Raw genomic sequence first — 72,089 nt, 5'->3', positions numbered from 1 at the left:
TTAGGTCATGCATGGTACATGGGGGTGCAGTGCCATGTGACCCCGTGAGCCATATCACAATGCCCGGAGTGGGGAGCTAGGCCCAGCCACACAGGATAGAAGCTGCCACTGCTGGCTGAGAGAGGAGCCCTCCAGCCTGTGTGAAAAGCATGTCATACACCTCCTTTTGTCAGCTGCATAATATGTTTGAAAAGGCACCACACAAATGGCAGTGTGGTCGCCTCCTCCCCCCCAGGCCTTCTTGTAGCTCTGCCACTGTTTGGATGAATGACATTCACACATACAAGAAAAGCCATGAGTTTCTAGCCAAGCAGAGAAGGGGAAAACTCACTCTAGACTACTGATATCTGGCATTCAGAAGCAGATCAGGATCCAACTGGACTCCCAAGTAAAAGCAGACCCAGAAGTTCTCCCTCTTTGCCATACTCTTTATATTCTGCCTATGATATGTGCAGTAGCTCTATAATATTGTCTTTTATAGCCTTCATTAATGGGACTCCCATTTAAAACAGTTCTGGCTCTACTGGAGAGAAAAGAATGAAGTAAACTCAATTTAATTAAGTCTGATCTCACAGATGTGGGCTGGATGAGCATAGAGTAAAGCATGAACAGAACAGACAGGGGTTAAGAGAAAAAGAAATATCCTCAGCAGTATAAGCATGAACACATGCAAATTATTCCCTAATTCTTTCAAGATGGATAATTTGTTTTTAGTAAATCTTATAAAAAGAGGCTTATGTTAATCATAACATGCTAATATTTTGCTAGGATATTTATTTTTATTTCAAAAGCAACAGAAAAAAAAAGTCAGGACAAATTTTGCTTTCATTTTAGCCAGAGAAAATCCAAAATAAATCCAACAAAGCCATTAAGAACTACTTCGGGTTTACAATGGTATAAATGAGACAGAATTTTGCCCTTCCCCTCCAAGAAATTTGTATGTTTCAAGTACATGAAATGCTGGCACATTGTCTAGGAGGGCATTCTGCAGTCACAGGACTCCTTTGAAAAATAAATAAATGTAGAAGCCAGATTCTGCCATCCTTATTCATGCTAAGTAGTATCTTAGGCCCAGATCCTTAACGGTACGTAGGCCCCTACCTCTCATTGAAATCAATGGGAATCAGGTACCTTTATACCGTTGAGGCTCTGGGCCTTACTCCTTCGAATCACTGGGACTTCTCAGGGAATTAGGTACTACTTGGTGTGAGTAAGAGTTGTTGAACCTGTGTGAACAGTGACCCAGACATGAACAGCTATATATACATTACAAGTCCCCTGCTTTATCCAGCTATAGAGGCCAAGCAACTATAGGTATCTAATTCTAAACTCTTTATTTGACTGAACTCAGTGTGTCAAAACTTGTAGTAGTTACTCTGTTTTTATTCTGGAGTACTGTCCGATTTCACCAGGGCTTTTCCCAGAGTAAGGACTTAATAAAACTTCAGAATTTGGCCCAATGAACTTTAATGACTCTTCCAGTAGGTTTCTTGAGTGGCAAGTATATTTTACATGTTTGGCTACCTTCCCATGGAAGATGTTTGACCTGCACTGCTACTGACAGAAAGATACAGTACTTGTAGTAAATGGAAGGTGGCCTTTTGAACTACTTCTTGATCTAGACCAAATGTCTGAACTGGTAATTTATCACAAAGCCTGGGCTCAAGTTTAATTTTGTTAATGAAGATGCTCTTTAGTTGTTGTGCTCTGGCTTGATTTATTTTTACTTTGGGGAAAATAAATACTGATTAAATATTGCCGCACTTGCTGAGCTCTGTTCTGCTTTAAAAGAAAAATGTAGGACAAAAGATAGCATAGTTTAGTGTGATGGAGTGTTCCATCACTGTGACTTGATTTCTGATTGACTGGAGTCCCGGGGATGGCAGGGTTAAAGAGCTATAAAACTTGCCCTGCTTTTGAAAGAGTCAGCGTAGCCTGTGATCTTGACTTAGGCAGAGACCTGCTCCAGCTTCGAAGGGCATTGTCAACCTGGGTCTAGAGTTGGCCTAGAAGCCTGGTTTAGGCCAGAACTTGCCCAAGTTGAGAGATCTGCTCTAGCCCTGAAAGACTTTCTCTAGCCTGGGGGCTTGGTTTAGATACAGGCTTGTTTTCATCTTTGAAAAACTTAGTTAGCTTGGAATCCTGCCGTAGAAAAAGGTCTGCTCCAGTTATGAAAAATGTACTCTAACCAGGGAGTTTGCTGTACTCAGAATGATTTAGTCCAGATGGGAGAGCTTTGTTTTAGGAAGAGGACCTGCATTAGCCTGCAAAGATTCTCCTTAGTGTGAAAAAAGGCTTGTGCTAATTCTGTTGTGATTTTTTTTAAAACTGGGGATTATATTGTCAATATGTTGTATGAGAATTTCTGTAACTTTCACTGTTAGTTCCTGTGGGTCCTAAAATTTAAAAAAGGATATTTTTTCATAATGTTCCTGAATCTTTCTCTGCCTCTTTCTCCTTCATGGTATTTAAGTCTATGACCCACAGTTTCTATGCCTTAAACTGCTGTGTGCCTAGGTATAGGATCAGTTCTTGTATTGACATGATGTCTTTGTGTTTATCTTTCTAGCCTCTTAAAATAGTTTGTTTTGGGGGCAGCTCCCAATATAGGAAAAGGGTCCTGCTGCCAATATCATGTTATATTTGGTTATGGCATAATTTCTTTCTTGGCCAGTGTTTCAAGTGATTCCTTACTGCAATGTGAGTAATTGTTTCATGTCACACTTAAGGAATAAGAGCCCATCCCAAATTCTTTCAAAAATCTGTAAGCAGTTCAAACCTGTTTATCGGGAAGCCTTAGGGGATATCTGAATATTTTGAATAAACAGGATTTCAGACGAAGGGCAGTTGGACTCTGAGTCAGAAAAAAAAGCTGCTCTTCAGAGTCATACCTCCAAAACATATTGAGGAAAACACTGGCCGGCTTGTTAGCTTGGCTGACCTTCACCAATTAGTTGACCAGATCAGCAGGTGGCCACACTTCTGGGAGTCTTGGGTAGGACTACAACCCTGGGGACATAACCTTTACTCCTGGGGGCATTCTGCACCAAAAAAATAAAAATTCTGTGCCAAAATATTAAAAAATCTGTGCCCAATATTTTAAAATTCTGCACAATTCTGAAAATTTTATTTCTCAAAATAACACTACATAATCACTCCAGTTTCAATTATTTGGTAATTTATTTCAAAATACATGTCAGCATGTATGTCTGTAACAATATGGACACACACAAAAATTCCCCCAGGAATAGAGAGTTAAACAAACCCCTATGAAAACCCAGTTCCTGTTTCTCTGCCTCTTCCCCCCGCCCCACAATTCCCAGCCAGGGGGCCAGACACCCACAACCCCTCCCCCACCATAGCCCAGCCACAGGATCCTCCCAGCCAGTACACCTGAATCCCCTCCTCCCCAGAGCCCAACTGCGGGGCCCCCCCAGGCCAGATACCCGCACCCCATTCCCCCCCCAGAGCCCAGCTGCAGGGTCCCCTTGCCCAGATACCCATCCCACCCCGAGCCCAGGGATCCAGAGGGAGAAACAGCCAGATGCTCGGTCCCAGGCTCACATGGAGTTTCCTGTGTGCCGGCCACTCCTTCACTCGGGGCGTGCTGGGAACTGCAACTGCCAGGAACCCTCTGGCTCCCTCCCCCTGGCAGTGTCTTCTATGTGGGAGCTGGGCTTTGCTGGGTCCAGCAGCCCCTAGTGGCATCTAGCAGCACTGCAGCCCATTTATGTGGAGGAAAGGAAATTCTGCGTACACAATGTTAATTTCTGCACAATTCTGGATTGCACAGTGGTGAAGAATCCCCCCAGGACTAAACCTTGGTCATTGTTATTTTTATCTGATGGATTATTAGTATTTCAGTAGCACCTATGAACCCCAATCAGGGATAGGTACTGTGCAAACACAATGTAAGAGACAGTCCCTGTCCTGAGGTGACTTCCCATTATGGTTCAGCAAACTGGGGTTGTGCTCTACACTTCTTTAGTTTAGGTTTTGAGTGAGGTTTGTGACATCAGTGAGTGACTGACAGCAAAACCAAGAGCATCACAATTAGCATGGAAAGGTCTGTTCAAGCTTCCCTGTAGAACTCTGCCAGTGCCCCTCAGTTCTGATTTACTATTTTCAAGCTGTCTACTGGGATTTTTGTGGCAAGAAACAAACTTGGATTACAGGAATGAGGGACCTAAGCAGATTTGAACCTAGCTCTACAGAGGCAAAATGTTAGCGTATGAGCCCACTGTACCATCTAAGTATTTTGAAAACAACCTCAGGTATTCTTTTATAATACATTACTAGACCTGGGTTAACAAAGCGCACTATAGCAAGTCACACATGCTCAGTAAATTAATACAGAGTGCCACCTTTAAACACCTGGTGCAGTAAATGTCTCCATGATTAGATGCTTTTCAACCATAATGTTTTTAAATATGCTTTAGTACGCTCCATCTTGAAAATAACTGGTGCTGCTAGCCTAAATTTATCCTCCAGGTCAGACAATTAGAGTTCCAAAATGTAATAAATTCCTCCTTACCCGGTTTTGCTGAGTCAGTAGTGTAAAACTGACAGACTCAGTATCCTCCAAGGAGTGAATGGATTTGATGTCTCTGTATTGATTTCTTCCTGTTATCAAAGTCATATGCATAGACAGTTTTCAGCTGTACCATAACTCAATCTTTTAGTTTCAAACAGCTGATGGCATTCCGGCTGCCTTTCAGCATCTCACCGTGAATCAGCTGGAGCTGGGGAGATGATTTGAATTGCATAGTACAGAAAAGTTGCAACATAGTTATAATCAGAAACACTGGTTCACTTTTGGGAAAAAAGGTTTATATTACAGGTAGTGCCCAACCAAGATCAAGCCCCTTTTTATTAGGCCCAGTGCAAACACATGAGAGACAGACCCTTCCCCAAAGCGCTTGAAGTCTAGATAGACTAGTCAGACAAAGAGAGACACATAGAAATGATTTGGGAGAAGACACAGAGCTAGGAATAGAACCCAGGTGTCTCACTCCCAGCCTAGTACCCTATCCACTAGATCACATTGCCTCATCCTATTTTGAAGGTATTTTCCAGTCAAATTTCCACTCCCTTTCCAGTTTTGTATTTTTAGAAGATACACATCTGACTCTAGGTGCATACGTGCTTCTCAAAGAGATTGTGATTCCCCATGTTGACCGAACATTATTTTAATCTACTGGTCAGTCCTCAGAATCCACAATTCAACCTATGAACTGAATTTTTCAGAGGATCACGGCCCTTGAATTGATCTATTGTGGAATGTGTTGGTCAGTATCACACCTTTTAGTTAGGATGTCTGTGGAGACAGTCATAACTCCTATCTGGGTGTTTGCCTCCGTTGACGTTCTTCCACACTCTCCCACACTAATGGGAAAATTAGCCCATTATCCCAATAAAAGGATGATAGCTGGACACAAGCCAGCAGTGTTTTCCTTTGAGAACTCTACGGCTGCCCAGGGTAGGGAGCAGAACTCCATTGATTCCCCAGTCCTGCTGCATGCAGGAAAGCCTGGAGGCGTAAGTCACCTCGTGTAGCTTGTAATGTTTGTTTCTATACTTGGCAGACTCCTAAGTCTCAGGAATGCACATCCTTGAATTAGAACTCTCTCTGCAGTGTAGGCAATCATTACATCTGATTAGGAAGCATGAAAAGAAACACACATGTGGTTGAATCCGCTCCTCTGAAGTCTGTGGCTTTTTGCTGACAGGAAGGAAATCCTTTTAAAAACATACTTTTTACAGAGTTCACATAGTTTTGAAACTATGTGGGCCAAATCCTTCCCTCACTTACACCCATTCATGGGTTTGGCTAGCCCACAGGGGTGCACGAAGCTCTGTAGGGAAAATTTGGACCCTTTGTTTTGCTTTTCACCAGCAATTCTTATTCTTAAAATGCACATATTCTGTTTTTTATTATTTTTGTAAAGAGTTTGCTAGGTCTGAATGTGGCAGAGCTGGGAGATCTGTTGTGGAAAGCTTCAATCTGACTACAGTCATAAGGAAAGGTACAAAGACTGCCGTGTTCCCTTCTCCTACAGTGTATGTGAGTTAACTAAAAATGGTGTTCACATTCCTCCTTTTGGACATGATCCAAAGCCCCATTGTCTTTCCATTGACCCCAGTGGGCAGGCCCTTGGAAATCATTCTTGCTTTCTTAGCTCTCCTTGAAATCCATTGTTATTACAAGAAGTTCAATATCTTCTATTTTTCTATATCGGTATTTCTGCATATGATGTAATAGTGAAGATTAGGCTGTGTTTGCAGGGCTGCTCACTTATACTCATCATAATGCAAAATGCTGCCTATGTACAGCATAGATAAGTTGGTAACAGGACAGGCAGAAATATGACCATTGTAGATCACAAACATGTGAACAGACCTACTTTCTCAGAAACCAACATTTTTTTAAATTAGTTTGTACAAGAAGTGGATAAAGCAATTTTGAACTATTTGATCATCTACCCCTGGAATGCTTACTCTCTTGTAGAAATGAACCGTTCTAATGGTTTGGGAATTTTCAATTAACTTCATTATTGCATTTTTATTTTCATATACTTCTGCCTAGGACTAGAAACAAAAATACCAAAATACAATCAGACACTGGTTCCACTATATTTCCGGCCCTTCCAGAAGCAAAAAATACTTGTAGTAATTTCAGGAGAAAAGCTATTTACACAAGATTTCCTTTTGAGTTTTACAGGTGTAAGATGTTCAAGAGAGTTTGTATAATTAATCAGACCTGATCTCCAATGCCTCAATCCTGCACCTTTAGAGGCAATTTGAGCTTTTTCCATTTGCTCCAACAGGAGGTGGCTCAGGCCCATGTCCTTTGACTCATTACTACGGAACAGCTTCTCTAACATACAGAGACTTCATACACTATGCTTAAAATTAATCCATTGCAAGTCACACCAAAACAAGTAAGCCTGTGGATCAATATTATTGTGGTGACTTCCAGAGTGAATTTTTCTATTTTAAGAAAGGAACCGGACTAATCATCTAGATGCATCTGTATTTATCCAGAAGTAAGCCTGCAAGCGTCTCCATGCTGCTTCCTCTCCTCTCTAACCTGCAGGGTTGGCTTCTAGAGATGAGAGGGCCATTCAGCCTCCATACCTACAGCTGGGTGAGCAATTGGCAATGAGTATGTCATTCCAAAAATGCAGCCCTTCTTTCCATTATCCACAAAGAGCTTGTGATTTTTATGAAAGTATTTGCTATTCCTAATCATTAATCATTGTCACGAACAAATCTTGACCAGCTAGTTTGCAAACTGCCGACTACACAGCTTTATTAATCACAATTCCCACTCTGTGAATGGCCACCGAAGTCCATTATATGGCTTCCACAATATTGTTTCTGCATCCAAGTGGATGATCTAATCTTTCTAAACATGAGGAAAGCCTATCCCCTGAATAAATCATCACATCATGGCTCTTCTCTGTGACAGGGCAGTGAAGAACTTTAGGGAGGAAAGGAGTAGGTGATGAGTAGCACTTATGAATTTCTGGTCATTTGAAATCACTACCACCACAGCTGGCATCATCAGCAATGCGGCTGGAGTGAGATGAGGTTGGTGAGGGGAGGTAAGGACTACGTGGTGCATTCTCCATATACTTCTAATGGTGCTGGGAGAGGGAGGGGGAATAGGAGGGAGGTTTTATCTACAGCAGCTGCCAAACAATAAACATTGGGTGCATGTTTGGTGTGGCAGGTTCTTGAGGGAGGAACGAGTAGCAGCCACTTCAATTCGAGCCTATAGACATTTTTGGTCCTCTTCAGTCACTGTTTCAGCAGTGGAGCCTATCTGCTTGGTTCTCCCAACTCTGATAATGGGTTGGCATTGGTTTCCAGTGGCCTCTAAATGTTTACATGTTCCAGGCTAACATCACAATGAAACAGCCTGTAGACTTCACTTAAACAAGAAAACTGAGACTCCTCCACAAATCCCTCTGTTCACAAGGGTCTGTCATAAGCCCCCTCCAGCTTATCAGAGGGCCACATGCCAATTACACAGCAGATGATATGGGGCACTGTTGTACTACTACCAGGCTCGGGACCCCACTGCTGCCTCTCAGAGCGATGGTGGTTGCACAGCCCTTCTCACCACATTCTTCTCATTACCGCTGGTCATTTTTATTTCTTGTTTTGTTTTCCTTCTTTTCCTCTCAACCTCCTTCCTTTGCTTTCCCATTGCCGACCCACAAAGAGCTTCCAAAGTGGCAGTGGGAGCATTTGCAGTAAGAATACATCAGTGAATATTTATTCACAGGCATATTCACAGCCATGGGCATTCCTGAGAGAGAAAATTACTCTTCTGAGAGTCCATGGAAAAAATAAACAAATTGGATTGCTTGTACCTGTTCTCTGAATCCATCCACACCTAATCATGAACATTCCAACTTCTTTGTCTAGGTAGCTACTTATATGGCCTTCATAGCCATCGTATGTGAGCTTCCCACTGTTACTGATAGATTGGTGCACCTCAGTCCCTCCTGTTTTCTGCCTGTGGCATGCAATCGATTATCTCCTGAAGGCTGTAATACTTTGATCCATTTCTGGTTGTTGAGTTTGGTGTAGAGGTGGATGAGTTGTGTTTAGTGGTCTGTGATATACAGGAGGTCAGACTAGATGATCTGGTGGCCTCTTCTAACCTTAAACTCCATGATTCTATCCTCACAACATTATGAAGAAGCAAAGTATTATGCCCACTTTACAGATGGTGAAGTGAGGCATAGGATTTACTAAGTGGCTTGCCCAAGGGCACACAGGAAGTCTGTGGCTGAGACAGGAAGTGAACCCAGATCACCTGAATCTAAGTGCCATGATCCTCTGCACCATTCTTTCACTTTGTCCAGTCTTCTGGGACTGCCAACAAAAGTGAACACAATCATAGAATCATAGAATCATAGAATATCAGGGTTGGAAGGGACCCCTGAAGGTCATCTAGTCCAACCCCCTGCTCGAAGCAGGACCAATTCCCAGTTAAATCATCCCAGCCAGGGCTTTGTCAAGCCTGACCTTAAAAACCTCTAAGGAAGGAGATTCTACCACCTCCCTAGGTAACGCATTCCAGTATTTCACCACCCTCTTAGTGAAAAAGATTTTCCTAATATCCAATCTAAACCTCCCCCACTGCAACTTGAGACCATTACTCCTCGTTCTGTCATCTGCTACCATTGAGAACAGTCTAGAGCCATCCTCTTTGGAACCCCCTTTCAGGTAGTTGAAAGCAACTATCAAATCCCCCCTCATTCTTCTCTTTTGCAGGCTAAACAATCCCAGCTCCCTCAGCCTCTCCTCATAACTCATGTGTTCCAGACCCCTAATCATTTTTGTTGCCCTTCGCTGGACCCTCTCCAATTTATCACATCATTCTTGTAGTGTGGGGCCCAAAACTGGACACAGTACTCCAGATGAGGCCTCACCAATGTCGAATAGAGGGGAACGATCACGTCCCTCGATCTGCTCGCTATGCCCCTACTTATACATCCCAAAATGCCATTGGCCTTCTTGGCAACAAGGGCACACTGCTGACTCATATCCAGCTTCTCGTCCACTGTCACCCCTAGGTCCTTTTCCGCAGAACTGCTGCCTAGCCATCCGGTCCCTAGTCTGTAGCGGTGCATTGGATTCTTCCATCCTAAGTGCAGGACCCTGCACTTATCCTTATTGAACCTCATCAGATTTCTTTTGGCCCAATCCTCCAATTTGTATAGGTCCTTCTGTATCCTATCCCTCCCCTCCAGCGTATCTACCACTCCTCCCAGTTTAGTATCATCCGCAAATTTGCTGAGAGTGCAATCCACACCATCCTCCAGATCATTTATGAAGATATTGAACAAAACCGGCCCCAGGACCGACCCTTGGGGCACTCCACTTGATACCGGCTGCCAACTAGACATGGAGCCATTGATCACTACCCATTGAGCCCGACAATCTAGCCAGCTTTCTACCCACCTTATAGTGCATTCATCCAGCCCATACTTCCTTAACTTGATCCTCTGTGGACTAGATTCAACTCTGCCACTAGAAGCAGGATTTCCCGGCTGTGCTACTGAATGAAGAATGAATGAATACTTGATTTTGAAAAAAAAAAAAAAGAGGAATTATTACTATTTAAACCAGACTCCCTTATTGAAGCACAATATTTACAGTGAGGACATGCATAATTGCTAATTCACCACACAGTGCCTATAGTAAGAGAAAGCTATTGTCTACATTAGGAACAACAGAAACCAGAAGTGCTAACACACCATTTCACTTTCATAGAATTTCACAAACAAATCTATATTTTTGCATGATTGCTTACACCCTCAAAATCTGTTTTAATCTTTGTTTTGAGCAAATGTCTATTTTCACATTGAAAATGTGAAATCCACAATTAATCATGATTTTGGGGTGAAATCTATCACCACTTGTAAAACTGGGCTCCTTTCTGCCCTCTTTCACTCAGAAATGGGTTTATTTGTTTCACAAAAAAGTCTCACTTTCACGAGACAACAGTACCATTTTTGCTTTTAAAGGGTATGCCAGTAAAATTTTCCACAGAAATGAGGTCCATTTTGGAGTTCACAATGAGATATAAAAAGCCTTGTGATTCAACTTATGGTGCATCTTGTTGCAAATACTTTGCACCTTACTCATCTCATCCTATGATAATTTGTCATTTCATTTCCAAATAAAGAAGAAAACATTATATGCTGCGCCATAGTGTCAGCCCCTGATGTCACATTATCCATACAAGAACTTAATCTGGACAGACATTTAAGAGCACCATATATCATGACTAGGCAAAGAGGCATTTGGGACATAGCAAACTGATGCTGCATTTCCTTCCTCTAGTGCAATTTTATTAGCCTTGATGACTGTGTAGTCCTTATTAACATACCATACTCTATATACTGTTAATTTTCAGTAAGATGCTAAGCAGCTGGAAGCTTCTGCAGAATGCCAGTAGGGAAACAAGCTCTCACACACATAGCATAATGTAACAACAGTCCACAATTATTGGTAAGAGAGTTTTATTTTGGAGGATGGGGGGCGGGGATTTAAGAAACTATAAATCTTTCTAGTTTCACGTCAAAAACATCACTCAGTCTGAAGGAAAAAAGGTAGCTCCAATGCCAGCCTCTGACTTTTGGGGGCTTGATTTGGCAAAAGGACCACACTCTTTGCATGTCCTTTCTCTCCTTCTTCATGCTGTGCATCATTTCAGCTGACAGATTTACACAGGAAACCTGCCTCAGTGAGGCCTACCGTAGTTGGTGGCAAACAAGAATATGAGGGAATTAACTTCTGGCCTGCTGACAGTGGCTAAATCTGCCAAAGCGGAGCTGGGTAATTTGGTTTCTTTCCTTTGTTGATTTTGTGCCAGCCCACAAGAGAGGATTAAGCAGCTAAATTCTGCATGGAGAACTCTACCCCTTTCACTCAAATCCTATTGTCTTGATAGAATGACAGTAGCTAGTTGTGCCAATCTTTAACATCTTACTGGCATTTCTCCAGAACATATCAGCTTTTGGTCCGTGAAAAGAGGGATTTGTTAAAGAACTAAAGTTAAAAAGAAATAAAAAGCGACAGACAAGGATGAGAAGCCATGGAGTAAAAGTTATGCCTTGTATTAATTAAAGGAACAAAGTTCTCTAATCCTCATATAGACTCTACAGTGAAATGTCAGCAAGTCCCTAACTGTTCTTGTCACTGTAGCACATTAACAGTGTTCACTCCCTGTTATTCAAAGCATTTGATTCATTCAGGAGTTCTGCGCTATAGAGCTCTGAGAGGCTCTTCATTCATTTTACTCATTAACTTTGGGTGCAGAACACACTGAAAAATAAAGAAAGTCTTCTGCTTCCTATAGACATCACAGCCTCTTGAATAAACTTACTTTAAAAAGGCCAGGGACTGACACAGATTGTTGCCAAAACTTGAACTGAACCCAAACCCTCCTTGAGCTTCAGATATATTTGTTTAATTGTCCTTTGAAATTTTAATACCAAAATGCTGTGAGAGAGAGGCTGGTTATCATGTGCTTTTGAACAGAATAACTCATAGATTTAATGTCAGGATTGTGACCATCTAATCTGACCTCCGACATAGCATGGACCATAGAATTTCACCCAGTGATGCCTGCATCAAGCCTTGTGGCTGAGTTTTAGAGAATACCTTTTGGAAGGGCATGCAGTCTTGAGATAAAGATTTCAAGTGATGGAGAAATATTTAAGTTAAGATAAAATGTTTCTGGAAAATGAGGAAGGGCTTCATGAGGAAGCTTGCTCTCCTGGGAGGTTGAGCCTGGTATTCTACAGATCAAAGACGCTTTTGGAAGTTTGTAAAATGTTTGAGCGCTTTCTTTAAGTGAATGTCTGAAACTTTTGCAGTTCATCCTTAAATAGCTCTTGTCTTCATTGATTGAGTGTGGAAACTTGAATGGGGAAAGGGAGGAAGAGCTAACCAAAGATGATATGTCCCTTTTCCTAAGGAGCAAGCTACACCTATGGTAAATAAATCCACAGCCTTAATATATTTTCCTAAAGTCATTCATAAGTGCAACCTGGTTAAGGTATTTAGTTGTATCTAGCAATTTTAACAAAACTTGCTCATATATTTCCTCTGTTAAACACAGGGAAAAAGTTTCCAGGGCAGCTCCTACAAAAAACATTACCTGTGAAAGCAGACTAGTAGAATGGATAATACTACTTACAGGAAAGACACACATTAAACTTTAAAGTTGAGAGGAAAGAAAAGCTTATTAATAAATCCATATTTGGACATTTTTTTTCTTTTTACTATTTGCTCCGTATCACCTGTGGATGTTATGTATATCATGCAATATATCACATCAAGCCACAGCATTCAATTATTGCTGCAGATCTAGCCCTGGTCTACACTAGGAATTGAGGTCGAATTTAGGAGCGTTAAATCAATTTAACCCTGCACCCGTCCACATGATGAAGCCCTTTTTTTCAACTTAAAGGGCTCTTTAAAATCGATTTCCTTACTCCACCCCCGACAAGGGGATTAGTGCTGAAATTGGCCTTGCTGGGTCGAATTTGGGGTACTGTGGATGCAATTAGACCGTGTTGGCCTCCGGGAGCTATCCCAGAGTGCTCCATTGTGACCGCTCTGGACAGCACTCTCAACTCAGATGCACTGGCCAGGTAGACAGGAAAAGGCCCGTAAACTTTTGAATCTCATTTCCTGTTTGGCCAGCGTGGCAAGCTGCAGGTGAGTGCAGAGTTCATCAGCAGAGGTGACCATGATGGAGTCCCAGAATCACAAAAGAGCTCCAGCATGGACCGAACGGGAGGTACGGGATCTGATCGCTGTATGGGGAGAGGAATCTGTGCTATCAGAACTACGTTCCAGTTTTCAAAATGCCAAAACCTTTGTGAAAATCTCCCAGGGCATGAAGGACAGAGGCCATAACAGGGACCCGAAGCAGTGCCACGTGAAACTTAAGGAGCTGTGGCAAACCTACCAGAAAACCAGAGAGGCAAATGGCCGCTGTGGGTCAGAGCCCCAAACATGACGCTTCTATGATGAGCTGCATGCCATTTTAGGGGGTTCAGCCACCACTACCCCAGCCGTGTTGTTTGACTCCTTCAATAGAGATGGAGGCAACACGGAAGCAGGTTTTGGGGATGAGGAAGATGATGATGATGAAGTTGTAGATAGCTCACAGTAAGCAAGCAGAGAAACTGGTTTTCCAGACAGCCAGGAACTGTTTCTCACCCTGGACCTGGAGCCAGTACCCCACGAACCCACCCAAGGCTGCCTCCCGGACCGTCAGGTGGAGAAGGGACCTCTGGTGAGTGTACCTTTTAAAATAGTATACATGGTTTAAAAGCAAGCGTGTTTAATGATTAATTTGCCCTGGCATGTGCGGCTCTCCTGGATGTACTCCCAAAGCTTTTGCAAAAGGTTTCTGGGGAGGGCAGCCTTATTCCGTCCACCATGGTAGGACACTTTACCTCTCCAGGCCAGTAGCACGTAGTCGGGAATCATTGCAGAACAAAGCATTGAAGTGTATGTTTGCTGGCGTTCAAACAACATCCGTTCTTTATTTCTCTGTGCTATCCTCAGGAGAGTGATATCATTCATGGTCTCCTGGTTGAAATAGGGTGCTTTTCTTAAGGGGACATTCAGAGGTGCCCATTCCTGCTGGGCTGTTTGCCTGTGGCTGAACAGAAATGTTCCCCGCTGTTAGCCATGGGGAGGGGGGTTGGGTGAGGGGCTAGCCACGTGGTGGAGGGAGTCAGCAGTGTGCCCTTGTTGCCAAGAAGGCCAATGGCATTTTGGGATGTAGAAGTAGGGGCATAGCGAGCAGATCGAGGGACGTGATCGTTCCCCTCTATTTGACATTGGTGAGGCCTCATCTGGAGTACTGTGTCCAGTTTTGGGCCCCACACTACAGGAAGGATGTGGATAAATTGGAGAGAGTCCAGCGAAGGGCAACAAAAATTATTAGGGGTCTGGAACACATGACTTATGAGGAGAGGCTGAGGGAACTGGGATTGTTTAGTCTGCAGAAGAGAAGAATGAGGGGGGATTTGATAGCTGTTTTCAACTACCTGAGAGGTGGTTCCCGAGAGGATGGTTCTAGACTATTCTCAGTGGTAGAAGAGGACAGGACAAGGAGTAATGGTCTCAAGTTGCAGTGGGGGAGGTTTAGGTTGGATATTAGGAAAAACTTTTTCACTAGGAGGGTGGTGAAACACTGGAATGCGTTACCTAGGGAGGTGGTAGAATCTCCTTCCTTAGAAGTTTTTAAGGTCAGGCTTGACAAAGCCCTGGCTGGGATGATTTAATTGGGGATTGGTCCTGCTTTGAGCAGGGGGTTGGACTAGATGACCTCTGAGGTCCCTTCCAACCCTGATATTCTATGGTTCTATGATTAGAAGGCGAAAAAAATGCACTCAAGATGAAATGTTCTCTGAGCTCATGCTGTCCTACCACACTGACAGAGCATGGATGAATGCGTAGAGGTAGACAATGTCAGAGTGCAGGAAAGCAGAAAGTGACTGGGAGGAGAGGTGGCAGGCTGAAGAGAGTAAGTGGTGAGCTGAAGAGAGGGCTGAAGCTGAAAGGTGGTGGCAGCATCATGAGACGAGGCAGGATTCAATGTTGAGGCTTCTGGAGGATCAAACTAATATGCTCCAGCGTATGGTTGAGCTGCAGGAAAGGCAGCAGGAGCACAGACCACCGCTACAGCCCCTGTGTAACCAGCTGCCCTCCTTCCCAAGTTCCATAGCCTCCTCACCCAGACACCCAAGAACGCGGTGGGGGGGCCTCCAGCCACCCAGCCACTCCATCCCAGAGGATTGCCCAAGTAACAGAAGGCTGGCATTCAATAAGTTTTAAGGTTTCAGAGTAACAGCCGTGTTAGTCTGTATTCGCAAAAAGAAAAGGAGTACTTGTGGCACCTTAGAGACTAATCAATTTATTTGAGCATAAGCTTTCGTGAGCTACAGCTCACTTCATCGTATGCCTACTGTGGAAAGTATAGAAGATCTTTTTATACACACAAAGCACGAAAAAATGGGTGTTTACCACTACAAAAGGTTTTCTCTCCCCCCCACCCCACTCTCCTGCTGGTAATAGCTTATCTAAAGTGATCACTCTCCTTACAATGTGTAGGATAATCAAGTTGGGCCATTTCCAGCACAAATCCAGGTTTTATACCCCCCCCCGCCAACACATACAAACCCACTCTCCTGTTGGTAATAGCTTATCTAAAGTGATCACTCTCCTTACAATGTGTATGATAATCAAGGTGGGCCATTTCCAGCACAAATCCAGGGTTTAACAAGAACGTCTGGTGGGGGGGAGGGGAGTAGGAAAAAACAAGGGGAAATAGGTTACCTTGCATAATGACTTAGCCACTCCCAGTCTCTATTCAAGCCTAAGTTAATTGTATCCAATTTGCAAATGAATTCCAATTCAACAGTCTCTCGCTGGAGCCTGGTTTTGAAGTATTTTTGTTGTAATATTGCAACTTTCATGTCTGTAATTGCGTGACGAGAGAGATTGAAGTGTTCTCCGACTGGTTTATGAATGTTATAATTCTTGATTTGTGTCCATTTATTCTTTTACGTAGAGACTGTCCAGTTTGACCAATGTACATGGCAGAGGGGCATTGCTGGCACATGATGGCATATATCACATTGGTGGATGTGCAGGTAAACGAGCCTCTGATAGTGTGGCTGATGTTATTAGGCCCTGTGATGGTGTCCTCTGAATAGATATGTGGGCACAGTTGGCAACGGGCTTTGTTGCAAGGATAGGTTCCTGGGTTAGTGGTTCTGTTGTGTGGTATGTGGTTGCTGGTGAGTATTTGCTTCAGGTTGGGGGGCTGTCTGGAGGCAAGGACTGGCCTGTCTCCCAAGATTTGTGAGAGTGTTGGGTCATCCTTCAGGATAGGTTGTAGATCCTTAATAATGTTTTGGAGGGGTTTTAGTTGGGGGCTGAAGGTGACAGCTAGTGGCGTTCTGTTATTTTCTTTGTTAGGCCTGTCCTGTAGTATGTGACTTTGGGGAATTCTTCTGGCTCTATCAATCTGTTCATCACTTCCACAGGTGGGTATTGTAGTTGTAAGAATGCTTGATAGAGATCTTGTAGGTGTTTGTCTCTATCTGAGGGGTTGGAGCAAATGCGGTTGTATTGCAGAGCTTGGCTGTAGACAATGGATCATGTGGTGTGGTCAGGGTGAAAGCTGGAGGCATGTAGGTAGGAATAGCGGTCAGTAGGTTTCCGGTATAGGGTGGTGTTTATGTGACCATCGTTTATTAGCACTGTAGTGTCCAGAAAGTGGATCTCTTGTATGGACTGGACCAGGCTGAGGTTGATGGTTGGATGGAAATTGTTGAAATCATGGTGGAGTTCCTCAAGGGCTTCTTTTCCATGGGTCCAGATGATGAAGATGTCATCAATATAGCGCAAGTAGAGTAGGGGCGTTAGGGGACGAGAGCTGAGGAAGCGTTGTTCTAAGTCAGCCATAAAAATGTTGGCATACTGTGGGGCCATGCGGGTACACATAGCAGTGCCGCTGATCTGAAGGTATACATTGTCCCCAAATGTAAAACAGTCTCCACATAAAAGAATAAATGGACACAAATCAGATGTCAAGAATTATAACATTCATAAACCAGTCGGAGAACACTTCAATCTCTCTGGTCATGCGATTACAGACATGAAAGTTGTGATATTACAACAAAAAAACTTCAAAACCAGACTCCAGCGAGAGACTGTTGAATTGGAATTCATTTGCAAATTGGATACAATTAACTTAGGCTTGAATAGAGACTGGGAGTGGCTAAGTCATTATGCAAGGTAACCTATTTCCCCTTGTTTTTTCCTACCCCCCCCCCACCAGACGTTCTTGTTAAACCCTGGATTTGTGCTGGAAATGGCCCACCTTGATTATCGTACACATTGTAAGGAGAGTGATCACTTTAGATAAGCTATTACCAGCAGGAGAGTAGGGTTGGGCGGGGGGAACCTTTGTAGTGGTAAACACCCATTTTTTCATGCTTTGTGTGTATAAAAAGATCTTCTATACTTTCCACAGTAGGCATCCGATGAAGTGAGCTGTAGCTCACGAAAGCTTATGCTCAAATAAATTGGTTAGTCTCTAAGGTGCCACAAGTACTCCTTTTCTTTTTACGAACAAGTTTTAAACTTTTAAAGTGCTGCGTGGCGTTGTCCTTCCCTCCTCCACCACCCCTCTCGGGTTACCTTGGCAGTTATCCCCCTATTTGTGTGATGAATTAATAAAGAATGCATGAATGTGAAGCAACAATGACTTTATTGCCTTTGCAAGCGGTGATCAAAGGGAGGAGGGGAAGGTGGTTAGCTTACAGGGAAGTAGAGCGAACCAACGGACAGGGGGTTTCATCAAGGAGAAACAAACAGAACTTTCACACCATAGCCTGGCCAGTCATGAAACTGGTTTTCAAAGCTTCTCTGATGCGCACTGCGCCCTCCTGTGCTCTTCTAATCGGCCTGGTGTCTGGCTGCGCATAACCAGCAGCTAGGCGATTTGCCTCAACCTCCCACCCTGCCATAAATGTCTCCCCTTTACTCTCACAGATATTGTGGAGCGCACAGCAAGCAGTAATAACTGTGGGAATATTGATTTCGCTGAGGTCTAACCGAGTCAGTAAACTGCGCCAGCGCGCCTTTAAACATCCAAATGCACATTCTACCACCATTCTGCACTTGCTCAGCCTGTAGTTGAACAGCTCCTGACTACTGTCCAGGCTGCCTGTGTATGGCTTCATGTGCCATGGCGTTAAGGGGTAGGCTGGGTCCCCAAGGATAACTATAGGCATTTCAACATCCCCAACGGTTATTTTCTGGTCTGGGAATAAAGTCCCTTCCTGCAGCTTTTGAAACAGATCAGAGTTCCTGAAGATGGGACCATCATGTACCTTTCCTGGACATCCCACGTTGATGTTGGTGAAACGTCCCTTGTGATCCGCCAGTGCTTGCAGCACTATTGAAAAGTACCCCTTGTGGTTTATGTACTCGCCGGCTTGGTGCTCCGGTGCCAAGATAGGGATATGGGTTCCATCTATGGTGCCACCACAGTTAGGGAATCCCATTGCAGCAAAGCTATCCACTATGACCTGCACATTTCCCAGGATCAGTACCCTTGATATCAGCAGATCTTTGATTGCGTTGTCTACTTGGATCACAGCAGCCCCAACAGTAGATTTTCCCACCCCAAATTGATTCCCGACTGACCGGTAGCTGTCTGGCGTTGCAAGCTTCCACAGGGCTATTACCGCTCGCTTCTCAACTGTGAGGGCTGCTCTCATCTTGGTATTCTTGTGCCTCAGGGCAGGGGAAAGCAAGTCACAAAGTTCCATGAAAGTGCTCTTACGCATGCAAAAGTTTCGCAGCCACTGGGAATCGTCCCAGACCCGCAACACTATGTGGTCCCACCAGTCTGTGCTTGTTTCCCGGGCCCAGAATCTGCATTCCACCACATGAACCTGCCCCATTAGCACTGTGATCCCCGCATTGCCAGGGCCCATGCTTTGAGAGAAGTCTGTGTCCATGTCCTCGTCACTGTGCTGACATCGCCTATTCACCCGGTTTCGTTTTGCCAGGTTCTGGTGCTGCATATACTGCTGGATAATGCGCGTGGTGTTTAATGTGTTCCTAATTGCCAAAGTGATATGAGTGGGCTCCATGCTTGCTGTGGTGTGGCGTCTGCACAGAAAAAAAGCGCGGAATGATTGTCTGCTGTTGCTCTGACGGAGGGAGGGGTGACTGACAACGTGGCTTACAAGGTTGGCTTACAGGGAATTAAAATCAACAAAGGGGGTGGTTTTACATCAAGGAGAAACAAAAACAACTGTCACACAGACTGGCCCCTTCAAGGATTGGGCTCAAAACCCTGGGTTTAGCAGGCCAATGCTCAACCCACTGAGCTATCCCTCCCTCTGTTATTTCAGGCAGCACTGAATCTCCATTAAAGTTTTCAAGGTCCCCCTGACAGACCTCACCAAAATGATTGTTGGCCATTGATTTCACGGAGGGAGGGAGGGGGGAGCAAATGAATACAAAAAAAATCTGGTCTATTTCTTGTTTTGATTCACTCCACCCATCTTTTACGTCTTTGGCTGGCAGAGGACGGTGCAATAGGACTACTAGCCATCCTCATCTCCTGCCTGCTCACCATAAGATGGTACAATAGAACTGCCGGCAGGACTAAAGAGAATGACCTGGTCGAGTCACTCCTAATTTAGTCCCTGCACCCATGTCTGCCCAGGTGCTCCTGACCGACCTTACCGAGGCGGCCAGGAGCACCTCGGACATGATGACAATGGTTCTCAGGCCTATTGCATTGTCTGCTGCCGCAAGGCAATGGGTTGCTGCTGCTGTGTAGCAATGCAGTACTGCGTCTTCCAGCACCCAGGAGACGTACGGTGACAGTGAGAGAGCGGGCTTCATGCTTGCTGTGGTAGGGCGTCTGCACAGGTAACTCAGGAAAAAAAGGCGCAAAACAATTGTCTGCCATTGCTTTCATGGAGGGAGAGAGGGAGGGCCTGATGATATGTACCCAGAACCACCCGTGACAATGTTTTTTGTCCCATCAGGCATTGGGATCTCAACCCAGAATTCCAATGGGTGGCGGAGACTGTGGAAACTGTGGTATAGCTACCCACAGTGCAACACTCCAGAAGTCTACGCTAGCCTCAGTACTATGGAAGCGCTCTGCTGAGTTAATGCACTTAGAGCATTTTGTGTGGGGACACACACAATCGACTATATAAAAACGATTTCTAAAAAACTGACTTCTATAAATTCGACCTAATTTCGTAGTATAGACTACCCCTAGATTCACTAGATTTTAATCTGAGTTTTGGATTCTGCTTATTCTACTGTTATTAGGGTCTGTCTATATAATTTATATCCAGATCTGTATTTGGAATTCAAATACCCTCAACATTTCAGGTGTCCAGCGCAGGGTTTCCATTTATGCCTATATCTATGCAAAGCAGACTTTTTCTTTTCTTTTTAAAGGAACAAAAGTCCAAGCAATATTTTTAGATGGATGGAATAAAGTGACAAGGAAGTGGTAGTAAGGTAATGTAAACTAACAAACTAGGGGCAAAAATCCTAAATCCATGAAAATCAAGGGCAACATTTCCATTGTCTTCAACAGGGCCAGAATTCCACACTATAAATTTTTCTCTTATGCATGATTTTATTTTATTGGTACAAGCTAGTGGCACAACAGCAGAGAGTCTTGCTCTCTAGTTTAAAAAGCTAATCACAAATTAGACTTGTGAGCATTATCATCCAATTTAGTCATTCACAGCTCACTTATCCCCATAGTACACAACTTCACCTAGGATCTATTCTATGAACACATAACATAATTTGTTCTTGAACACACATTGGTGCATTTTCAAGGTGTTGATCTGGGGTTGAGCTCTAGCACTCTCATTAAAAACGAGGAGAGACAGATAGAATTTTCTGTATGGGCCTGCTCCCATGGAAGACAACTGGAATTTTACTGTAGATTTCAATGGAAGCAGAGCTAGATCAGTGCTGTGTGCTTTAGAAAATCCTACCTTATGGATCTAAAACCTCATATAACACTTAAAAATATGCTCCACCCTCTGTAGTCTTGGTCCAATTATTTCCACCTGGGAAAATCAGAGAATAATTTTTTTGTCAAGGTAACCCTAACATACAGAAAGAACTCATTAGTCTAATGCACTGGATGTGTGTGTTAGCTCTACACCTCTCTAGCACTGTGGATATTCACCCAGGAGCTTTTGTTGTCCCTTTATATGGCTTGATTGGCATAAGGAAGGCAGAATCTGGATCTTTGTTCGGTAAATATTTCAGTGATGCAATGATCCCAAACCCTGGAAATAGTCATATGCAATAGAAGCAAAGTTGGCCATGCTGCTGGGAGTACATAGCTGCATAACACCTAAATCCACATCTGATACTGAAGAGTTGATAATGGGTGGATGGCTAAGGTAGAGAGAGGAGATCCAGGCATTCCAGCATCTCTCTGCATCAGTGGCTGTTGTGCAGTCTGTCTCTGTAAGAATTTCTGTTTCACCTGCCACCATAGTATCTGAGCACCTCACAAATGTTAATGAATTTATCTTCAGAACTTCTCTGGCAGGATAGGGATGGGAGAAATTAAGTGACTTGACACTATCATCTAGCAATTTTGTGACACAGCTTGGACTTGACAGCAGCGCTCCTGATTCACCAGCCCATATGCTGGTCACATAACCATTCACCCGCCCTCTTAGCATGTAGTTCTCAACCATGACTGGTTGCAACAATTTACACTGAAGCAGCAGAGGGAAGTGTGGTATGCCTATCCCACACAATGCAAAAGGTCACTGAACTGGTAACTGAAGAAACTGAAGGAAATCTCTGTTTTAACTTTTGTTGTTGTTGTTGCAAATGCATCTTGCCTTGAAAATGGCCCTATTTTCAGTCATTACATTATCCGCTTTTGATGGTATTATCATCCTTTTCATTTTTTGTTTGTTTTCTTTTTGCAAATGCTGGGGGGAAACACCGCTTTTGAAGTCAGTGAAATGGGGTTACTGTAGATTCACATATGAGTGAGACCAGTCTGGCCCATTTTGTTTCAGTTTTCAAATACACAACAATATATGAAAGAAGTCATATTTGAGAGCTTTCAAATTTATTGCAAAAAATCCTGCTGCTCTGTATTATTGTCCAGCTGGATTTCAATAGTGAATATGTATGAATAATGTTTCACCCTAGGATCATTCCCCTAATCAGATACATTTTTTGCAAGCCCCAAAGATATAAGGCTTACACAGAAAAAGAAGCCATCTGCTTCCTCATAAAAGAAAGGGGGAAAGCTAGGTTTGGCAGATTTTATTTACATAGATTATAATTTTGCATCAGTGCAGTTCTTGTACATTGTTTTATGTGATATTGTTGGGAATCTGCTTGTGTTCTGTTTTTGAAAATTTTATTAAATGGTTCATGTAAATATAGATATATAGGAGTGGAAAACTGTGAAAGGTTATTATTATGCACATGTGGTACAATACAGATGGAAAAAAGTTCAAAATCCAAAATATAAAATAGATAAAACAAATGTATAAGTACAAAGAAAGAAAAGAAAAATGGCTTATGTAGACATACCACGTTTTAGCCATTGAATAGCTTTGGGGTGAGCAGTGTGGAATCTAGAAAATCCTCCCGATAGACCAGCATGAGATAAGTAGCCGTTCACTAGGTGTGCAGCATCCTCAACTGCACTGCAGCTACACAGAAGCCTGTTCTTCAGTCCCCAGGTTTGATCATTTACCAAACACCTCACCCACTCAACTGAATGACTGAGCTTGCATCAAAGATAGCATGGCAGCTTGAAGCCAGGAGTCTCTCATCAGGCTGAGTGATGAGGAAGGAATTTCTTGCAGAAGGAGCAGCTCATTCCCGTTTGCCATAGCATGACAGTGTCTGCTGTGGAAATAGTCGGTAATGTAGTCCAGATTGGTCTTCTGCTGATGAGTTGGTTGTGAGGCATCTCCCGCATATCTTTGAAAAGTGGCTGTTGTGGCATCTCCTGGATTTTGTCAAGGAGGTTCCTTTGCTGCAATATAGTGCCTGATGTTAGGTGGCGGAATATTAGAAAGGGCTGGTCGCCACTTGACGTTTGTTAGTCTCATAATCCTTGTTGTTATCTTCATTGTTGGGGTGCTGTTCTGTTTTTTATAGTGGGGCTTCTGAAAACAGAAACCAAGTATTTGGTTGTTATTACTACTTCAAGCCAAGGAGTGACGCTGCATCCCCAATACCCGTGGTTCCAGCACCCCAGTCATCATTTGATTCATTTGCACTTCAACAAGCTTTGTATGGGGAGAGTTTATCCACACAGAAGCACAGTATTCTCCAGTTGAGTAGCAGATAGCTAGCACTGAGTTGTGCAGTGTTTGCACGTTAGCTTCCCAAGTTGAGCCTTCAAACTAAGAGGTCATTTCCACTCATTATCTTCTGAGCTACCTTGGTGAGATGGCTCTTAAAATAAGTGTGTGAGTTAGTTTTGTTACTTTTGGATTTACAGGCTTTGGGGCATGGGCCAGTCTTTTCCTATTCAAAAAAGATGTTGAGTTCTTAGGAAACATTAGGTGAAAGGTTGATAGACCAGGGAAAGTGGATCACCTTGAGATGACAGGTAGTAGACTCTGAATAGGTAGCGAGTCCAAATTCAACAACAGTGGGATGACAGTCTGAGTAGAGATTGTGTGGCAGAAAGCAGGCACTCTCTCCAGGGGTCTTGCTTCACTTTGAGGTTTTTTTGTTCTGAGGTTCTGGACCCTTTGCGGAGCTGATTTTACAGGACTTGACCTAAGAAGCAGTAGAGATAACTATGTGTAATTGGACGTGGCACCACCCAGACTGGTGAAGCTGACTTCATGGAATCTGACCTGGCAGTAGTGGAGTTGACTATGGGGAACCAGGCCAGGCAACAACTGAGCTGACTTCACAGAACCAAACTGGAGTATAACAGAGGTGATGCAGATGATTTCCCTGAACTAGGACCTTGTGGCATGGTAGAGCTGATTTTGAAGGACTGGTCCTAGTAGCTGCAGATTGTACAGGAACTTGGTGGTATGGAATTCACAGAAGAAAAGGAACCACATTCTGGTGCCAACTTGGCCATCCCTGAGTATAACTGAATTTGTGAGGTTTAAGTGGGTGAGGATTGTTTTATGAATGACCTTTCTGGGCCGCAACAAGCTGAGCAATTATTAACTGGAACTGTGGTGTCATACATTGTTTGAATTTTGCTCTTTTTGTCATAAATAGTTGTTTATCTTGTTTTCCCAAACAGAAAGTATTTTTGGTTTCATAAATACAATCATTTGATGTATTTAAAATAGAAGCTATAGATGTCATCTGAACTGATTACTACTATTGACACCTGGCAGAAGGGTGACACTTATTTGGTGAACAAGAGATGATGCTATATGTTATTTACAGCTCATCATGCTTCATGTGCTCACTCCATCATATATTTTATGGGTTTGAATCTTACCAAGGGTCATGTCTTTAAATTCTAAAAACCTCCAACATTCTAGGCATTATTTGATTCTGACCACTGCAGGGAAGAAATCTAATGTCAATTGTTGTTTGCTAGCATTTTAATATCAGATAGATCTCAATTCTTGTAGGTCAAATGTAAGTGTGGAGAGGTATTCTTAATATAACGGGACTTTCAACCCTAGTGTGATGCATTATATTAATGCTGGAAATGAAATGTCTTTGAAGAATTAAATGAATCATTAAATGATCATTTTTTTTGTGGGGGAGGGAATTGCTAGACTGACACTCTGAAATGACGTTTGAATTACCTATTTCGCCAGCTCTGGATTTTCAAATGTTTTTAATTCTCCTTTTCTGACCTAGCCTTAGGCTGATAAAAAAAGATAACATGAACCTAAGAGCCATGGCAAATTAGTTTATCATCACTACCAACACTACCGTCAAACAATCCAGGAAGCCTTCCAGCAAGGATTAACAGTATAATAAAGTTGCATCTAACATTTCTTGTGTTCATTTAACTTGAACGTTTGCTGGCAATGTTGAGTGTATTTTATTAAAGGTAGCTGCACAATTACCTTGAAGGAATAAAAGCTTAAGCCTATTAAGTTACTAAACATTCAAGTTCCATGGTGAACTTAAGAGGCTTGATTCTGTTTGGAGTGATATAGGTGTGGATTACTGGCTGCATATTTTATAAACTCAGCCATTGCTCATTCATGCATACTTTGTTCGCAATAACGCCCACCCCAAACTTCAGATGATTTTTTAAACTCTGTCGGAACCTCCGTATCTGCAAAATTGGGGAAGAAATTCCATGATAATAGTGTCCTGAGTGCTTCCTGCTTCTGGCTGGGCCAGTAATAATGCAAGAAAAAGGTATTTCATCACTCTGCTTCCAATCCTAATGATAATACTATGGGCCAAATTGTGCCCTTTTTGCTGTTGGTGTGACTCTGGAAAAAATGTCTCCAGAGTCTTTTTTTGGAGAAAGTCAATGAAGTTACTTCAGATTCATACATATTCTTGTAACTGATGGCAAAATTTAGCCTTTAGCATTTACACAGCTCTTCACATGTACCTATAAGTAGTATCATCTGTATTTTACAGATGGGGAATCTGAGGTAGCAAAGTTAAATGATGTTAAATGATGTTAAATGAAGACCTCAGTCAGTCAGTGCCAGAGCCAGGAACTCAAGCCTCCCTGTTTTCCATCTTTGCACTTACTCCTGGGTCTGTACTGCCTAAGTCTGCCTCAGAGTCGGTGGGTCTGATTCCCCTCTTATTTACACCAGGAGTAACTTCACTGAAGTCAATAGGACAGAGTCTTTGAATCATTAGGGAAGCTTTGCACCAGTGGAATAATGCAAAGCTGTGTTAATTAGCCACGGGAGGATCATCCCAATGTAAGAGAATCTCATACTAGTGAGGAGCAGGAATAGCAGTTCCTACACCCCAGCCATCCCTCTGTTCATCCAGCAGAGGGGTTGCCACCAGGACAGATCTGCAGTAGATCTCATTAGGAATTTTTTTACTAAACATTTTTTTTCATCTGAAAATGCAAATTCATCAAAACAGAAACATGTGGCAGGAAAGAGTCCACTTCAACAATTTTAACTCAAAAATTGTTTGAAAATAATGTCAAGATTATCCAACCATTTTGTTTTTATATTTTCAAAATGAAAAATTCAATGTTTATGGTTGAAACAATGTTTCATTTTAAAATTTAAGCTAATTTTAGTTAAAAAAATGTAAAAATTGAAACAAAAGATTTCTAAATTATCAAAAAAAAAATTCAGTCAATCCAAACTGATTTTTTTTTCCAGATTTTCAGTTCATAATTTTTTTTTTTTTGAGATTCTGACTTCTTTTGGCTCAGTATTAAGATGGGAAAATGTATCAATATCTTGAAATTTTTCATGGGATAGGAACACTATTTCTTGCTGATCCCTACCCTGGCAGTACCTGGCTGCCAGAACTGTCCCTTGGGGCTATCAATACTTGATAACTCTAACTTTTGATAGGAAAACAACCCCAGGAGCTGCCATTGCAGGCTCCCTCTAATTTGTGGTGAGAGCTCCTCTTCTGGACCCTACAATCCAACCTAATGGGGTACACTGGTGTAAAATGGTATAATTTAGAGCAGAATCAGTAGAGTCCTTTGTCCTAGCCAGAACCAGGAGAGGCAGAGATGTGAGAAAATGAGGGCTCCCTACAATAATTTGGTGTGGGACTTGTGCACTGGTTGGAGACACTGCAGTAGGGTTGTTAGATACAATTGATCATTTGGTGATGAATAAGGTGATAGAGAAAATAATATAGACATGAGCCTTTAAGTCCAATTTTGTTCTTATTTATACTTGTGCACCTCTGTTGGTCTCACTGACTATAGCCACTGTTATGTGACTGGGACGTGGGCAGTCGTGCTTAGTGGTTGGAGCAGGAATTGTGCCTAGTGGATAGAACAAGGGTCAGTAGCCAGGAATTGGAACCCAGCATCACAGTGGAAGTCAGAGGCCAGGTGCCGGACCCAGGGTCAGAGCTGAAGTCAGGACTTGGAGCCCAGAGTCTGAGATGGAGTCAGGCCAGTGATGCCAGTAACAATAATATAGAGGGATAGTTCATCTGCACCTTGAGTTCAAATGCAAATATGGTTAGTTTCTAAGGTAGCCATTCATATCAGCACAGAGTAAGAAAACACTCTATTATAGATAAAACGCACTCTACCTCTGTCACATGAAGTCTGTTTTCATAATGGAAGGTTGTTCCTGCCAGTCTTCACTTGGAAGAAATCATCAGTGATGCTAAAATAATTAAGGCAGAACAATGAACTTTGCTCAGTTCAACCACTTATTTTTACGGCGTTAATGTTAATTTGTGAAATGTACCCCCTTATGGATGTAACCCTTCTGCCAGGTATTGATGGCAGCACAAATGGCTGGGTTCAGTTTTCTAGGGGTTTTCTTAAAGATTTAACTAACATTGGCTCAAACCCCCACCCAGAAACCTGGGAAACTGTATCTGCAACCATGGAGGCCTTTGATGGGCAATACTTCCCCACTCACAAACACTGAGTCCAAGGTTTAACACACAGAGAAATGTGTTATGGGGGGAGGGAATGGAGGCAACAGAATAAACTTGGAAAAAACAACCAAACAGCAAATTCTACAAGGGAAGACTCCCACCCCCACAGGGGCCTTAACATTAGTTCCAATCTGATTCTCCAGGCAACTGTGAGTGGCTGGTGCATTCTCTCCTCTCCAGTTCCCCTCTCACAGTTAGTTGTCTTAGGCTGGAGAAGTCCAAGGATGCTGGAAGGCAGGTCAGTGCTTCTTGGGCTGCTCTGGGGACTCTACTGCCTGACCCATCTGTGGTGGTTTCAACTTTAGTTGCTGGGTAGGGAGGCCCACACCAGAGTCCCTTAGGTAGGCTGCTGCTCTCTCTGTGACTTCAGCGCACGCTGCCTCAGCTCTGCTCCAGCCGCTGCTGCTCTACACCATCTGCCATCTTCAACAGCTGCCACTGCTCTGCACCGTCTGTCCCCTCAAAGCCATCAACTCTTGCACCACTCACTGTTCTGCAGCACTCTCACCTCAGCTATTAGAGAGGGCCGGGTGGTATTTAGGACCCTTTACAGAATCCTGACTACGAGAAAGGCACTCCTGGCAGCAAGTAGCAGCCTTTCCCCCTCCCTCCCTGCCTCTCTTTCCCTCTTCTCAGCTCTGTCCAGGCTCCCTTATCCAACTGTGTCTGAAAGCAGTCTCAGTCGGCGTGACCCCAGACACATTCAGTTTCAATGTCTTGTGCTTGGATTTCCCAGCAAGGTCATTAACAGAAAATTTAACTGTACTTTAACCAAAATGCCCCACACAGTTACGTAACTAAAATCAAATGAGGCCTGGCCCATTCAGTCAATTCCCCTTGCTCTGCCACAGATGCTGACAGATCGCTCCTTCCCCAGTGCAGTTCTTCAGCAGCTCTGGGATGCTCTCTCGCAGCTCACCAACCGGTGGCAATAGTGAGTTCCCTTTTCTGTAAGCCTTCAGGCCTCAGAAGATGAGGCAGTGAAGAGGATTAGTAGACTAATCTTCATATCTGTGCAATGATTGTGGATGCTCCTTGCTCACAGGAAATACTTAAACTGGCTGCTGCTGGCCATCTGTCCATGGCAACACCTGTCATCCAGATATTTATAGCTGGAATAGTGCCACGACTTCTGATCCATATGCAATGCATGCCACATGCCTACTGACTGTCTTAGGGAACATGGGAATGGATACATCAGACAGAAAGTTAATAGCATAATTAAGGGGGGGGGAATCTCACCCTTAACCTTTTATCTTATCCCTTCCTCACGTTTTTCCTCTTACGTGCTACGCCAGTGATGCTAAATGCTTGTGATCATATTAACCCTGTCAATGGTTTTCAGGTAATTAAGTTGGACATCAAATATCTGACTCACAACCTTTAAGGTACTAAGTTACCTGATTGTTCTATTTGGTGGCATTTTGGGTAACGGCTAGCTAGAGAAGTACAACACAAGCCAAATCAAAATGTCCTTCCCATCATCTTGAAATTAATCATTTCTGGAAATGACAGATGTGCTGGTATGCACTGAAAGACTTAACAATGGAAGTCTCACTACACCCAAAACTTGGCTGTGTCACTTCTGGGTTAGCACTTACTTTTGTTATAGCCCATGGCTGCACCATAACACAATATAGTGTTGCAGTGGGATCCAAACCCACACCTCCCTCCAAACCCAGACTAAGACAGGAACCTTGAAAATGGTGTTTGCAAGAATGGCATAACAGCTTTGAACAAGACTAATTGGTATTGCTGCTAGTGCATCATTCCAGGAAGTGTTGATTGCTGGAAAAGGTTCTCATCTAAGTGTGAAAGTTGAAGAATTTGTGGATTAGGATGATAATTTGCTGGAAATTTCTGGACACTTCTTGACTTCAGTAGAGTTACTTCTGATTTAGGGATGCATTCTTGTGGAGTTATACTGAGAATCCAGCCTCAAATATCTTTGATTGATAAGATTAATTTACACCCAAAGTGAATTATTGGAATCAATCTCAGCTTCTCTTTGATATTTCTCATGTCAAACATCAACCACGCGCAAGAAGCTGATTAGTAAATGTACTTTTTAGTGAAGAGAACTACAGCTGTTGGAAATGTAAGAAGTTATGGTATGGAAAGTCTATATAATTTAAATGTATTCCTTTATATTAAATAAGAAGGTGGGTATCGATATGGCAGATTTATCCCTGGCCTAAGCACGCTCATCTGAACTGAGATTGATTTTGTTGTGCTTTCCTATGCCAGCAATGAACTTGTCCATTGGTTCCATTTTTAAAGTCTCCCTCATAGAATCCAAATGTGGCAGAAGTTTCTAGCTAAGAAATCCTGTTAATGCCAAAGTGGTCAAGCTGAACCACAAAACTGTCTTAAAAACTTCTTGCTTTTAGTTCCCTTTCCTTCCTTTCGTCTTATATTCCAGTCTCTAGCTTCATACTTTTGTGGCAAAGACATATAATTTATTAAGGATGAAATCAATATGTTTCTATGGAGAGCATTCCAAAATCCTATAGAATTTAATATAGAGCAAAACTTCTTATGGATTCTTTTAACCTTCCCTCAGAATTTTAAAGGAGGGATAGATTTTTATAGGGTGTTTAAAAAAATATAGAAGGTTGTAATTTTCTATTAAATTCTGTATCACTTTTCCTTAAATGGGTTTATTAAATGAGTCCCTTACTCAATGAACTGACATCTGTGAAATCATTGTGACCACAGTTATGATTTCTGAAACACCCTAAGAAGCCAAATATTAGTTATTTACTTCTTATAAGTAGCAGGATCCATATGTTAGCCTTTTACTGTTAAGTACCAGAGAACCCTTTTATCTTTATCAAAGTATAACTGCTGTTGTCAAACTGCCAAAGATATACTCAAGTGTGAGAATTATGTTATGCCACATAATATGTGTTCTGTGGTGTATATTTACATGTAAATGGAAGTAATGATCCAAATATATCCCTGGTGGAATTCCACTAACTTCGGGGGGGGGGGCGTAATCTAGAGATGAATTTGAGCAAGTGTGTCTAGCGATTAGCAGACTAGACTGGAAGTCATGACTCCTGGGTTGTATTCCTTGCTGCTACTGATGAACTCTTGAACAAGTCACTTAACAACTCTGTGTTTTAGTTTCACCATCCGTAAAATGGATATAATATCTACTTACTTTCCTCACAGTGTTCTTGTAACCTGAGATTTAATTACTTCTGTACAGCTTTTTCAGAACCTTGAATGAAAGGTGCCCCACAAGTGTAAATTACGACATTCTTTTTTATATATCCATATATCAAACCTTCCATCTACTTATCCATAATATTGGAGGCTATAAAATATGCTAATAATTTTATTGTAATCCTGCCAAAACTAATTCTTCATTACACCCCTGATGTCCATTGTCTAGACCACTTACTGGAGAAATCTGATCGGATTTTATCATCATAATATAAAATAAAATTCACCAAATATACTTTTCTTTGGTGTTTTCAATACCTATAAGATTCTCAAGGTGGAAAGATATAGATATTTCTAGTAGCTGGCCCTATTTTCTAAATCTATTTCATCTCAGTTTCTATGTATGCTGGTGAGTCCCCTAAGAGCTTTCCTCGGAGCCTCATGTCTCTTACTATCTCTGATTTACATGTTTTGGGTCAGAATGGTAAAATGGGAGACTCCCTCCTTCTCCTTTTTTCATAGGAATTATTCAGAGAACAGTTTGAAAGGATTCTATTTCCCCTTGGAAATGCTGGAATTTGAATGATTTGAAAAGTCTGGCTCAATTAGAATAATCTTTGAGAACTTCCTTTGCTTTTATGCAGGTAAATCATGGATAATTTAAAAGTAAAATACTTTCAGAAAATGCGAGTCAGACTCTTTCATCTTTATGACCTCATAATTAACTTTCCATTGTGAGATCTCTCCAGGTTATGGCCACTGATTAAAAGGTTAAAGGTTGAGGAGAAAGTGAAGGGCAGGGTATTACATGCTCCCTTTCCTTTAAAAGACACTTCCTTTACAGCAGGTATGATAAATACCAATCTTTATTCATGTTACAGGTCTGAATTGGTGCCATATGATGATGAATTCTGATAAAAAGACAAGGCAGGGCCTGATTTGGAGTATATATATATATGAAAACAGATGGAAAGAAAGAATATGAAATTGGAAGATGGCAGGGACAGCTGATGGCATTATGTTTCCAACGAAGAAGGGAAAAAAATTGGTTGGGGGAAAAAAACCACAAAAAACTGTTCCTTTACTCCCTGACGCCCACACTTCAATCTGGCAAAAGGATGAAAGCTTGTTTTGATCCAGTTCCGTGTAATGTAACAGAGATGGATGAATCACATGAAGGAAGTTATTTTGACTTCCAGCACATCAAAATAAATTTAATTCCTTCACCTACCTTTGCAGCAAATGTAAAGTGTTGGGAAGACAAGCTTTGAGCTCTATATATTTGCACATCTCTATTCTATAGTCCTTACTCCAGCAAAACTGCTGTTGACTTAAATGGGAGTTTTGTACGGGGCTGAGGGATTGAGCCCAATGTCTTCTGGAACCTGTAAAAAATGCGAAGGGCTGGAGTCCGACTTTAGGCACAATGTCCAGCAAGGGATAGTACACCACCCCAGGAGTAGCCCTAGAAGGCTATGTGCCTCAAGGGACACATTTCTGAGTCATAATTCCTCCCTGCTTTATGCTTGCTCTCAAAGGGTGGTAATTTATTGCTGGCCTATAGAAGCAGTATGTTACTATTTTTCCTCCATCCTCATGCAGGCTCAGCTGTACTAGCCAGACAGTAGGAAGCTGGAACCAAAGATCACCTCCACTCTCCACTTACTTGAAAAGATTAAGTAGGTGCACAGCTCTGCTCAGCAGCGTATTATCGCCTAGGCCGACAAGGCCTAGGCCTAGGGTGGCAAATTTGCAGGGGAGGCAAATTTATAATAGCCATAGGCACTGACTATACCTGGCGCCGATGGGTGCTTGCCCCCCCCCCAATTCCACCCGCCAAATCCCCGGCCCCACCTCCTCCTGTGGGCGGGCCACATTTCCCCTCCTTCCCCCTCCCTCCCAGGCTTGCCGCATGAAAGCGCTGGGAGGGAGGAGAAGCGGAGCGGCGGCGCGCTCAGGGGAGGAGGCAGAGCAGAGGTGAGTTGGGGGAGCGGGGAGGGCTGCATCAAGTAACCCGGGGAGAGGGCAGAGGAACCACTCCCCGCCCCAGCTCACCTCTGCTCCACCACCGCCGCCTCCCCCGAGCGCGCCACTGCTCTGCTTCTACCCTCTCCTTCCCAGGCTTGCTGCAGGAAACAGCTGCCAGTGGGTTCAAATGAATTTGTACAAAAACTAAAACAAGTTCAGATGGGGTTGGGGGCAGCAATTATTTCAGGGCCTAGGGGCAGCAAAATCGTTAATCCGCCACTGGCTCTGCTTTACTCCTGTGCATCTGGATCCATGATTAGGTATCCCATGTAGTGTGTTACCCTCTTACTCTCAGGTAGGCCCAGATCCACAAAGATATTTAAGGTCCTAACTTCCACTGAAATCAATGGAGTTAGGAGCCTAAATACCTTTGTGACTCTGAGCTGTACTCCCAGTCACAATCTAGCCTGAAGTGAGGTACTGAAGTACTATTTAGTTGAGCCCCAAGAGGAAATATTTGGAAATCAAACTGCTTTAATGACATCATGGGGAAAAACGATCAGTCCATTCCCAAGGTTCGTGTTTTATCACTTAACCATTTTCTATCATCTATTCATTGTCAACTGTCACTGTCAATTTCTTTCCAGGATTAAGAAAAATAATAATGTATATGAATTTTAATATGAATAAAATACATTTTATTCAGATTGGAATATCTCAAGTACTAAACACATTTATTAAATTCCCTAAATAAATATGTGAAATTGCTCTCCATGCCTGATACATAAAAATTCTCCAGAGACAGCATTTTGTGAAAGAATTATTGCACGTTAGTTTTTTTGCTACAATCCTCTGTCCTTCCATTCCCTGCTGTTTCATACAATGTATATGAATATAACAGAGACCATAAAGATTATTAAAGCTATTGATCCAGCAGTGCGTACAAGACTTATGGGAGGATTCATAGGGTTACAACACTGACCATGCAATTGTAGAATTGGAAAGACTAGTGACCTATAGTGTGTACAGGGCATTAATCAAAAGCCATCTCTTACCAGCAGTTAGCTCATCAAAATATGTGAACTACTACAGTTATCGGATATTCTGAGTAGATGGAAATAGGTCCTGTACAGCTGGGCGCTGAGTGTCTCTGACATGGCACACAGTTCTTCCCAGGATTGGGATTATATTAGACTATCTCAGATATCACGTGTAAGTAATATACGGTAACTAATGTTGCGTAGTTAGGGGTATTTTGGTAACCCTGATGGGTCAATTTGTTAAGGTAGAATCTAAATCTTTACTGCTTGATTTTTGGTGAAGTTTGTTATTTTTAGTTCTGAGCTGGGATGAAAGTTTGTGTTCTATGAAAAATTCTGAGACTGTGAAGGGGTTTTGTTCCATACTGAAACAAACAAACATTTCCAAATGTTTTGCAGAATGGTTGCTCAGCTTCCTGGATGCCGGCTGAATAGGGAATCAGCTGTGTTGCTCTGTGGAAGCCCACCAGGTGGGTTGCTCCAGAGCCAGGGACCCTTGAAGCCCTGTGAGTCTTGCCTGGCGGTTTTACCAGTAATTACACTCACTGGGTAGCAGTTCTTAATTCAATCCAGTTAATTCCTCAATGCAACAGTCCAAGGCTCCAAAGAGCTCCCAAACTGTGGTTCTGATCCTGAAGCCCTTACTCTTGTGTTAGGCTCTCTGAAGTCAGTTGGATTATTGGTGTGGATAATCAGAGTGCAGTCAATAGGACTAGTATCAGGCTGTAGTTGCAATGCAGATGGTTTGAATCATCAGGGAAATGGAAAAGAAATTCAGTTTGATATAGCTTGTGGTGATCACTCCTCAGTGACTTTCACTCTACTTAAGACTGCGTAAAGCTGGTTTATAAAAGTCTACTTTCCACTTCAACCCTTAAGACAGCCATGCAAGTGGCTGCCATTGTGTAGAAATGTCAGAGACATCATGGGCCATGTACTCAGCTATTAGAAATCCGGGCGGCTCCATTGAAATTTACATCAACTGAGGATCTGGCTCCTTGGGGGGGGGAGGGATAGCTCAGTGGTTTGCGCATTGGCCTGCTAAACCCAGGGTTGTGAGTTCAATTCGTGAGGGGGCCATTTGGGATCTGGGGCAAAAATTGGGGATTGGTCCTGCTTTGAGCAGGGGGTTGGAGTAGATGACCTCCTGAGGTCTCTTCCAACCCTGATATTCTATGATTGATTCTACAAAGTAAGATATCAGATATGACAACAAGAGCTGGTGCAAGGCTGTGTTCTATCAGTTTTTAGGGTACAATTTCCATAGATGACAGGGTAAAGAAAAGCAACTATTAAAACATTATTTATATTTAGTATTCAGTGTAAGAAAAAAAACCCAAAGTATGTTATTAGAGAGCAGTGGACGTGCGCTTGGAGCACATTTTTTTCTTTAAAATTCTCAATATCGATGGGCCTGTTTCTTTAAAGCAAAGCCTCATGGGACAGAAGGAGAAGCTAAGAGAGGCACAATGTCTCCTGAAGGTTTGAGGAGCTGCTGTACACCCCCTATGTGCCTCACCATCTATGTAGACTGCTTAGGAGGTGGGGCCATGATTGCACCCCCCATGCTCTTCCCAAGCCTCTTTAGAATGGTTAAAGTAGGCAGCAGTGCTAATCTCACACAGGCCTTGTTCTTAATAGTGCACAAGAATCACATTATGTCTGGTACAATGGAGGAAGAAGGCTTTTTGAATCTTCTTTCCCCTGGCCTTCTATCCTGTACTCTATGGTTATATGGAGGCATAAATGCGATCACAAAGTAGGGCAGTTAGATATCCAGTATTGCCAACATCAAACATTCATAAATCATGACTCAGCTTCCAAAAACATCATGAAATTTTCTTAAATATCATGAGATTTTAAAAACAATATATTTGGAGTTCTTTTTATTTGCCTTCTGGCTTTCAAACTTGAAGGAGTCACATTTTCAAGCTCATCTCCACAAATGCGAGAGCTAGAAATGTACTTAAAAATGAAATCTAAGATTCTGCTATACTCACCTGAATCTAAGACTTTAACAAAAAGACCAAATATTGTGAGATCTGCAATGAAATTGAGCAGCTTACTTTCTTACTGCACCTTCAAACAAGGGATTTAGATGTCGAACTATAATCATTTCTGCCGGAAAAATTATTTGCAGGTATAAAATGGGACAGCAGTTAGAAAAAATCAGGCTACCATTAAATAATCAATAGGGGTCAAATCCTGCTCTCTTCACACATGCAAAACTCTAGTTGGAATCAATGGGAGTTTTGTATGAGTCAAACAAGTGGGATCTGACTCCAAATCATTTTATTCATCTGCCACTGTATCACTGGAGAAAGATGGAGGAAGTTTTTATATAAGATTAGAGAGGAGATCAAAAAAGCACGAAAGAAAAAGAGCCTTTTGCATTTAGAGCTGTCAGATTTCACAGTTGCCTATTACAGTTTTATTTTGTAACACTTTATTAATAATTTCCATGGAGTCTGCTAATTAAACATACCTTGTGTGTACATGCCACATGCATTATTGTCCCAGATATGTCTTCAACACAATCACATTGTCAATAATCTCCTTTAAAGCACCTCTTGTGCTATGTTTAGAAGATAAGAAGGTTCACATAACCTCTTTGAAAAATCTCCACTGGAGTCCTAGCTTGGAGTTACAGGTTTTTGAGGTTACAGCATCTAAAAAGGCTATTCCCAGAATGAACACTTTTTTGGCATCTACCTAATTAAGTTAAAAGTTAATAAATTCCCTTGGTTGCTCCTTTCTTCAGGAAGTATGTGAAAAATGCATTGAAGCAAGGAAGTTCAAGGTTTCAGTATCTGCTGCCCTTGGTCTTTCTCAGGCATTCTTTAGCTGATTACATGCTTCTCCTTTCAACAACATAAGCTTTGTATCCCATGCTCTGTAAAGGATCATTTCTCTAACCACCCCTTCTAGGGCCATTCTTGGTCAGCTAGAAAAGTTACCATCTGGATGTAAGTATTTCTAACAAATACACTTAAAATGCCCCAGGGAATGGATTTCCTTTTGATTTTTTTTTAACAGAGGTAATCTTTATTGCAGACCTATGATCTTACAAATGTTTTACTTAAATACAAAATTTCAAATTCTCTAAGATAATCAGTGTTTCAGACATAGTTTTTGCTGCCTGAAATTAACCCATCATTCCCTTTTTGATAATCACAAGTGATGAATACCAAGTGTTCACATGCACTGAACAATGCAGATACCACAGAACATTACTTATCTTGACTATGGCACATTTGGGTGTTTTATTTCATAATAAGGTATAAGTCTGGATTTTCATCACATATCAATTTTACACTAGTGCAGGGATCGGCAACCTTTGGCACACGGCCCTTGGCCCACGCCGCTTCCCGGAGCTCCCATTGGCCTGGAACAGTGAATCGCGGTCAGTGGGAGACGCGGTCGGCTGAACCAGTGGATGCTGAAGGTAAACAAACCATCCCGGCCTGCCAGCGGATTTCCCTGACGGACCACGTGCCAAAGGTTGCCGATCCCTGCACTAGTGTTTACAGTGTTGGCACAGTTTCACACTGGTGTAAATCCACTAATTTTGATTACGTTATTACTGATTTATGCAAGGGTAACTGAGGAAACTTTAAAAAAAAACCCCACAATAAAGGCTTAAACTAAATGTTTACCACAATAAAAAATAAATGATAAAAAAACAGCAAGAGAACCAAAAAAGATAAAGGCCACTGGATGATCGAGGTTCTAAAGTAACAATCAAGGAAGACAAGGCCATTGTGGAGAAGCTAAATGAATTCTTTGCATCAGTCTTCATGGCACAGGACCTGAAGGAGATTCCCACACCTGAGCCATTCATTTCAGGAGGCGAATCTGAGCAACTGTACTATATTGAACTGTCTGCAGAGAAGGTTTCAGAACAAATGGATAAATTAAACTGTAATAAGTCACCAGGACCAGATGGCATTCACCCCAGAGTTCTGAAGGAACTCAAATATGAAATCACAGAACTGCTAACTGTGGCATATAACCTATTGCTTAAATCAGCCTCTGTACCAGACGACTGGAGAATAGCTAATGTATTGCTGGCTTTAAAAAAAAATCTTCAGAGGCAAGCCTGGCAATTACAAGCATGTAAGCCTAACTTCAGTACCAGGCAAATTGGTTGAAACTACAGTAAAGAACAAAATTATTAGACACAATATATTGGGGAAGAGTCACATGGCTTTTGTAAAGGGAAACCATGCTTCACCAATCTGTTAGAATTCTTTGAGGGTGTCAATAAGCATGTGGACAAGAGTGATCCAGTGGATATAGTGTACTTAAAATTTCAGAAAGCCTTTGAGCAGGACTTCACCAAAGTCTCTTATGCAAAATAAGCAGTCATGTGATAAGAGGGGAGGTCCTCTCGTGGATCAGTAACTGGTTAAAAGATAGGAAACAAAGGGTAAAAATAAATGGTCGATTTTCATAGCAGAGAGAGGTAAATAGTGGGGTCCATTGTTAAATGATCTGGAAAAAGGGGTGAACAATGAGGTGGCAAGTTTGCAGACAATACAAAATTACTCAGGACAGTTAAGTCCAAAGCTCACTGTGAAGAGTTACAAAGGGATCTCACAAAACTGGATAAGAACATAGGAGATGAAATACAATGTTGATAAATGCAAAGTGATGCACATCAGAAAACATAATCCCAAAAATACATACAAAATGATGGGGTCTAAATTAGCTATTACAACTCAAGAAAGAGATCTTGGAGTTATCGTTTTCTGAAAATACCTGTGCAGTTTGCAGCAACAGTCAAAAAAGCTAACAGAATGTTAGGACCCATTAGGAAAGGGATAGAAAATAAGTCAGAAAATATCATAATACCACTATCTAAATACATGGTACATCCACACCTTGAATACTGCAAGCAATTCTGATGACCTCATCTCAAAAATGTATATATTGGAATTGGAAAAGATGCTGAGGAGAGCAATGAAAATGATTAGGAGTATGGAACAGCTACAATAGGAGGAAAGATGAAAAAGAATGGGACTGTTCATCTTAGAAAAAAGATGACTTAGGGCGGATATAATATCCCTCTGTAAAATCATGAATGGTGTGGATAGAATGAATAGGAAGAGTTTTTTTGCCTCTTCACTAACGTAAGAATCAGGAGTCACCCAATGAAATTAATAGTTAGCAGGTTTAAAACAAACATAAGAAAGTACTTCATACAATGCACAGTCAACCTGTGGAACTCATTGCCAGGAGATTTTGTGAAGGTCAAAATTGTAACTGTGTTCAAAAAAGAATTAGGTTTGTACATGGAGGATAGGTCCATCAGTGGCTGTTAGCAAAGATGGTCAAGGCTGCAACCCCATATGCTAGGTGTCCCTAAACCTATGACTGCCAGAAACTGGCATTGGATGACAGGGGTTGGATCACTCACTTATTGCCCTGTTCTGTTCATTCCTTCTGAAGCATCTGGCACTGGCCACTGTTGGAAGACAGTACGCTGGGCTAGATGGACCATTGGTCTGACTCAGGATAGCCATTCTTAGGAGAACAGGGGCCTAATTACAAATTCCAGCAGTAAGTCTGAACACGAAGGGCTATATTTACAAAAATATCCAATGGTCTTAAGCCTCCATTTTGGGAGGCCTAATTTGAGGCAATAAGTAGGGCCCAGTTTTCAGAGATGCTGAGCACCTGGATGCATTGTCCACAGATTGAAAACCAGTCCCTAAGTGTTCAAAGTTCAATGCCCATAAATTAAGGCATTTAAAACTAATGGATGCTATTGAATATATAGGCCCCAGAGGACTGATTCTGATTAGTAATTGGTGAACCTCAAAAGGTATGGAGGGTCAGTGTCACAGGGTGGACTGAGCCTGTTAAAAGGGAAATGGTCTAGATCCTCCTGGGTCTGATTAAGAGCCTCACGAAGGGGTCTGATAGAGGGCAGCTGATCTATATATGGAGCCAGAGAGGAAGCTGTGGACAGCCAAGAAGGAGCTGTAGAGAGAAGGCTTTTTCAGGAGAATATGAGAGCCTAGGGGAACAAGGTAGTTCTGGGAGTGGCCTACTAAAAGCAGGGAACTGAGTTGCACTTTGTGGACTTTATTTTGGGACTTAAAGTTTTGTTTGCAACTTTGATCCTAATAAGCCCAGGGAGGGATGTTTGCACAAGGAGAAACCTGCGTGTGAAGTTTCCTGAGCAGCCCAGGAAGAAGTAGAGTGACCACACGACCTGTTTTGGCCAGGATAGTCCCTTTTCTAAACCCTGTCCCTGCCATCCCGACTTTTTTGGTAAAAGTGGGCATTTGTCCCGTTTGCTTTTGCCAACTTAATCAGTTGACAAGAGCAAATGGGACAAATGCCCACTTTTTTCAAAAAAGTGGGGTGTAGAGGAATGTACGGTAGTGGGTGGGGGCGTAATGCCAGAATGCCAGACCCCGGGGGGAGAAGGGGGAGGGGCGGGAGCCAGGGCTCCAGTAGAGGGCAGGCAGGGCTCAAGCGAGCAGCGACACCAACCCCAGCCTCATGCAGGGAAGCAGGAAAGGCAAGCAGTGACGCCAACCCCAGCCTTTGGGAAATATGGTCACCCTGTCTAGTATGTACATCATTGCTCACACAACCCCTGCCTGCTCCCCGTGCAGGGAGAGGAGCTCAGGTGAGCAGTTCGGGCCAGCCCCTTGCTGGTGGTGGGGAGGGCTCTTGCCTGCCCCATGTGGTGTCCCATTTTCATTTGGGGTATATGGTCACCCTAGGAAGAAGGAAAATGGAGTGCAGGGGAGGTGGCTGGCTTTGGTATAGTGAATTTGAGTTTGAAAAGCCCTATCATTATGTGGATGTTTATCGGGCTCAACGGGTAGTGATCAATGGCTCCATGTCTAGTTAGCAGCCGGTGTCAAGTGGAGTGCCCCAGGGGTCGGTCCCCAGATTTGTTCAATATCTTCATAAATGATCTGGAGGATGGTGTGGATTGCACTCTCAGCAAATTTGCGGATGATACTAAACTGGGAGGAGTGGTAGATACGCTGGAGGGCAGGGATAGGATACAGAGGGACCTAGACAAATTGGAGGATTGGGCCAAAAGAAATCTGATGAGGTTCAATAAGGATAAGTGCAGGGTCCTGCACTTAGGACGGAAGAACCCAATGCACAGCTACAGACTAGGGACCGAATGGCTAGGCAGCAGTTCTGCGGAAAAGGACCTGGGGGTGACAGTGGACGAGAAGCTGGATATGAGTCAGCAGTGTGCCCTTGTTGCCAAGAAGGCCAATGGCATTTTGGGATGTATAAGTAGGGGCATAGCGAGCAGATCGAGGGACGTGATCGTCCCCCTCTATTCGACATTGGTGAGGCCTCATCTGGAGTACTGTGTCCAGTTTTGGGCCCCACACTACAAGAAGGATGTGGATAAATTGGAGAGAGTCCAACGAAGGGCAACAAAAATGATTAGGGGTCTGGAACACATGACTTATGAGGAGAGGCTGAGAGAACTGGGATTGTTTAGTCTGCAGAAGAGAAGAATGAGGGGGGATTTGATAGCTGCTTTCAACTACCTGAGAGGTGGTTCCCGAGAGGATGGTTCTAGACTATTCTCAGTGGTAGAAGAGGACAGGACAAGGAGTAATGGTCTCAAGTTGCAGTGGGGGAGGTTTAGGTTGGATATTAGGAAAAACTTTTTCACTAGGAGGGTGGTGAAACACTGGAATGCGTTACCTAGGGAGGTGGTAGAATCTCCTTCCTTAGAAGTTTTTAAGGTCAGGCTTGACAAAGCCCTGTCTGGGATGATTTAATTGGGGATTGGTCCTGCTTTGAGCAGGGGGTTGGACTAGATGACCTCCTGAGGTCCCTTCCAACCCTGATATTCTATGATTCTATGATCAGATACTGATATGAACCTTTTGAATCCTCCTGTTTCCTTCTTTTTTTCACATTTAAACATACTGTCCTTCTTCCTAAGGCAGTCCTCCTGCCTTCATAAAGCTCATAACTATGTTTCTCTGACACCTATCTCTCTCCATACACTCTGTGCTTCTGAAGGTCTGTGTGAAGTCAAGCAATTTTCGTTTCCCCTCGCTGACAAATTCACTCTTTGTTGAAAGTGATAGGCTATTTCCATGAGTAAACACCATTCATCCAAATAAGAGTTTGTGAGGACAGGAGGATAGCTAATGTGATGCCAACTTTTCAAAAGGGCTCCAGAGGTGACCCCAGCAATTACAGGCTGGTACGCCTGACTTCAGTACCGGTCAAACTGGTTGAAACTATAGTAAAGAACAAAATTGTCAGACACATAGATGAACATAATTTATTGGGGATAGGCAACATGGTTTTTGTAAAGGGAATTCATCCCTCACCAATCTACTAGAATTCTTTGAGGGGGTCAACAAGCATGTGGACAAGGCAGATCCAGTGAATATAGTGTATTTGGATTTTCAGAAAAATTTTGACAAGGTTCCTCAACAAAGAATCTTAAGCAAAGTAAGCAGTCATGGGATAAGAGGGAAGGTTCTCTCATGGACTGGTAACTGTTAAAAGTTAGGAAACAAAGGTTAGGAATACATGGTTAAATGGTCAGTTTTCCGAATGGAGAAAGGTAAATAATGGTGTCCTGCTGGGGTCTGTATTGGTCCTATTCAACATATTCATAAATGATCTGGAAAAGGGGGTAAACAGTGAGATAGCAAAATTTGCAGATGATACAAAACTACTCAAGATAGTTAAGTCCCAGGCAGACTGTGAAGAGCTACAAAAGGATCTCTCAAAACTGGGTGACAGGGCAACAAAACGGCAGATGAAATTCAATGTTGATGCACATTAGAAAACATAATCCTAACTATACATATAAAATGACGGGGTCTAAATTAGCTGTTACAACTCAAGTAAGAGATCTTGGAGTCATTGTGGATAGTTCTCTGGAAACACCACTCAATGTGCAGCGGTGTCAAAAAAGCGAACAGAATGTTGGGAATCATTAAGAGAGGGAAATATAATAAGACTGAAAATATCATATTGCCTCTATATAAATCCATGGTATGCCCACATCTTGAATACTGCGTGCAGATGTGGTCACCCTATCTCAAAAAAGATATATTGGACTTGGAAAAAGTTCAGAAAAGGGCAACAAAAATGATTAGGGGTATGGAACAGCTGCCATATGAGGAGAGATTAATAAGACTGGGACTTTTCAGCTTGGAAAAGAGACAAATAAGGGGGGATATGATTGAGGTCTATAAAATCATGACTGGTATGGAGAAAGTAAATAAGGAAGTGTTATTTACTCCTTCTTATAACATAAGAACTAGGGGCCACCAAATGAAATTAATTGGCAGCAGGTTTAAAACAAACAAAAGGAAGTATTTTTTCACACAATTCACAGTCAACCTGTGGAATTCCTTGCCAGAGGATATTGTGAAAGCCACGACTATAACAGGGTTCAAAAAAGAACTAGATAAATTCATGGAGGATAGGTCCAACAATGGCTATTAGCCAGGATGGTCAGGGATGGTGTCCCTAGCCCAGGGGCAGGAAAACTTTTTGGCCTGAGGGCCACATCGGGTTTCCAAAATGTATGGTGGACCAGTTAGGGAAGGCTGTGCCTCCCCAAAACAGCCAGGCATGGCCCAGCCCCCACCCCTTATCCGACCTCCCTGCTTCTCGCCCCCTGATGGCCCCCCCGGGACTCATGGCCCATCCAACCACCCTGTTCCCCCTGGGACCTCTGCCCCATTCACACCCCCAGCTCCCTGTCCCCTGACCATCCCCAGACCCCCCACCCCTGACTGCCCCCTGCTACCCCATCCAACCCCCCCTCCTTCCTGACTGCCCCGCTGGAACTCCTGCCCCCATTCAACCCCCCTATTCCCCGCCCTCTGACTGCCCCAACTCCTATCCGCACCCCCACACTCTGACCACCACCCTGAACTCTCCTGCCCTCTATCCAACCCCCCCGCTCCCTGCCCCCTTAATGCGCTGCCTGGAGCACCAGGACAGGCAGCTGTGCCACATGGCTGGAGCCAGCCACGCCATCGTCGCGCAGCACAGAGCTCTGGGTCAGGCCATGGCTCTGCAGCTGCACTGTCCAGCAGGAGCTCTCAGCCCCACTGCCCAGAGCATTGCATCAGCGGTGCAGGGAGCTGAGACTGCGGAGGAGGGGGAACATCAGGGGAGGGGCCAGGGGCTAGCCTCCCGGGCCAGGAGCTCAGGGGCCGGACAGGAGGGGCCCACGGGCCAGATGTGGCCCACGGGCCATAGTTTGCCCACCTCTGCCCTAGCCTTTGCTTGCCAGAAGCTGGGAATGGGTGACAGGGGATGGATCACTTGATGATTACCTGTTCATTCCCTCTGGGGTACCTGGCATTGGCCACTGTCAGGATACTAGGCTAGATGGACCTTTGGTCTGACCCAGTGTGGCTGTTCTTATGTTCTTACGAGTATAGGAGGCTACATGTACATGAGGATTCATTTTTTGGCCACCATCAGTTCGTATTTACCATCTAATTTAAATACAGCCCTAAAAGAATGATCGAAATTTAGTCTGGTCACAAGAACAAAAGTGTATGCCGATGGCAGATATTGGTTGGCACTGGTATAAAGCAAAACAAAAGATTCAGAGAATTCAGAGATGGAAAAAGACCTGTTAAATCATGTAGGTGTGAGGTGACTGCCTTTGAAGTCATGGCTTTTATTCATGCCCCTGGGAGCAACAGCGGAGATCTATTTTTTTTCCACCTGCCAGTGAAAGGATGTCCCCTCTGATATATTTTTTTGCGTTCACTCTGGTCCACTTTTGAATGACCCAAGTGATGTGGTTTCTATTACTTCCCCCAGGAGACTACTCCACAGTCCAATACCTCTCAGGATGAGTTTTTCATTTATGAGACTTGGACTCACAATGGGGTGTTTTGACAACTTGCAAACTTTCTCCAAACTTTTTTCAAAATCGGAAATGTATTGAAACCGACCCTTTTCTGCAAAAGGTTTCAGTTTTCATGAACTGGCTTTTTTTTGGAAAACCTACCTTCCCCATGAACTGAAGGTTCTAATTGAAAAGACACTGCATACCTTATAGTTCTTTATTATACATGCGTGTATCTTTGGGGTGTAAGCTTTTTTGAGCACAGATTCTATTTTATAGCACCACATACACTTGCAGAGCTATGTAAATAGTAAGCTCAATTTATTTGGCAAGGGAATTTCTTAGGAGATTGCAGCTGGTTTCTAGCAGTAGCAAAAGGGTTAACCTTATGGTAAATTAGATTGATAACCAGGGAAGCCGATTAGCGAAAAGAAGAGCTCAGTCACTGACCTTACAATGCTCTTTTATCTCTTACATGCATCTCCCAGGCTGGGTCCAGCATTGTAACATAAAGCCAGGACTATGATGCAAGTATTGTATCCCCAATGAAGTATGGACATTGTTTGTGCATACTTGGCTGGGTTTTTTTTGTGAACTTCCAAATGATATAAGAGCAGGTCTTCCCACGTATTTAACAGTTCTTTAACATACTTATTAAATGGGCTCAAATCTGCTTATAGTATAGAAGTATTTAAAATTTATTCTACAGAGAAAGATTAAATTCTCAGTTTTTCATTCCCACTTAAGCTATGAAGAAATGGATAAACGTATGGAATATCATTATAGAACAAGAGCACAGTGTATATAGCATTTTGTAGCTCTGCACATTGTTACAGCATTAAGGACTTATTTAACTTTAAGATCTTTAGGTTTGGCAATTTATGTTTTAAAACATTATTGTCTGAAAAAGTTTGTATAAATCTTTCACTTGTAACAGAGGTAGCAGACTGAATGGTGCGCACAGCTTGCCTATGAATAAAAACATGTTCTTATTATTGTTAGCCTGTCCTTGCTTTACCCCAGTCCCACCAATTTGTTTGTTTCATGTACATTTTTTTTTTTTTGCCTTGTCACGATCAAAGATTGTAAGTAGGTCTAGTTGAACTTCTTCCATTGAAACTTCTTTGGTGGAAACTCGGGTTTTTGGCTGAACAAAAATTTTCATGCAAAACATCTGCCAAATAGGTTTTTATTGAAAATTTCTGTGGAAAAATAAATCTCCAACCAGCTCTCACTGTGAGCTCTATGTGGCAGAAACTACTCTTTTATTATGTGCATGTACTTCTATTAGCTTTGAGTCTAAGTTTAAACAGAATGAAAAATTGCTATGAAGTTGAGGAAAATTTTGCAAGATATTCCTTGAAGGCGGCAGGAAGAATAAATTCTTAGGAAAATACTCGTTCCAACATTTAGCTTACAAATTCTGTTAGCGTTTTGTGTGAAACACAAAGAAATTTATAATTATTAAAAACACTGACTCATTTTGTTACTGCTTCTAATAACCTACTGGTGATTACTCAGTTTCCCCATCGAATCCCTGCTTTCAAGGACAATTTGAATTGTAGCAAGAGTAGGTGAGTTGTTGATGACTTCTTCTATATTCACAGTTATTTACCATTACTTGTACTGTGGTTCCCCCCCTGCTTTTTTTTTTCTTATTCCAAATTTAATTGATGAAAGTTGTAGAAATAATGGCCTGATTTTTCTGAGCACCCTTGAAAATCAATATATTTAAATTTTTACTGAAGGTCAGCTCTTGACTCATCACTGTGCTGAGTTGAATGTTGTCTCGACTCAGATTCTTTAGTCATGTTTATGATTTTTGGTAGGCCACACAGTAAAGTAGCTTGATAATAGTATTTAGGAGGAAAACACAAGAATAAAATAGGCAAACAGTATATTTTAAGTCAGAGTTTTCTATTTTCTTCATTACTTTTGTTCCTTCAAATCTCATTGTGCATAGATTCTTTGCAGAAAATGTTGAATGACTCTGCCCCAAGGCCCCACCAATGCTCCACCCTGACTCCGCCTCAGGCCCCACTCTCTTCACCCCCTCCCCCAAGGGACCCAACCACCCACTGCTCGCGTCTCCCTCTCTGCCATCTCCCCCGAGGGGCTCTGTCACCTGCGCCTCTCTCCCTCTCAGGGGGCAAAGAGGTGCGAGCGGCAGGTGGGGGGAGGAGGGCATGGGGGAATTGGCAGAGAAGCACGAGGGGCAAGGAGGCTGTGGGGGAAGAGGCAGAGCGGGGACTGGAAGAGGTGGAATGAGAGTGGGGCCATGGGGAAAGAGCAGGCTGTGGGAGCGCGGCCTTGGAGCCGTGCGTGGGCAGGGCCATGGGCACCCTTTTGGTGGTAGCACTCCGAAGGCAGCAGGCCGGCAGCGTGCCTCCAAAGGGAGGTGCACCACATCCTGTTTGGGGAGGCTTAGCCTCCCCTGGCCTAGTATACCTGCCGGCCATGATAATGTCAATCCTAGCAGGTACTGAGCACCCACTTCTCCCAGTCAACTGCATAGGAGCTGCAGTTGCTCAGCACCTCTGTCAGGCCCAGAATGAGCTCGCATATAACATAATTACTGTTACAAACCTTAGTGGTACATACATAAGCCTTCCAGCCCTAACCCTTTGAAATCCCATATGAAAACCATTGAAATAAAAATTCCCATTGGTAAAATATTGCTGATTTTTGAGATGCTCAGACATAGCTGATATCTTGCTTAAAAGCTTGCTGGCTTTCCACTGTATCTGGGCAACCGTGGCATGGTGTGTTTTCAATTCTACTGCATTTGCCAAATATATGTTAAATCCAGATCTTGCATATGGTGTTCCCAGCATGCATTTGACACAGCCCATGAAGACCTGGGCTGGAAACCGAAGTTAGCTTTGTACAAAGTTATTTTTTAAAAAGATAACTCAATCAGCAGGGGACTCTGCTAACTTTTTTTTTTCTTTTTTACAATATGCTCCCATTGCTTGTATGTTTGAATAATCAGACATTTGAGTGATCCTTTCATCTCTTCCAGGGGACCCTCTGAACTGGGATGACAGGATTTGGAACCTGAGAGTGGGTTGTCTTTGTTTGTTGTGGCCTATCATCAGTCAAATCCAGTGTGTAGGTTAATAAGGCTTAAACTTTAAAGGAACGGTGAGCACCTGATTGACAAGTCTGTGAATAAAAGTCCAGTGGGAAGTTCTATGTTTGTGAAGTTAGTATTCACAGAGATACAATCTAAGTTTAAAACGAATTATAATTAATTATATTAATGCAGGAAATCTCATTAGATGAGTTAACATCAATTTCTGGACAACAGATCATGATTTCAAGTGAAATCCTATGTATTTCTGCCTTAAATGTTGGTTTCTCTTTATTTTAATATTGGGCACTACAGACTATTTCTTGATATGAGTAACTAATGACATTCAAAAAGCCACTGAATCAGTATATATCAGTTTTAAATGTCTTTCTAGGCAGAATGGAAATTACAGTATTTTTGCCCTATTATGTGTTTTTGCCCTACAGAGACCTAGAAAAGTTAGAAAAGGAGTACCTGTGGCATTATGCTGTGTCTTAAACCTTGCAAAACACACACAGCAAACATGTTTATTTTTACGAAGTAAGATTCAGCAAGTGCATACTGAACTATTCTGATTCCAAACAAGGCTCCTCAAAAGGGCCTAAGGGAGGTAGGTACTCAAATCTCACTGAATTTCAGTGGGATTTGGGTGCTTAACTCCCTTTTGGCTCTTAGGAAAATCGCACTCACAGTGGGTTCTTCCTTCATGGTTAACTCTAGAGGAGGTCAGAAATTTAAATGAAGCATTTTTCCATGGAAAAATGAAGTTTCATTGAAATCAAAACATCTCACAAGAATGTGTCAATTTTGAAAAATACTTGAAAGAAAAATATCAGTATGAATCATTTCAACTTTCTCATTTGATTTTGATAAAGCAAAATCCTTTTGATTAGCTAACAACATCTTGTTTCAACTCTTGTTACATTTGGTTTTGATATTTATATTATTATATTAATCGTACTAGTATATTATGTATCTATATGGAATTTATTGCCTATATTATAGTTAATATTTTATTACAATGTTTCATCATTATCAAAATGAAAAATTTTTACCTCATCAAAAAGAAATTTTTTGCTGTTTCTGAATAGATTTTTTTATTTTATTTTATTTTTTTGAATTTCTGTTTCATGAGAAATTTTGACTGTTACAATTTGGAATGAAAACAAATTTTGAAATGTTGGGATTTCCCACAGAATGGAAATTCCCTTTTTCTGATCAGCTCTCATTAATTCCTCTTTCATTTGAGGAGGAAAACCATACAGTTACATGTTACAGTGCTCAAAGTGCTTTTTTACCTTCTTTGCAAATTATTAATGGTGTGTTCAGATCATGAAAACTCACCATATACTTCAATTTCCTGCCAGCATACTTTCTAATTCTCAGTTTAAAAATGATAATAGAAAAAGCAGAATGGCAAATGCTGACACTGAATTGAATATGAGCTAAATGGGCAGAGAATTAAGGAACAGTTTTCACAGCAAAACAACAACAAACCATCTCCAAGATTCTTCTAGAAAAGGAGTACTTGTGGCACCTTAGGGACTAACAAATTTATTTGAGCATAAGCTTTCGTGAGCTACAGCTCACTTCATTGGATGCATTCAGTGATGAAGTGAAGTGAGCTGTAGCTCACGAAAGCTTATGCTCAAATACGTTTGTTAGTCTCTAAGGTGCCACAAGTACTCCTTTTCTTTTTGCGGATACAGACTAACACGGCTGCTACTCTGAAACCTGTCAAGATGCTTTTGTAAACTGGAAATATGTTGTAACTGTTGATGGCTTCCTATGGTAATTTTTCTGATGCAGAGCCCTCTCAATGTGCCTGTGGCAGAGTCTGTAGATTCTGGGCTGTAAATCTCTGAAACCAATCAGTTATTTTAAATACTTGCTACCTAAGGACTCTGTTACTCACAAAAAATGGTTTGTCTTTCATGCTGCCAACAATCAGAGAAGATCCTACATTAGGCCTAAACACCTGATCACTGTTCCATCAGGAACTAAGCCAGTCTGAGAAAACTGATTTATATCAGTTCTGCAGATAAGCAAAACAGAGTGCAGACATCATGCTAAATCTCTTTCCTTGAAAATTCAAAACTAATTAATGGAAATACTTTGTTTTCCACACAACACACACTTAGACCGTGGAACTCATTGCCACAGGATATAATTGAGGTGAAGAACTCAGCAGGATTATAAGCAGGACTGGACACTGGATAATAAGAATAACTAGTTATAATAATTAATACTAACAATTTTTGGAAAAGAGATAAAACATCATGTTGCAGGGCTTAAGACAACCTTTAATTATCATGGGTTAAAATGAGACCTTCATGGCTGGCGCACATTATCCCTGTGGGATGCAGATGTGGATTTCTTGCTCATCTGCTGAAGCAACTGGTGTTGCCACTGTCAGAGACAGAATGATGGATTAGATGGACCACAGGTCGGATCCAGTGTGGCAGTTCCTATGTTCTATGTCACTGCCTGTATTTACTGATGATTGACACTCTATTTATTTTTTTTTTACATGTCGTCATGGTTTTAAAAATACCTTTGCAACTCCATTCTATGCATCAGAGCTCCCAGAAAAAAACATCTGTGCATCAGACCAGGAAATCCTTCCTCTTTGAGTATAAATGGTATTATGCTTTTGGTGTAGCATAAAATATCAGTTCAGACTATTGTAAATGGCCTTGAGTTCAAGAATCCTCGGGGATAATAGTGATGCTGAACTTTAAAAGGGAAGATTTTAAAACTGAGGTAAATGGTATAGACTGAAATGCAAAGTATACAACAATTTTAAAAGCCAGTGTGGGTATGGTTTGTGAGAGTCAAAAAATAAAGAGGTATTCTTGTGTAGGTGAAGAAATAGATGAATTTATTAGATCTAATCAATAGGGAATTTAAAACAGTATAAATGTTGCCCCTTCAGATAGAAGAAAATTTATCTGGATCATCTATTGCTTCCCTCACATGCGGCTCTTTTACCATTAAAATACAGCTTGTGGAGCCCCCCACAGCCCTCTCCCATTCTCCACCTACCACACTTCAGGGGAGCTCAGGACCTCAGCCTTGCACCAGGGTGGTGGGATGGGGCTTCTACCCAGCAGGGAGAGGGGTCTGGGGTCTTCAGCCCCTCAGGGCGCACCTGCTGGGACTCGGGACTTCAGCAAGAGCAGGGCATGTCCTGGCAGGCATGTCCATGGGTGGCGCATCGCATAGTCTGGGGAAGACTGGGCCTCCCCAAGCAGCCCAGCGTGGCCCCACCCACGCTGTGCCTGGAAGGGCCCCTCTTGCTTGCCTTTCACCCTTGACCCCAGTCCAGGCAGCCTGGCTGCTCCTCTTCAGGGAAACGGGCTGGGGCTGGGGCTGGGGCTAGAGTTGCCACAGCCAGTCTGCGGCCAGGAGTCAGGGTGTCTGGGGCAACCCACAGCTGGGGGGGGCCTTGGGGCACTGAGGACGCACTGTCCGGTGCTTGGTGGGGGTTGGGGAGGGCTGCTGGGGCTGTCCGCCCTGTGCTGTGGGGGAGGCTGGCAGTCGCAGGGGGGAGTGTGTGTGTGGGAGGGACTATGGGCTCCAGTGGGGGAAGAACGCGGCCGGGACGGGTGGGGCCGGCTGGCCCCACCTGCTGCCCATGGGCATACCCCAGCTCTTGAACTCTGAAGATTGTCCTAAGTAGCTCAGAGGGTCAGTGCATCTGGCCACCTCTGCTCTAGATTTTCCTTTCCTGCATTCATGTTTTGGGAGGGGTTATGGGCTTTCTGGCCTTATGAATTACCAATATATGCTCAGGGAACTGGCCCACTTACACCTGGTCATCTGTGGGGCTGCTTCAAAGCCCGCAATATTGGTTGGGGCATTCCTCTCACCCTGCCCTGGCAGGGCTAGGATCTCTCAGCACAGCTGGAGAACTCTTTTACACTTAGGCTGACACTTGTGACCAGAGGGTCAGTGCATCTGATTCATTAAGCTCTGGCCTTGACATCAACACCTCTTGCACTCAGGCTCTGGCACTACTTGTGGTGTTACTTCTGGGAGCATGTACAATGGTCCAGTCTCCCTCAGCGTGCAGACAATTCTTTAGTGGTGGCAGGCTTTTCCAAGCATATTGTTTCAAGCAAATGAATCACTTGTCTGAATGTTCATGAAAAATGAATACAATGGACACAAATATTATCAAAAGCAAATTCATGGTTTTGCTGACCACATGAATGATGTCGGGCTGCCATTTAAGGAATACTGAACCCATCAGTGTACCTCTCAAAATGCTATTGCCCAAAGAGGTTGCTGGTTCCTGATGTACTTCCTCCCCATCGGGAGAAAAATTAACAGAGACTCGTATCTCAACACAAGTTCCCCACACTACAATACAGAGCACATTTAGTCACTGGGCCTGCCAGCATAGCTCCTTTTTGAAGAAATCTGCTCTATTTTTGTAAACTAATTAGCTTGCCAGAAAGAAGAATGTAGTCTGATGAGCAGAAAATGTCCAGATATTGAGCACCATTAAACTGAGAAATAGTCTCACAAGGGAAGTGATAGAGGTCTCATTAGCTGGACTTTCAAAACTAGACTTACAGCTAGTCCTTGCCCTCAAGGCCTATCTCAGTTTTGTTCCTCCTCAAATATAGTCTTGTCTCCTATCATATTGCCCCACGTTTCTGTCAATGATGCCAACCTTGAATTGCCATTTGCCCACTTCCCCAAAAATGGTTTATGCACTTTCTTCTGTGATGCCCTTTCTTATTGGAGCACCCTCTCTGAACTTATCCATAAGAGTCTTCTCCTTCAGATCTCACACCAAGTCCCACTTCTGTGGTGATGCCCAAAAGAATTCAACCAACTAATCGTAGCCCAGTTCACCAGCAATCAGAAATATATATTCTTTATTTACATTAAAACTATTAAACTGTAAAAAAAACTTGATTTGTACCAATCAAGTTATGCAATAGGTCAGGGGTGGCCAAACTTATTGACCCTCCAAGCTGCATATGACGAATCTTCAGATGTTCGAGAGCCGGGGCGCACCTGCAGGACTCAGGGCTTCAGCCCCGAGTGAGGTGCCTTCTGTTGAAGCCCCGAGCCCTGGCAGGTGTGCCCCATGGGATTGAAATCCTGAGACCCGCCCCCCGCCACTTCCTGCTGGGCAGAAATCCCTACCCCACCACCCCACTGCAAGGCAGAGGTCCCGAGCTTCCCCGCCACCCCATCCCCAGTCTGGTAGGTGGAGAATGAGGGAGTGAGGGGGACTCTGTGAGCCACACTTTAATGGTAAAAGAGCCGCATGTGGCTCACGAGCCACAGTTTGGCCACCCCTGCAATAGGTGTACAGTATTATTGTCTGATCTCCTTACTGCCCTTCTCCTCAGTCTCCATTTTCCTCTTATTTGTTTCACTCATGTGTTGTCTAATTTCAAATTAGTTTATATGCTCTTTGAGTCAGGGACCACGTCTTCCTTTGTGTTCATACAGCACAACAGGGGCAGCTTCTGATTGGGATCGTTGGGTGCTATACACAATACAAATAATTACAGCATAGAAATGTAAACTGTTTGATTCTGTACTAGCCCCATCTGGATGGATTATATGACCAACAAGGTCTAACTTCTGTCACAGTCCAAATTAATGATTGGTATAGGAGAACTGCTGCATATCATAACCAAATGGTTCTGAGGGCAGCATCACTGCATTAATTCAAAGTCCGTCCCACTTAAATTAAGTACTGTGTTTTTCTGCTGTACATAACTCATAAGCATTTATCCCAAGCTAATACTTCAACTTCAGTATATGAATTCTGCCCATGGAATGTTTTAACCATTTAAAAAAATTAAATAGCTTGGCTACTTTTTCATTACGTACTTTTTTTTTAAAAGTTTTTTTTCTTTTCCTCTTTGTTCTCAAAAACATATTTTACTTAATGGAATAAAACTCCATGTTTTGGAGATTCACTGATATTTCCCATTTGTGCCACTATGATGAGGCAAAGCACCCATTATGCATGGGTGAATCTTGCCCTCTAGACTTTTGGCCATTTCATTTATTTTAAACTTTGAAAAATGTCTCTTTTACATTGTATGCCCAAGAGCTTGTCTGAAACTCATACTATTTCTGTTGTGCAGGAACTCATAAATTCCCAGGAATTACTGGGTGAGTTTGCATGTAATGCAGCTCATACTAGATGATCATAATGCTCTCTTCTGGTCTTCAAATGTATGGCTCTATCATTTAAAACAAAGCACAATATATTTTCCAATGAGATCAAATTCTGTGTCTGGGGCTGCAGAGGGCCCCTGACGGTGGAATCCCCATGTTTCCACTGTACTATGAGCAAGATCTGTTGCAGCTGCACAAGGGTTGTACCTGTCCACTGCATAGAGCAAGTACTTCTTGCAAACCAGTGTGGAGAGTGGTGGTTCTCAAAGCTGGTCCGCCATTTGTTCAGGGAAAGCCCCTGGCACGCCGGACCAGTTTGTTTACCTGCTGCATCCGCAGGTTCAGCTGATCGCAGCTCCCACTGGCTGCAGTTCGCCTCTCCAGGCCAATGGGGGCTGTGGGAAGCGGCGCGGGACAAGGGACATGCTGGCCGCCCTTCCTGCAGCCCCCATTGGCCTGCAGTGGTGAACCGCGGCCAGTGGGAGCCGCGATCGGCTGACCCTGTGGACACAGCAGGTAAACAAACTGGCCCAGCCCGCCAGGGGCTTTCCCTGAACAAGCGGCGGACCGGCTTTGAGAACCACTGGTGTAGAGAGACGGTGGGACCACATCTGGGAATGGCACTCTGCAATCTTGGGGGAGGATTTCTTCCCTTTCCCTTTCTAAGTGTCTCCGCATTTATACTTGGGCTAGGTTCTGGGGTTGCATTTCATGTTGTACATGTATATACTGGTTCAACCCTGGTGTGACAATAGCCATCATTCAACAGAGTTACCTCAGGGATCAATATGGGTAACAATATGAGCTTGTGGAAGGTTTTGGCCTGACAGCCTTGGGGATTGAAGTCTTCTCTTTATCTACAGCAGGGCACAGCATGAGTAGCAGCCGTGCAGAGTTCCTCACAACAGCGGAGTTGCCCAGGGAAGAATTTGCCCTGTGTAGCTGAGTGAGCTGCCTAGCCCCAAACCTATTTAATTTGTAGGTGTTCTGCTGAGACAGCTCTTGGCACTGATAGGTTTCATCAGACTTAGGACCAGGACTGCAACCAACAACTTATTTCACATATGTCACAATAACTAATATTATGTATACTAGCATTGGTTCATTGTTGCCTTGTGCTTCCCCAGCTGTCTCTATTCACCTGTTGTTTCTTGTCTTATACTTACACTGTAAGCTCTTTGGGGTAGGGACCATCTTTTTGTTCTGTGTTTGTACAGCACCTAGAACAATGGGGTCCTGGCCCATGAATGGGGCTTCTAGGTGCTGCCACAATACAAATGTTTAATAATAATTAATACCTTCCTTTGGTAACAACATTCCAGCGTTACCAACCTGAGGTGGATTCATATTAGTTGCTCAGACCACTTCCGCCTCATTCAGAACATTGCCAATGCGTGTCCCCATGCCAGGTACGTTTAGGATTCTTCCTGCCCTGATTTGTAGCATGACAAAAGGAGCCAAATTAGCATCTTTCTCCTCACAGCACACAATGTGCCGACAACTCTCTACTCTCCACCTAGTCTGGCCTGTAAAGATACAGGCCAGCTTCTCCATTGGTGTAAACTGCTGTAACACCATCAAAGTCAATGCTGATTTGCACCAGCTGAGGATCTGGCACATTAATCTTCTGTTGCACAACTGACAATAGCTGTGAAAAGTACTAAGAGGAAACAGCTCTTAGAGGAAACACATGGAAGATCTGTTAGGAGACCTTTGAAATCAAGAAGATTTAAGAAACCAGGACAGTTCAATGCAACCAACCAATTAAGAATCATGAAGAGGGGTAACTAAACTTTCCACTCAAAGACACTAGTTTATGTCACATATACTGTGCATTTCTACTCATCAGAAACTGAATTCTAGACATCTTTTGATGTCTGTTGTGCACATCCAGGCAATGCAACCCTGATGGTTCAATCTCTCCTTCTGTTTCTTTTAAAAAAAAAAAAAAAAACAGCGTAATTGATCAAAAATAAACCTTCTGACATTGGCTGAACCTATATTACTGTGCAGCACCACCTTCTGGCTGTTGGGAAAGTCTTAGTGGTTATTTTAATATTTGAATAGCAATCTGCTTCCTAATTCTTCTGGTTTTGGGAAATTTAAAATGAAAATACGGTGATTTTTTATGGCTGCTGCTATTATAACTTTCAATGTTTTTAAGAACAGCTGGTTATTTTTGTAATACAATGGAGACATTCTCACACAGTTGGGTTGTACATCTTTTTGCCTTTTTAAGACACAATGTGTATGCTCATTTTTTATGATCCATAATCACATGCTGGTCCTGGGAACCATGCCATGAGGGCCCACATATGTAAGTAGTGGCAGCTGAAAGTGCATAATTCATAAGGGAAACATCAACATCGGGGAAAATAGCATAAATAGATGATCTACTTGACACATTTTATAATTTTTTCCAAGCGTTATTTCCTTTTAAACTACTGCTGTATGTGTGAGCATTTTTTGTTGTCGTACATCTGTAGACTGGCAAGTAATATGGTGCTGTAGGTTTTCTGTTTTGTTTGCGTTGAAAGAAAGAACATTCTTGTGTTTTTCACCCTGATTTAATTAGAATTGCTTTTTACAGTATGTGGTCTTTGTTCTTTCAAGTCTCTACTCCTCCACAGTTTTATTCAACCACAAAAAGGGCGTCTGAAGCAACTTGGGCTCAGAATGAAATTACCTAAGTGTTACAAATATAGTGGAGTTTAATCTGGTTTCTTAGCCTTCGATTCAGTTTGGACAGGTCTCAGGGCACCACATAAATGAGTTGGCTATTTCACTCAAGGTGTCATTTAGCTCAAATGTGGACAAGACTTTATGGTAAGAGTTAAACAGAGACACATTAAGCGTCTCCCAAATTTCAGATGGAGGGGAAAAAAATCCATAAAATAATTTTAGTATTCTGTGGTTATGCTCAGTCTGGAGTACTCCCACTGCAGCAGTATCACAAGAAACAAGATTCTCATGGTATTTCTACTGGAAATAATGTGTGAAAGAACATTCTCACGTTACTTCAAGTCAAAATGCCATAAAAATGCACAATTGATAGCAAGCATTCGCATAGCATGTTAAGGGGACAGACCTCAAGAAAGCATTTTCTCATGACATTTCCTCTGGAAGTGGGTGGAGCTGGACAGCACTCCCCTCCTCCACCCTTGAATGTCCCTTCAGTGATATCCAGAGAGGAAGAATTTCAGAGAAAAGAGGCAGAAAACCTTGTGAATTCTCCTTATCTTTGACCTTCCTTTTAATGCTTTCTTCATGGTGGGGGATCCCTCTGTGATGAGAACAGTTATAAGGGAGGATACTCCCCCACCATGAATGAAGAAAGCATTAAAAGAAAGGTCAAAGATAAGGAGAATTCGCAGTGTAGTGTAAATCAGGCATGGAGTTATTTACAGATCAGTGAGTATTTTTGATATAATACCCCTGATTAAAGTATGCCTGAGGGGCTGGGGTAGTGGGTGGGGGGGGCATATTACTCAGGGTTATTTTCAAAGGGTTCACACACACTCACCCCTTTCTTCTTCTCTATAATTTTGTGTTTAGAATTAGCTCTTCTGTACAATAGCAGCGTGACAGCCTGAAAGAAACAGCGTGCTGGCTTTGTCTAAAGAAAAACAAGAGTGGTCCTCCTTTCTGAGGCCCTGCCCTAGGCTCAAAGAGACCCAGATTCAACTCCTCTCCAAACTTCCTGTATGACCCTGGGCAAGAAAATTGCTTTATGCCTCAGTTTCCCACTTATAAAAAAGGGGACAATGATATTTCTCAACCTCCCTGGGGTGTTGTGGGGATAACATGATAAAAGACCGTGAAGTGCTCAGATAGCGCAGTCATGGGGGACTAGGGTTGCCAATTTAGGTGGGATGTATTCCTGGAGGTTTCATCACATGACATAAACTTTAATGAAAGACTAATCTTTAATTCCCGGAGACTCTAGGACAATCCTGGATGGCTGGCAACCCTATGGGGGACTCAGAAGTACCTAGATGGGCAGCACTGGCAGCAGCAATGAAATGCTAGCTTCGCCAGCCTGTAGAGGGCAGAAAATTGTTTAGTGCCCGTGGACCCAGTCAGACTTCACCCTCTCTGCTGAGTCTGCCTGTTGTACTGGCAGGAAAGTTTCCAAAAGAGGAAACCTCTCTTCCTGGTAAAACTCATTAAATAGAAAAGAGAACCTGGACAGTGAAAGCAACTGAAAGTCTGGACCCTCCCTCCTCCAGCAAGAAGAAATTAAGGTAGAGCCCTCCCCTGCCTGCCTTGTGAAGGTAACCTGTGTTTATCACTACAGCTGCTGGAATGATTTAAACTGAATAATATTCATGATGAATTTAACCCTTAGTCAACTGAGTCCAGTTTTGCCATTAGGTTAATGAGAAATTTTCTGCACTGAACTTCAAACTGTCACAGCTTGCTCTCAGCCTCTGGCTTTCAACTGTGCTGTACCCATTTTAAGACTTAACTCTGCTTCCAAAATCTTCTTGTTCAGTTGGCATACCGACTCCTCCCTTGGTTTGGAAGGCAATCACTCCTCCCTCTACAAGACATGCCCTCCCTTCCCTACCTCCATTCCCTGCAATGACATTTGTTTGATCCTTTCATGGCCCACATAGGACAAATAAAATTAGAAACTGGCTTGTGGATTATCCTTCTCCATATAGTTACTTATATTTTACATTATTTTACTGAATTTATCCAGTGCCTATATACCAGGGATTTTTAATGCTTACTTTTCCAATTTTCCCTTGTATTCTTCTTGACTGTTTTTAATTTCACTTTCACCTGCAGTGTTTATGATCTGCTGCCTATGTAGTGCTTAGAATCTTATCATTGCATATCTAGATATACTGCATATGTAAATGGGACTAGAGCTGAGAAGTGGGAGATGGGATCTACTTCCAGCTTTGCCAGGGACTATTGGTATATAACCATGGGCAGATCTCCTAACTTATCTGAGCCTCAACTCTAGGCACTCGGGTAGCATCATGAGGGGTATATAAATAGCTAGTTTGTTGAATAGCTCCTACATCTATAAAATGGTAATACCAGTATGCTTCCCTACCTCACAGTGGAGTTTGGCAGTTTCAATGTTTTGATTACAGAGTGGCAGTGTAGACACCAGACTGGGATTCAGGAGAGTTGGGGGTCTATTCCTGGCTATGCTGGGTAACCTTGGGCAATTCTCTCCCAGGACTTCGGTTTCACCATCTGTGAAACTGGGCTTATGATCCTAACCCTTCTTGTTCAAAGCATTTTGAGATCTACTGATGAACAATGCTATATAAGAGCTAGGTTGTATTATGGTTATTACTCTGGTCCATCTAATCCAGTATCCTGCCTCTGGCAGTGGCCAGCATCAGGTACTTCAGTGGAAGGTGCAAAGGCTCTGCAGTAGGCAGATGTGGGATAATCTGTTCCTCAGGAAGGTGTCATTCTAACCCTTAGTAATTAAGGTTTGGCTCAAATCCAGAAGCATGAGAAGCATGTGTTGTGATGCTTAATTGATATATGAAAAGTGGTTTGAGTGCTGGGGTGGAAAGTACAAAGACACACTGAGCTAAATTATGCCCTTGGATAGATTTGTACAACTTGCAATGGCTTCCTTGGGGTTTCACTTGGGGTGTTTATTGCTTTTCAGTGAAGAACAAGAAATTCAATTAAATGTATAATTCATATAAATATATTTACTGTATATCCACAATTATAGCTCTTCAAGCTGCAATTCACAGCATTCAGTTTCATCAACCGCAGATGAATCTCTCTACTTGAGCTCTGCTGAGAGGCATCATGCTAACACACAACACTTTTAAATACCATGAGCCTGGTTGTGCAGTCCTGGCTTAACTGAGCAATTTGCAAGGGGTCCTACTGAAGACTACTTCCATGAGTAAATTGCTCACCAGTCTGAGTAAGGGTTTTACAGTTGTATGCATGCCCTTAGATTGCAAAGAATGGAAAAAATGAGATATTTATGGTATCTGTATGTAAGAAGACTCTCTCTCAAATATGTGTATAATTAAGTCAGGCTCATTGTCCCATATATATGGAAAACAGACCGCAGCTCCTGTCACATCCCAAGTACGGGTGCATCAAACGAGTTAGGGAAAAATCAGCTTGTGACAGGTTTTTCTCTTTGTGTCTGCCAGTGGTTGTGTAGATTTTTTCTCTGAATCTGCAGGTAATAGAAGTGAAAAATTGTGTGTTAACATTAATGTTGAAACAAATCACCTTTATCAATGGAATGGAAAGATGTTTGCAATAATAAATACTATTGTATTTATAGGGTCCAGAGGCTCCGTTCAACACCAGGACCCCATTGTGTTAGGCACTTTACATACACATTGGAAGAGTTGGTCGCTGTCTCCTCAAACCTAAGGAGAGAAGTCAGTCCAACAAGACTTCATTATTTTAGTGATGTGGAACACAAGCACAGACTTTAAGTGATTTATTTACTCAAGGTTACATGGGAAGTCTGTAGTTAAGCTAGGAAGTGAACTCATATCACCTGTACTACGAACTAGGGCCTTAGCACACAGCCATCCTTCCTCTCTAGCCTGGATTCTTTTAAACTTTTGTGACTGAATAAAACTTTGAGCAGTGAGGAGAAGAGGCTTGACAGAGTGTGTGTTTTTCAATGGCTGCCTAGGGTGAAAACAACAACAAAACTTCATAAACAGAAATACACATTTTCTTGGAAGCTGCTTGTGGCCTCTTTGATTTAGGAGGCTCATATGTTCAAGTATAATCAAATTAACGGGAATCATCTCCCATCCTTCAAACTGAACAGAAGCCAAACTTTTGCTGAGATTTGAGAGATTTATTTGAAGCTTTTGATTTTTTTTTTAAATAAATCTTCTTTCAATTCTGCACTGTTTCTGGCTGGCACATGACGTGACAAACCCTGAGATGACAGACACAAAAAAAAGTCTACTCCAGAAGGCTTTCCATCTGTGGTGTAGCAGGTGGTCATTTCACTAATTAGCAGTAGGTTGTCTGGGCTGTGATCCTGCATGCTCTAACACATAGGCAAACCCCTGCACCTTTTCAGAATCTCATTGGTTTCAGTGAGGCTCTGTGTAGATGTGAAGTTCTTCCAGCATGGAGCAGCTTGAAGGACTGGGGTCTTAAGGAGTCTGAAAAGGGATCAAGTACCCATAACATATTTAAAAGGCTGAAATTTGCCATATTTCTCATCTTGACACTAATCCCACAGCCTTCCAGTTAACTAAAAATATTGCTGCCAGAAATTCATATTCATCATTTTAACCAGGTATCTCTTCCACCCTCATCTGAAGACATTTCACTCTTATCTCAAGACATTTACTGGAGCAAGATACTGTGCAGACTGAAAACAGATACCGGGTGGGGGTGGTGAGGTATTTTTAGGAGGGATTTGGGGATAGCAAATACTCACTGGCAGTTTCAGATATGGGATTCAATGAGAATGGCAAAGTTGTGCTGTTTATCAAGGAGACGGGCATCAGAGAAGGAGGAGAAAACACCATTTGTACTGGAAAAAGTTAGCAAAGCCACAGGAATTTCACCAGACATGTTTAGCATCGCAGGAGCAGTATCAAAAGAATTTGCGGGTGAGCCAGTGTTCATTGGATGGATGTTGATTTTGGTGGATATATTTGCTATTCATACATAGTCACCGAATAGCTTGGGTGAAAAGAGTTTTTATATGTGCATTGTCAATTACAGCCTGATCCTGTTAAGTGCAGAGTATCTTCAACTCTTAGGGAGAGTAACACACCACTAGATCAGGTCTTGTTTGATGTTTTTGTTAATTTGTGGTATGCGATTGGTCATCTAAATCATTATTATAAAAACTTGAACAATTTCACGATTTTCAAGCTTTTTGTCATTTTTTAATATTTTTCTTCAATGAACCCCCCCCCCCAAGTTATTGAACATTTTGGGAAATGTTGTCCAATAACAATAATGTAATGTGGTAACAGCTAGATGCAGCAATCTGGGATCGAGGCCTCATTACATACAGGCTCTGCCCTAAAGAGCTCACGGTAGTTTGTTCTCCAATTGAACGCTTCAGTTTTTGGAAATAGTAAAATAGTAATCAAACAATAACAGGTAATACCAACATATTCATGAGAACAATACAGCCATAAGAATAACCAGTAGAAAGAGATAGGAAAGCTATTTGAGATATATAAACATTTGTGAAACATTTCTGCAGTATTTAATGAGCTATAATGAATACTGTGCAACCATCAAAAGGAAAAAGTCCATACCAGAAAGGATGGCTATGAACTCAATCATGAATCCCTCAAGAAAAAGGTGGACCCACCCTTATGGATTTGTCAGAACAGTCTCTAAGGTGCCACAAGTACTCCTTTAATTTTTAGTCATACCATGTTATTTAATATTTGTATTCCAGTTCTTTGTATTCTTATTATACAGGTAAAGAAACATAATTTTGCAAAATCTTTCATTTTGTCATCCATGTTAACAATCTAACAAAGAATTTTTATGACATTCCTCATTAAAGGCCAGATTTCACTCACAGCTGGTCCCATTGACTTCAGTAGAATTACTTGTAGGAGAAACATCTCGCCAACATGAATAAAAGGTTCCCAATTTGGCCCTGAAAAATGAATTGTTATTCACGAATCATGACTTGACTTTTCTAGTATGATTAATATAAACTCATGTTATTCAGCATCCTTAACTAAGGCTAGAAGAATTGACCCGTCCCTGAGAGGATTCAGACTTGTTAGGTTTGCCTGTCAGGTTTGCCTAAAAAAATAGGTCCCCCTCACACGCGGTGCTTTGTAGTTGAAAGAAAGTTCAGATGCCAAGGTACACATGTCCCCAGGGCTGTCCTCTTGCCCAGAGCCTACACTGTATGAACGTTTTGCTTTATGTGCCAACAGGGCACCTGAATCAATTCAGAGTGCAACATAAGGAAGCTTAATGGAGAAAAGTTAGGAAAACCTGTTAAAGACATAAGATCTTAAAGGCCTTGATTTCATCTGGATTGGCTATTTGAGGGGATAAGGTTGGCCAGAGGAGGCAAAAGAGCAGGATCCCTGGCCCTCCTGACTTTCAGTGACCAAAGGAGATCAAAAGGGAAATTTTGTGTTCATTTGTTTGTTTTTTGTTTGTGTGGCTTGGACAAAGGGGAGAAAATCCAGCTATCTGGGTGGTCCTGAAATGAGATTCTTGATCAGGCTGGCAAAAGTTTTCCTTTATTTATATCCTTTGGTGTGTTTGGAGGGGAGGGGGGATTAGCGCGTAGAGGACTGAAAGAGGAGTGGGTGAGAACTCCATTTTGCTCTACTCTCTTACCTGGATGTTCCAGATCAGCTGGGTAAATCAGTGACTGATCTAAGCAATCTGGGTTTATGGAACACCCTTGCTGCCCTCTGTCTGGGCACCTAAAGATCTGCAGGATTTCCCACTGGATCTCAGAATGTTAGTGGTTTGAGAGAGCCATGCCCCCTCTTCCACTTTGGCTCCACAAATCCTCCCCCTTAGTGGACTGATGTGTCAAATTCTGCAAGTTGAAAACTTCCTGTGTAATTCCGATTCTCTCGTGGGTGATGTTGTGGAAAACCTTGAAATGCCCCTAAGTCTCTAAGATTTATGTCTGTTTTTTATGCCCTGTCTTCAGCATATTTCATCTTTCTTTCCTTGGTACACAAACTTTTTGTAAATTAAGTGTCCTTGTGAGGATTTGAACCATCAGCGTCAACCTCTGGTGTCCTCCTCTGGTTTCTTTTAAAAATGGGAATTAAGAATCACATAGACTTCATGTTGTGCCCATTGCTTGTCATATATTCTTATGACATTAGTCTGAGACAGACTGGGCCAAGTTCAGCACTGGTGTAAGCATCTGCATCATCTTGTACTGTTAGACTGACTTAGAGCAGAAGTAAATTAGGCCAGCTGTTAAATAGGTTGCAAATGGCAAGCAAGTAATTTAATGCAAAGCCATTGTGATTGTGGTTACATGAGCAAATAACTGCTATAAATCACTGCACTCTACACAGTAAAAGACTACAACATAAAGCTTACTATGACACACTATTGCACCACAAAACAGCATAACCACTTTGATTGTCCTGGTAGTTGAGTCAATGCTGCACATTTCGTTCCCTCCTGCTGTTGGATAGTCTTTTCCCAGGAATGTAAATGTCACATGGCTATGTGTGAAGATTTCCAAATGCCACACTTTGTGTGTGATTTGCTTCAACAGGAAAAGAATAAGACTGCAATTCATTCAAAGATCTCAAAAGATTTTTACAAATATCTGTGAATTAAATCTCCATTTCCCCTCTTCTTTAAAAAGTAAGGATAACACTTTTTATCTTTATTTCACATATGGAGAAACTGAGGCACAGTGATTGAGTAACTTGTATAACATTGCAAAGTGACGCAGCTGGGCATAGAAGTCAGGGACTGTAACTCCCATTAGATATTGCTTCTCCTTTTACAACTCTTAGTGTGCAAAAGGGGATGCATTGGTGCATCCTATTTATTTGCAACTCAAATGGACCATGGATGGTTAGTTTGCCCCTTTCCATTGTAATCTCTTTCCAAGAAATCAAATTGGGAATCTTAATGCTTTCCTCAAGGCCACGCAACTTTACCTCTGACTCAAACTAACCCAAAACATAATACACCTTAGCTGGTTGCAGAAGCTACTTTTTTGTTTACTGACAATTTATGTAGTTCAGAGATGGATTACTAATATCACAGTCCCTTTAATCAGAGACACACATGCTCAAGGAAGACAGCTGTTTTGAAAGCCTCAGCTGGGAAAAATGCCCCCAGCACCTTTATTTGATGCAAACACACTTACTTGATTGTCTACACTCATATCCATCTGCCAGGATGGCAAAGTGCCAGTGTGTGAGCTGGCCAAACCTTTTCCTTGGGCACTGGTATTGAGCAACAGAGGGTTTAGACAGGCAGTCTGCATAACACTGCATATAAAATGTCTTTGGCTTCTCTTCTGAGCCAGCAATGGAACATTGGGAGCTTGGAAACAAATGCCTCCTCACAAGTGATCATGCCTTTTAGGTACTGTTGTGCCTAAACAAGGAAGGGATACTTGAAAAGTCAAGGAAAAACTCTGATACCACAACTTGCTGCCAACAAGGCGGGTTGAATTGCACAGAGTAAATGAACTGTTCATGAAGACTAAGGGGAATGCTGAACACCATGTGTCAGGGAAATGATGGCCACAGGCACTGTTTGTCCAGGCAAACACTAACGAGCCTGAGACCGAACAGGACAATCTACGTTGTAGACAATGAATCGATCGGAACCTGAAGCACATGGTTTTCATTTTCTGAAAAATGGGCAGTCAACCAAAGGATCTTAGCCTAGTTAGTCAACAGATGTGTGGGGGTGAAAAGACAGAGGACCAACACCCCGGGAGGCTTTAAACACTCTCTGAAGGTAAAAACAGAAGAGAACTCATTTGTCCCTATAATATCTATTATATTAGATTTGCTAATTTGCACCCCGTCTTTGCTAGGGATGGGTCAGCTAGATGGGATACAATAAGAAATGACCAAAACCAGCTCCTACAACTCAAATTGAACCCTTTCTGACACTCAGAAAGTTTGGCTAAATTGCTTAGTCTTGTTTTTGTCACTGCAGTTCCTGGCACTGTCCAACGAATACAAAGAAAGAGGCTGAACATGCAGCATTTCCAGCACAGTCAGAAGCAAAGAGTACTGGAAATCTCACCAAAAAGCCTGTTGTGACTAGATTTCAAGACTGACGTTGTAGACAATCGTTGGGAACTTATCACTTATATAATAACTGGACTCAGGAGACCTGGATTCTTTTCCTGACTCTGCCAGTGCCCTGCTGAGTGACCGTGAACAAATCACCTCCCCACTCTGTGTCCCAGTTTCCCCATCTGTAAAATGGGGATAATGATACTGACCTCTGCTGTAAAGCACTTTGAGATCTATATGGCTTAAGTGGTATTTGCCTGAAGAAATAAATAAGAAAGTATTATTTCTTTTCTGGACATTCAAATAAGGATACACTCTGCTGGATAATTAACAAACTGATCTAGCAGACATTCTGAGGCTCATCCATCACTTGCTTGTGTGTGATAGAGAGCACTGTGATACAGATTTTTCCAGTCATGTATATTCAGAGTTTGAAGATCTAGGTTCTAGGTTTCCCAACTTGCCACAGACTTCCCGTATAGCCTTGAGCATGTCTCTGCACCTCCCTTTCCTTATCACGAAAATGTGGATAATAATGCTGACTTAATGCCTAGTATGCATATTATTATTACATGTAGTTCTGAATTTAATCACTTTCAAATGTTTTTTTATAATCATGAGCTTTCAAATAAATGAATATTTATGCACAATCTTTACTCTGTCTCTACGTGTTTGTCTGGGAACGTCATATAGCTCTGAGAGCCTTCTCTTATCTTGTAGCTTACCTTTTAGGCCCAGATACTGCATTTGGATCCAGGAAGGCAGAGTCTTGTGCCCACTTGTTGACCAAGCAAAGTCAATGCAGTTGTGTGCAGGTGCAAGATACTGCTCACTTGGATCCCACTGCAGGATTTGGCCTTAATTTGCTTTGTCTAATGTAAGGTAAAAAATAGCTATCGTAGTCATTCTGCATCCAATGTTGCAACTTAGTTATAAGTTCCTGTAGTTTGGGAAGTGCATTAAGCAACGTGACTGACCTCTGTCACATGTGGTTCATTCTCTCTCTTTCTCATTCTCTCCCTGTGAGGAAGATTGAGTGTGCCATGTAGTGTTTTGTTCTGGAAGGGTATTTTTTTGTATTTGCTATTAAATATGTTGTCCCTGTTTTATGTATATGTTAATGAAGGCAAGTCAAAGTACAGGACCTGAATATCATACAAGATGATCTGGATGACCTTGTAAACTGGAGTAACAGAAACAGGATGAAATTTAAGAGTGGAAAGTGCAAGGTCATTCATTTAGGAACTAACAACAAGAATTTTTGCTATAAGCTGAGAGCGTATCAGTTAGAAGTGACAGAGGAGGAGAAAGACCTAGATTGTATTGGTTGATCACATGACGACTATGAGCCACCAATGTTATGCGGCTGTGAAAAAGGCTAATGCAGTCCAAGGATGCATCAGACAAGGTATTTCCAGTAGAGACAGGGAAGTGTTAGTGTTATGATTGCTCTCTATAAATACATCAGGTGGATAAATACCAGGAAGGGAGAGGAGTTATTTAAGATAAGTGCCAATGTAGACACAAGAACTAGTTTAGGCTTGAAATTAGGAGAAGGTTTCTAAACATCTCAGGAGTGAATTTCTGGAAGAGCCTTCCAAGGGGGAGCAGTGGGGGCAAAAATCCTAACTGGCTTCAAGACTGAGTTCGTTAAGTTTATGGAGGGGATGGTATGATAAGACTGCCTACAATGGCATATAGCCAATCTGCGAGTGCTAGCAGCAAATATCTCCAATGGCCGGTGATGGAACACTAGATGGGGAGGGCTCTGAATTACTACAGATAATTTTTTTCCAGGTGTCTGGCTGTTGGGTCGTGCCTGCATGCACGGAGTTTACCTGATTGCCATATTTGGAGTCAGGAAGGAATTTTCCCCTGGGTCCATCTGGGAGAGACCCAGGAGGTTTTTCGCCTTTCTCTAAGTATGGGGCTTGGGTCACTTTCAGGTTTAAACTAGTGTAAATGGTGGATTCTCTGTAAGTTGAAGTCTTTAAATCCTGATTTGAGGACTTCAGTAACTCAGCCAGAGTTTAGGGGTCTATTACAGGAGAGGGTGAGTGAGGTTCTATGGCCTGGAATATGCAGGAGGTCAGACTAGGTGATCATGATGGCACCTTTTGACCTTAAAGTCTATGAGTCTATGAGCTATGAGCTGTCCCTTTCTACCAGCCTCTGTAAGGGGAAAAAACTAGGTCTTGATTGGGCACTGAAGCTGCTTGGCTGGTTGAAGATTGGCCCATAAAGAATATGTGAGAAATAATTGAATTTCATGTCAATATTTGATGATGAGGGACACAGCCTGATCGAACTTACTCTGGTGCAACTCTGACTTATGCTAATTAACTAAGATCAGAATCCCGTCCTAAATTTTAGCCCAGTATTAACTAGTGTTATAGAGCTAAACTCATCCTTACTGTAAGCAGGTGAAATTCCATTGAAGCCAGTGGAATTCTAATGTGATACAGCAGAAAATAATGTGGTCCTTGTTTTAACATTACACATAAGTAAAATATATGAATGATTAATTTTTTAAAAAAAACATAGTTCTTGGTTGTAACCAAATCCACATTTTTATCCATTAATGGAAAATATTATAACTTATAAAAAAATTCCTGATGTAACTATTAGGGCTGTCAATTAATGACAGTTAACACACAATTAATGCAAAAATTAATTGAGATTCAAAAAATTAATCACGATTAATCACAGTTTTAATTGCACTGTTAACAATAGAATACCAATTGAAATTTATTAAATACCTTGGATGTTTTTCTTCATTTTCAAATATATTGATTTCAATTACAATACAGAATACAAAGTGTAGAGTACACAGTTTATATTATTTTTAATACAAATATTTGCACCGTAAAATTGATAAACAAAAGAGAGTATTTTTCTATTCACCTCATACAAGTAACATAATGCAATCTCTTTCTCGTGAAAGAGTAATTTACAAATGTAGATTTTTTGTTATATAACTGCACTCAAAAATGAAACAATGTAAAACTTTAGAGCCTATAAGTCCACTCAGTCCTACTTCTTATCCAGCCAATCCCTGAGAGAAACAACTTTGTTTACATTTACGGGAAATAATGCTGCCCGCTTCTTATTTACAATGTTACCTGAAAGTGAGAACAGGCATTTGCATGGAACTTTTGTATTGCAAGGTATTTATGTGTCAGATATGCTAAACGTTCATATGCCGCATCATGCTTCGGCTACCATTCCAGAGGATATGCTTCCATGTTAACAAAATAATGCGTTAATTAAATTTGTGACTGAACTCCTTGGAGGAGAATTGTATGTCTCCTGCTCTGTGTTTTACTTGCATTCTGCCATATATTTCATGTTATAGCAGTCTCGGATGGTGACCCAGCATGTTGTTTGTTTTAAGAACGTTTTCACTGACAAAACGCAAAGAAGGTACCAATGTGAAATTTCTAAGGATGGCTACAGCACTTGACCCAAGATTTAAGAATCTGCAGTGCCTTCCAAAATCTGATTGGGACAGGGTGTGGAGCATGCTTTCAGAAGTCTTAGAAGAGCAACAGTCCGATGCAGAAAGTACAGAACCGAAAAAAAAAAACAAAACAGCTTTCTGCTGGTGGAATATCACTCAATTGATGAAAATGAACATGCACTGATCAACACTGCTTTCGATCATTATTGAGCAGAACATATCGTCAGCATGGACGCATGTCCCCTGGAACGCTGATGGAAGCATGAAGGGACATATGAATCTTTAGTGTATCTGGTACGTAAATATCCTGCAACGCTGGCTACAACAGTGCCATATGAACACCTGTTCTCGCTTTCAGGTGACATTGTAAACAAGAAGCAGGCAGCATTATCGCCTGCAAATGTAAACAAACTTGTTTGTCTAGGCGATTGGCTGAACAAGCAATAGGACCAAGTGGACTTTTAGGCTCTGAAGTTTTACATTGTTTTATTTTTGAATGCAGTTATTTTGGGTACATAATTCTACATTTGTAAGTTCAATGTTCATAATAAAGAGATTGCAGTACAGTCATGTATTAAGTGAATTGAAAAATGCTCATTTATTTTTAGAGTGCAAATATTCAGAATAAAAATAAATATAAAGCGAGCATTGTACACTTTGTATTCTGTGTTGTAATTCAAATCAATATATTTCAAAATGTGGAAAACATCCAAAAATATTTATATAAATAGTATTCTATTATTTTTAACAGTGCAATTAATTGCACTATTAATTGTGATTAATTTTTTAATTGCAATTAATTTTTTTAATTGCTTGACAGCCCTAGTCTGAACAGGAGACATCCTTACTCAAGATAAGAACTTAAGAATGGCCATACCAGGTCAGACCAGTGGTCCATCTAGCCTGGTGTCCTGTCTTCCAACAGTGGCCAGTGCCAGATGCCTCAGAGAGAATGAACAGAACTGGACACTTTATTGAGTGATCCATCCCCTGTCATCCAATCCCAGCTTCTGGCAGTTGGAGATTTAGGGACATCCAGAGCATTGGATTGTGTCCTTGACCATCTTGGCTAATAACCATTGACAGACCATGAACTTGTCTAATTCTTTTTTGAACCAAGTTATACTTCTGGACTTCACAGCATCACCTGGCAATGAGTTCCACAGGGCGACAGTGTGTTTTGTGAAGACATGCTTCCTTATGTTTGTTTTAAACCTGCTGCCTGTTCATTTCATCACTTGACCCCAGGTTCTTGTGTTATGCGAAGAGGTAAATAACACTTCCTTACTCACTTTCTCCACACCATTCATGATTTTATAGATCTTTATCATATTCCCCCTTAGTCATCTCTTTTCTAAACTGAACATTCCCTGCTTTTTTAATCTCTCCTCATACGAAAGCTGTCCCATACCCCTAACCATTTTTGTTCCCTTCTCTGTACTTTTTCCAATTCTAATATAATTTTTTTTAGATAAGTTGACCAGAACTCCATGCAAGTACGTAAAGTGTGGGCACACCATGGATTTATACAGTGACATTATGATATTTTCTGCCTTATTATCTATTCCTTTGGTAATGGTTCATACATTGTGTTAGCCTTTTTGAGTGCTGCAAATTCAACAGATGTTTTCAGAGAACTATCCACAATGATTCCACAATCTCTTTCTTCAGCGATAACAACTTATTTAGACCCCATCATTTTGTATGAATAGTTGAGATTATATTTTCTAATGTGCACCACTTTGCATTTATTAACATTGAATTTCACTTTCAATTTTCAGAGTAACAGCCGTGTTAGTCTGTATTCGCAAAAAGAAAAGGAGTACTTGTGGCACCTTAGAGACTAACCAATTTATTTGAGCATGAGCTTTCGTGAGCTACAGCTCACTTCATCGGATGCATACCGTGGAAACTGCAGCAGACTTTATATATACACAGAGAATATGAAACAATACCTCCTCCCACCCCACTGTCCTGCTGGTAATAGCTTATCTAAAGTGATCATCAGGTGGGCCATTTCCAGCACAAATCCAGGTTTTCTCACCCTCCACCCCCCCCACACAAATTCACTCTCCTGCTGGTGATAGCCCATCCAAAGTGACAACTCTTTACACAATGTGCATGATAAACAAGTTGGGCTATATTCATATTTCATGATATGTGATACTGGCAGCCAACTAGACATTGAGCTGTTGATCACTATCCATTGAGCCCGACAATCTAGCCAGCTTTCTATCCACCTTATAGTTCATTCATCCAATCCATACTTTTTTAACTTGCTGGCAAGAATACTGTGGGAGAACGTATCAAAAGTTTTGCTAAAGTCAGAATTTATCTCTTTCCACTTGGAAAACTGGCCATTTATTCCTACCCTTTGTTTCCTAACTTTTAACCAGTTACAGATATATGAAAGGACCTTCCCTTTTATCCCATGACTGCTTAAGAGCCTTTGGTGAGGGACCTTGTTAAAGGCTTTGTGAAAGTCCAAGTACACTATATTCACTGGGTCACCATTATCCATGTTTGTTGACACCCTCAAAAAATTCTAATAGATTGGTGAGGCATGATGTCCCTTTACAAAAGCCATGGTGTAACATATTCCTCAACATATTATGTTAATCTATGTGTCTTATCATTCTGTTATTTACTACAGTTTTAGCCAATTTGCCTAGTACTGAAGTTAGGCTTACCAGGCTGTAACTGCCAGCATTTCCACTAGACCTTTTTTTAAAATTGGCATTAAATTAGTTATCTGCCAGTCATCTGGAACAGAGGATGATTTAAACAATAGGTTACATATCACAGTTAGCCGTTCTGCATTTTCATATCAAAGTTCCTTCAGAATTCTTGGGTGAATACCACCTGGTCTGGTGACTTATAACTGTTTAATTTATCAGTTTGTTCTGATACCTTAGTCTGGCACAGTTTCTCAGATTTGTCACCTAAAAAGAATGGCTTAGGTGTGGAAATCTCCTTTACATCC

The sequence above is a fragment of the Lepidochelys olivacea genome (genome assembly GCF_965140295.1).
Source record: "Lepidochelys olivacea isolate rLepOli2 genome assembly, chromosome: 3".
In the NCBI taxonomy this organism is placed as follows: Eukaryota; Metazoa; Chordata; order Testudines; family Cheloniidae; genus Lepidochelys; species Lepidochelys olivacea.
Note: the sequence above shows the minus strand (reverse complement) of the source record.